Raw genomic sequence first — 72,089 nt, 5'->3', positions numbered from 1 at the left:
AGCGACCTGCCTGGTGGACTCAGGACACAGGCCCACAGGAATGGCTGAAACCAGCAGACAGGAAAGACTACATGCCTGAGAGCAGAACACTCTGCTCCCATAACTGGCTGAAAGAAAACAGGAAAACAGGTCTACAGCACTCCTGACACATGGGCCTTTAGGAAGGTCTAGCCACTGTCAGAAATAGCAGGACAAGGTAACACCAGAGAAAACCTGATGGCGAGAGGCAAGCACAGGAAAAAAAGCAACAGAAACAAAGACTACATGGTATCATCAGAGCCTAATTCTCCCACCAAAGCAAACACTGAATATTCAAATACACCAGAAAAGCAAGATCTAGGTTTAAAATCACATTTGATCATGATGCTGGAGGACTTCAAGAAAGACATGAAGAACTACCTTAGAGAAACGCAGGGAAACATAAATAAACAAGAAGAAGCTTATAAAGAGGAATCACAAAAATCCCTGAAAGAATTCCGTGACACCACAGTCAAACAGGTGAAAGAATTAAGAATCGAAATAGAAGCAATAAAGAAAGTACAAAGGGAAACAACCTTGGACATAGAAAACCAAAGGAAGAGACAAGGAGCCACAGATATATGCATCACCAACAGAATACAAGAGATAGAAGGGAGAATCTCAGGAGTAGAAGATTCCGTAGAAATCATCGACACAACTGTCAAAGGTAATGTAAAACAGAAAGAACTACTGATCCAAAACATACAGGAAGTCCAGGACTCAATGAAAAGATCAAACCTAAGGATAATAGGTATAGAAGAGAGTGAAGACTCCCAGCTAAAAGAACCAGTAGATATCTTCAACAAATTCATAGAAGTAAACTTCCCGAACCTAAAGAAAGAGACGCCCATAAACATACAAGAAGCCTACAGAACTCCAAATAGATTGGACCAGAAAAGAAACTCCTCCGGTCACATAATACTCAAAAGAGCAAATGCACAAAACAAAGAAAGAATATTAAAAGCAGTAAGGGAAAAAGGTCAAGTAACCTATAAAGGCAGACCTATTAGAGTCACACCAGACTTCTCACCAAAGTCTGGGAAAGCCAGAAGATCTTGAACTGATGTCATACAGACCCAAAGAGTACACAAATGCCAGCCCAGGTTACTGTATCCTGCAAAACTCTCAATTAACGTTGATGGAGAAACCAATATTTTCCATGACAAAACCAAATTTACACAATATATTTCTACAAATCCAGCACTACAAAGGATAATAAATGGTAAAGCCCAACATAAGGAGGCAAGCTATACCTAGAAAAGGCAATAAACTACTCGTCTTGGCAACAAAACAAATAGAAGATAAGCACAAAAACATAATCTCACATCCAAATATGAATATAACAGGAAGCAATAATCACTATTCCTTAATAGCTCTCAACATCAATGGTCTCAACAAACCAATAAAAAGACAAAGATTAACAAACTGGATATGCAATGAGGACCCTGCATTCTGCTGCCTACAGGAAACACACCTCAGAGACAAAGACAGACACTACCTCAGAGTGAAAGGCTGGAAAACAACTTTCCAAGCAAATGGTCGGAAGTAGCAAGCTGGAGTAGCCACTCCAATATCGATTGAAATCAATTTTCAACCAAAAGTCATCAAAAAAGATAAGGAAGGACACTTCATATTCATCAAAGGAAAAATACATAAAGATGAACTCTCACTACTAAATATCTATGCTCCAACAAAAAGGCACCTACATACATGGAAGAAACCTTACAAAGCTCAAAGCACACATTGCACCTCACAAAATAATAGGAGATTTCAACACCCCACTCTCACAATGGACAGATCATGGAAACAGAAATTAAACAGAGACATAGACAGACAAAGAGAAGTCATGAACCAAATGGACTTAACAGATATTTATAGAATATTCTATCCTAAAACAAAAGGATATACCTTCTTCTCACCACATCATGGTACAGTCTCCAAAATTGACCATATAATTGGTCATAAAACAGGCCTCTACAATTACAGAAAGATAGAAATATTCCCATGCATCCTTTCAGACCACCACGGACTATAGCTGGTTTTCAATAAAAATAAGGGGGAAATGCCCACATATACATGGAAGTTGAACAATGCTCTACTCAATGATAACCTTGTCAAGGAAGAAATAAAGAAAGAAATTAAAGACTTCTTGGAATTTAATGAAAATGAAGGTACAACATACCCAAATTTAGGGGAACCAATGAAAGCTGTGCTAAGAGGAAAACTCATATCTCTGAGTTCAGAGTTCTGAGTTTGTTTGCAAAAACAAACAGGAGAGAGCATATATCAGCAACTTGACAGCACACCTAAAAGCTGTAGAACAAAAAGTCACAAATACACTCAGGAGGAGTAGAGGCAGGAAATAACCAACCAAGTAGAAACAAAAAGGACCATAGAAAGAATCAACAGAACCAAAAGTTGGTTCTTTGAGAAAATCAACAAGATAGATAAACCCTTAGCCAGACTAATTAGAGGACACAGAGAGTGTGTCCAAATTAACAAAATCAGAAATGAAAAGGGAGACATAACTACAGATTCAGAGGACATTCAAAAAAATCATCAGATCCTACTACCAAAGTCTATATTCAAGAAAACTTGAAAATCTGGAGGAAATGGACAATTTCCTAGACAGATACCAGGCACTGAAGTTAAATCAGGAACAGATAAACCATTTAAACAATCCCATAACTCCTAAAGAAATAGAAGCAGTCATGAAATGTCTCCCAACCAAAAAGAGCCCAGGTCCAGTGAAGAATTCTATCAGACTTTCATAGAAGACCTCATACCAATATTATCAAAACTATTCCACAAAGTTGAAACAGACTGAGTGCTACTGAATTCCTTCTATGAATCCACAATTACTCTTATACCTAAACCACACAAATACCCAACAAAGAAAGAGAACTTCAGGCCAATTTCCCTTATGAATATTGATGCAAATATACTCAATAAAGTCCTGGCAAACCGAATCCAAGAGCACATCAAAACAATCATCCACCATGAGAAGTAGGTTTCATCTCAGGCATGCAGGGATGGTTTAATATATAGATAATCATCATTGTAATCCATTATATAAACAAACTGTAAGAACAAAACCACATGATCATTTCATTAGATGCTGAGAAATCATTTGACAATATTCAACACCCCTTCAGGATGAAAGTCTTGGAAAGAATAGGAATTCAAGGCTCATGCCTAAACATAGTAAAAGCCACATACAGCAAACAAGTAGCTAACATTAAATTAAATGGAGAGAAACTTGAAGCAATCTCACTAAAATCATGGACTAGACAAGGCTGCACACTGTCTCCCTACTTATTCAATATAGTTCTTGTAGTTCTAGCCAGAGCAATCAGACAACAAAAGAAGGACAAGGGGATACAGATTGGAAAAGAAGAAGTCAAAATATCACTATTTGCAGATGATATGAGAGTATACTTAAGTGACCCCACAAGTTCCACCAGAGAACTACTAAACCTGATAAACACCTTCAGCAAAGTGGCTGGGTATAAAATTAACTCAAATAAATTAGTAGCCTTCCTCTACACAAAAGAGAAACAAGCCGAGAAAGAAATTGGGAAAAGACATTCTTCATAGTAGTCCCAAATAATAAAAAATGCATTGGTGTGACTTTAACTAAGCAAGTAAAAGCTCTGTACAATAAGAACTTCAAGCCTCTGAAGAAAGAAATTGAAGAAGATCTCAGAAGATGGAAAGACCTACCATGCTCATGGATTGGCAGGATTAATAGAGTAAAAATGGATATTTTACCAAAAGAGATCTACAGATTCAATGCAATCCCAATCAAAACACCAATCCAATTCTTCAGAGAGTTAGACAGAACAATTTCCAAATTCATCTGGAATAACAAAAACCCAGGATAGCTAAAACTATCCTAAACAATAAAAGGACTTCCAGGGAAATCACTATCCCTGAACTCAAGCAGTATTACACAGCAATAGTGATAAAACCTGCATGGTATTGGTACAGAGAAAGACAGATAGACCAGTGGACTACTACTGAAGACCCAGAAATGAACCCACACACCTATGGTCACTTGATGTTGACAAAGGGGCCAAAATCATCCAATGGAAAAAAGAAAGCATTTTTAGCAAATGGTGCTGGTTCAACTGGAGGTCAACATGTAGAAGAATGCAGATCGATCCATGCTCATCACCCTGTACAAAGATTAAGTCCAAATGGATCAAGGACCTCCACATCAAACCAGATAAACTCAAACTAACAGACGAAAAAGTGGGGAAGCATCTCGAACACATGGGCACTGGAGAAAATTTCCTGAACAAAACACCAATGCCTTATGCTCTAAGATCAAGAATCGACAAATGGGATCTCGTAAAACAGCAAAGCTTCTGTAAGGCAAAGGACACTGTTGTTAGGACAAAATGACAACCAACAGATTGGGAAAAGTCCTTACCAATCCTAAAACAGATAGTGGCCTTAGATCCAAAATATACAAAGAACTCAAGAAGTTAGACCTCAGACAAATAACCCTATTAAAAGATGGGGTTCAGATCTAAACAAAGAATTCACAGCTGAGGAATACTGAATGGCTCAGAAACACCTGAAGAAATGATCAAAACTTTAGTCATAAGGGAAATGCAAATCAAAACAACCCTGAGATTTCACCTCACACCAGTGAGAATGGCTAAGATCAAAACCTCAGGTGAGAGCAGATGCTGTCAAGGATGTGGAGAAAGAGGAACACTCCTCCATTGTTGGTGGGATTTCAGACTGGTACAAACATTCTGGAAATCAGTCTGGAGGTTCCTCAGAAAATTGGACATTGAACTACCTGAGGACCCAGTTATATCTCTCTTGGGCATATACCCAAAAGATGCTCCAACAAATAACAAACACATGCTCCATTATGTTCATAGCAGCCTTATTTATAATAGCCAGAAGCTGGAAAAAACCAGGTGCACTTCAACAGAGGAATGAATACAGAAAATGTGGTACATCTACATAATGGAATATTACTCAGCTATCAAAAACAATGACTTTATGAAATTCGTAGGCAAATGGTTGGAACTGGAAAATATCATCCTGATTGAGGTAACCCGATCATAGAAAAACACACATGGTATGCACACATTGATAAGTGGCTATTAGCCCAAATGCTTGAATTACCCTAGACACACAGAACACATGAAACTCAAGAAGGATGATAAACTATGTATGCTTCTCTCCTTCTTTAAAAGGGGAACAAAAAGACCCTTGGCAGGGAATAGGGAGGCAAAGTTTAGAACAGAGGCAGAAGGAACACCCACTCAGAGCTTGCCCCACATGTGGCCCATACATATACAGCCACTCAATTACATAAGATGGATGAAGCAAAGAATGCAGGCCGAGAGGAACCGGATGAAGATCTCTTCTGAGAGACACAGCAAGAATACAGCAAATACATAGGCGAGTGCCAATAGCAAACCACTGAACTGAGAACGGGACCCCCGTTGAAGGAATCTTAGAAAGGACTGAAAGAGCTTGAAGGGGCTTCAGACCCCATATGAACAACAATGCCAACCAACCAGAGCTGTCAGGACTAAGCCACTACCAAAAGACTATACATGGACTATACATGGGCTCCAGTGGAAGGGGAATCCCCAGTGAACATTATTGTTTGGGGGGAGGGTGGTAATGGGGGAAGGATGGGTAGGGTAACACCCAGGCAGAAGCAGAGGGGGAGGGGTTAGGGGGATGTAGGCCAGGAAACCAGGAAGGGGAATAACAATCAAAATGTAAATAAGAAATTCTCAAGTTGATAAAGGTGGAAACAAAAAACAAAGGAAAGATTCTTTGGGTATGGAAGAAGATCTGGAGATGATGGCAAGGCAGGATAGGAAAATATCAGAAAACAGGGGTATATTTGGTAGGTGTATCTAGCATTGCCCAGAAAACTATAGTAGAGAGGAGACAACTTTAATTCCCTTAGATATAGTGTCCTTGGTTCTGCCAAAGCTCCAGTTTCATTTCTGAGCAAATCACGACTAAAGTATTTTGTAGATCACTTAAATCATACAGCCAAAACTTATCAACATACACACATGAACACTAGTACTGAGAATTAATACTGAACACCAGTACTGAATTAATAGCAGAAGCAGGATATTCTATAGATCATTAAAGATGGTTGTAATATCAACAACAAAATGAGATTCAGACAGGACAGTCCTGATTCAGTAGTTCCAGCCATCAGCACAACCAGATATTACACCAAATATTTTTTTTCTTTTCTTTTTTTTTTTTTTTTTTTTTTTTTTTGGATCTGGGAACTGAAGCCAGGGCCTTGCACTTGCTAGGCAAGCACTCTACCACTAAGCTAAATCCCCAACCCCCAAGTACTTTTTGAAAATTATTCCCCAACTGACTTTGGAATAACTGATCCCATGTGATAAAGACAAATCAAACCATTTGGCCATGAAAGATGTCACTGAGTTGGCAATTCAAACCTTTTTCCTTTAGCATCACCTTTAGCAAATGGACACCATGCTAATGTGTCTTATTTTCTAGAATCCCAACAATGGAGGAGTATTCCTTTTTTCCCACATCCTTGTCAGAATCTGTTGTCAACTGAGATTTTGATCTAACCATTCTGTCTGGTGTGAAGTGGAATCTCACTCTTGTTTTGATTTGCATTTCCACGATGTTGAACATTTCTTTAGATACTTCTCAGTCATTCAATATTCCTCTGCTGAGAATTCTTTGTTTAACTCTCTACTGCATTTTTACTAGTGTTATTTGATTCTCTGGCATTTACATTCTTGATTTCTTTTTATATATTGTATCTTAGCACAACATCAGGTGTAGGATTTGTGAAGATATTTTCCCAATCTCTTGGTTGCTGTTTTGTCTTAGAGACATTGTACTTTGCCTTACAGAAACTTTGCAATTTTAGGAAGTACCATTTCTCAATTCTGATCTTAGAACATAAGCCACTATTGTTCTCCTCAAGAAATTTTCACCAGGGCACATGTGGTCCAGGCCCTTCCCCAATTTATTGTATTTATGTGGTTTTATGTGGAAGTCCTCGATTCACTTAGAATTAAGATTGGAACAAGGAGATAAGGATGGACCAATTTGCAGTTTTTCCATGTTGACAGCCAGTTGAACCAGCACCATACATAGAAAATGCTCTCTTTTATCCACTAGATGGATTTAGATCTTTGTTGAAGATCAACTGACTATATATTTGTGGGTTCATTTCTGGGTCTTCAAATATATTCCACTGATCTACCTGCCTGTCTCTGTACCAATTCTTTAAAATTATTATCACTATTGTTCTGTAATGCAGATTGAGATTGAGGATTGTGATTTCCCCAGAAGTTGTTTTATTGTTGATGATAATTATAGCTATTCTGGTTTATTTATTTTTTGGTTGTTGTTATTTTGTTATTCCAAATGAATTTGCAAATTGCTCTTTCTAACACTATGAAAACTTGATTTGGAATTTTGATGGACATTGCATTGAATCTGCAGATTTTTTTTTGCCAAATGTCCATTTACAAAATATTATTCCTGCCAATGCCACATGTGTGTCAGGCTCTGAATGACCATTCCTTGAGTCGCTGCTCTAAACTTTGCTTCCATATCCCCTCCTATGAATATTTTCTCCCTTTTTAGAAGGAATGGGAGCATCTGAATTTTGGTAATTTTTCTTCTTGAGCTTCCTGTGGTCTTTAGATTGCTTCTTGGATAATTTGAGCTTTTTGAATAAAATTCACTTATCAATGAGTGCATATCAAGTGTGTTTTTCTTTGATTGAGTAACCTCACTCAGGATGATATTCTCTAGTTCATCCCATTTGCCTATGAAATTAATGGAGTGCTTTTGCATCAGTATTCATAAAGGAAATTGGCCTGAAGTGTCTGTGTTTTAGGTATAAGCATAATTGTGGCTTCATAGTAGGAATTATATAATGTTCCTTCGGTTTCTATTTTATGGAATAGATGGAACAGTATTGTATGAGGTATTCTATGAAGGTCTGAGAGTATTCGGTACTAAGCACCCGGGTCCTGGGCTTTTTGTTTGGGATATTCTTAATAACTGCTTCTATTACTTTCTTAGTTATGGAACTGTTTAGATGGTTTACATGATCCTGATTTAACTTTGGTACCTGGTATCTGTATAGAATATTGTCCATTTCATCCAGAGCTTCCAGTTTTGTTGAATATATGCTTTTCCAGTAGGATCTGATGATTTATAAATTTCTTCAGTTTCTGTTGTTAAGTTTCCCTTTCATTTCTGATTTTGTTAAATTGGATACTCTCTCTGTGAGCTATGGTTATTCTGGCTCAGGGATTATCTCTCTTGTTCATTTTCTCAAAGAACCATCTCGTGGTTTTGTTGATTCTTTGTATAGTCATTTTGCTTCTACTTGGTGGGTTGAAAACTGATTATGATTATTTCCTGCTGTCTACTATTCTTGGGTGGATTGGCTTCATTTTGTTCTAGAGCTTTTATGTTCTCTGTCAAGCCATTAGTGTAAGTCTTCTCTTTTTTTACAGGCACGTAGATCTATGAGTTTTTCTCTTTTTACTTCTTGCATTGTGTCCCATAAGTTTGGGTATGCTGTACATTCATTTTCATTAAATTCTAAAAAGTTTATAATTTCTTCCCAAAGTTATCATTGAGTATAACATTGCTCATGGGCTTTCTGTTTTTTGTTGTTGTTGTTGTTGTTGTTTTTGTTGTTGTTGTTGTTGTTGTTATTTAAAAAATTCTTAATCCATGGTGATTTGAAAGGATGCATGGCATTACTTCAATCATCTTGTATCAGTTGAGTCCTGTTTTATCACCCATTGTATGGTCAATATTGGAGAAGGTACTACGAGGTGATAAGAAAAAAGGATGTCCTTTTCTGTTAGGATGAAAAGTTTTATAGATATATGTTGAATACATTTGGTTCATAACTTCTGTTAGTTTTTCTATGTCTCTGTTTACTTTCTGGTTCAACAATTTGTCCATTGCTGGGAGGGGTGTGCTGAAGTCTCAAACTATTCTTTGTCCTCACAATGTGTGCAATGTGTGCTTTGAGCTTTACTAAGTTTACTTTTATGAATATAGATGCCCTTTTGTCCGGAGCATAGATATTCAGGATGTAAAGTTTATCTTAGTGGATTTTTCCTTTGATGAATATGAAGGGTCCTTCCTTACTTTTTCTGATAACTTTGATTTAAAGTATACTTTATTGAATATTAAAATGGCTACTCCAGCTTGTTTCTTGGGACTACTTCCTAGGAAAATTGTTTTCCTGCCTTTTACTCTGAGGTATTATCTGTCATTGTCACTGAGGTGTGTTTTCTGTATGCATCAAAATGTTGTGTCTCTTTAATATCCAGACAGTTAGTCTATGTCTTTTTATTGCTTAATTGAGTCCATTTATGTTCAGAGATATTATAAAATAGAGATTGTTGTCTCCTGTTATGTGTGTTGTTAGAAGTGGAATTATGTTTGTGTGGCTCTCTTCTTTTGGGTGTGTTGCAAGAAGATTATTCTCTGGATTTTCCTAGGATGTAGTTTCCTACCTTGTGTCAGAGTTTTCTGTATATTATCCTTTGTATAGTGGAATTTGTGGATAGATATTGAATAAATTTGGTTTTCTCTTGGAATATTATGGTTTCTCAATCTATGTTAATTTAGAATTTTTCTTTAAAAAGTAGCAGGGGCTGGCTTTTGTCTTCTCGTAGGGTCTGCATGAAATCTGCCCAATAAATTCTGGCTTCCATAATCTCTACTGAGATGTCTCCTGTAATTATTATAGGTCTGCCTTCATATGTTACTTGACCTTATTGCCTTACTGCTTTTATATGTTTCTTTGTTTTGTGCATTTGCTGTTTTGATTATTATGTGAAGAGAGGAATTTCTTTTCTGGTCCAATCTATTTGGAGTTCGGTTGGCTTCTTGTATGTTTATGGGCCTCTTTCTTTAGGTTAGGGAAGTTTTTTCCTATAATTTTGTTAAAGACAATTCCTGGCCCTTCTTATTGTGTCCTGAATTTCGGGATGTTTTGGGTTAGTAGATTTTGCAATTTACATTATCTTTGATGATTGTGTCAATGTTTTCTGAGGTATATTCTGCCCCTGACATTCTGTCTTCCATCTGGAATTCTGTTGCTGATGGTTGCATCTATGACTCCTGATCTCATTCCTAGAATTTCTATATCCAGGTTTGTCTCCTTGGTGTTTTTTTTATTGTTTCTATTTCTATTTATAAATCCTGTATGGTTTTCTTCAATTCCTTCACCTGTTTGGTTGTTTTCCTATCATTCCTTAAAGGATTTTTGTGTTTTCTCTTTAAGGGCCTCTACTTGTTTACCTGTGTTGTCCTGTATTTCGTTATGAGAGTTATTTATCTCATACTTAAAGTCCTCTATCTTCATCATGAGATGTGATTTTAAATACTAATCCTGCTTTTCTTGTGTGTTGGGTTATCCAATATTTGTTCTAGTGGGTGAACTGTGTTCTGATGTTCCCAAGTAGTGTTTATTTCTGTTCTTTAGGTTACTAACACGCCTCTTGCCATCTGGTTATCTCTGATGTTAGCTGGTCTTGCTATCTCTTAAAATAGCTTGACACTCATGTAAGTCTCTGTTTTAGCACTCCTGGAGACTGACTTTCTCCAGTGAGATCTGGGTATAGAGAGTTGTGTCAGTGTCAGATCTTGGCTCAGGCAGAAACCAGAATTATCCTTTCCAAGACTGTTGTTTGGAGTCTCTGTCCAAATGCCTCCAGATTGATACCTCTAGATCCAGAAAAGGGGGCAAAAGTGGTGGTGTCACCTGTGCTCTCAGGATTGTCCTCACTTTGAAAACTCCAGCTCTCTCCCCAGAGGATCTGTGTATAGAGATGTATAACCAGGTCAGCTCAGAAAGAAAGCAGAATGTAGAGAGATCCTTTTCCAGACTGATTTTCAATTCCTGTGTTCTGAGGGGTCCAGGTTGATCCATCAGAGCAGAAGTGGTGGTCCTACCTTTGCTCTCAGGCTTGTCAGTGCTCCTGGAGTCTGGCTTTCAGATCCAGGCACTGTGCCTGATTTCTTCTCAGTTCCTGTATTCGGAAAGCTTCAGGCTGGTTCCTCTTGGGCCAGAAATGTGAGCAGAAGTGATCATCTCCCCTGTGCACTGCTGAGAGTCCAACTCTCTCCTCCATGGAATCAGTATAGTGAGCTGTGGGACCAGGTCAGCTCTAAATTTTAATTTCTTGAATATATCGCCATGTACATAAAAAGAGTTTATCTACTCCCCTTAAATGTGTATCCCTACCACCAGGAAATATTTAGAAATCACACAATTTAAACACAAGTTTTAAGACTGTAAGTATGGATAATGCACATTGAGTGTGTTATCTGACATAAAAAAATTAGTACTAAAATACTACCAATGCTATAAATGTCAATACAAAAAGTACAGGATTAAGAGATTTGAGAGTTTGAAATATTAATCATTTACTAGTAAATATTAAGTATGTATTGTTTCAGTTAAAATATCTTCTGACTTCCCTGATGAGGTTTTACAAAACCCCAAGTATCTTTCCTTTGTATCTGGGCCCTGAGGGGTTAGGCTCTGGAAAAAACCTTTAGGCAAGGTTGACTAAAGAGATTGGTCTCATGACTACTGAATGAGAACACTTCACTTTCACTATAGATGAACTCTCAGTTGAAAAGAAACTTCTGACACAGCAAGTTGGTATATCTTTCAGCTCCTGATATAATAGCACTATGAGGAACTGAAATTTTTGAACCAGGTGTCAAGGGGTTAGATCTGAAAAATCAGGACCCAGGTATTAAATCCAAGTCTTCAAATATTTCCCTAGAAACAATGTAAGGTTAAAAGCCTTTGAAGATGATCAGTTCCTCCGTTTACAGAAACATTTTAATGTGAACTTTGCATGTAGGAAAGAATGGCAAGGGAATTTGGGAAAGGCACAAACTGAGAAACCAGAATACATGTTAGGAGTCCTCTAAGGAATGACATGGAAAGTAAGATCATTTGTAATGGATGGATATCCAGAGACAATGTGGAGACAGGACAGGAAAACAAAAGAAAACAGGGGTATATTTGGTAGGTGTAGCTACCATTACCTAGAAAACTATAGTACAGAATAGACAGTTTTAATGCCCTTACATGTACTGTCCTCTATTCTGCCAAAGCTCCAGATACAGTTCTGAGGAAAGCATGACTAAAGTATACTATAGATCCCTGCTATTTTTATATTTCTTACTCTGGTCCTGGACATAACCATACAACTAAAACTTATCAATAGACACCTATGAACAAGAATACTTGAAAAACCCTTAATTTTAAGAGAAGGGTATTCAATAGATTGTAGAAGATGGTTGCTATATCAATAGCAAAATGAGATTCAGACAGAACAGTCCTGACTCAGAAGTTCCAGCATAGGCACAACCAAACATTACAACGTAAACATAACTTTTTTCTGAAAGTTAGCTCCAAAATGACTTTGGAATAACTGATGCCATGTGATAGATACAAATCCAAGCCTGGGATGAAGAAGAAGTCACTGAGTTTGCAATTCAAACCTTTTATATTTACAATCATCTTTAGCCCATGGATACATAGTCTTATTTTCTAGACAAAAGTATATTATTTTCTAGAAACTCCTTCTGTAAGCAAAGGACTGTCTTTCTTACCTGGGTTGCTATCTCATAACTCTAGGGTTTATGGACTTCACTCTTGTCTTTGAACCCAATCACACTTGTAATTATACACTAACAAAGAAAGCCTAAAAAGGAGGGGGTTTAAGACATCTCTCTGGTTGTCTGTGTCTTGCTAAGTCTAAGATATGCAGTGTAAGCTGATAAGGCCCCCTGGAGAAAGCTTATTTAAGAAAAAAGTATCACCTTTTCTTATGGCAAAGAGCCAGGATCTATGAACCTGAGACTTACAGTTAAATTGATTCAAACACAAGATTACATGTCATCACTAACTTTGATAATATTGTTGCAAAGAGACTAAGCTTGAAAAAGGAAACATATTATAACCGTGGAAAATATATCATTCAAAGATATAAAAATTATAAGAAATGTAAATTGCTGAAGAAAGAAAGTTTGATGTTACAGAGGAAAAACCTCAGATCTAACTTTAATAAACAGAGATAGAAATTTTCAGAATCAGTCTATAGGTGTTTACCTGAATGATGGACTACAATGAGGAAAGGTGATAGGAGGGACCTACTTATTACTTGAATGAATATCAAAGAAATTAAATTTGAAAGAACAAGCATAACAAAATCACATGAAGAAAAGCAAGAGAAAAAACGAATTGAATGCAATGAAATAAAGATAATAAATGTTAATACAGTTTAAAAAAGCAAACACAACAACAATGTTTAAAAAGCATCACTCTAGAATGAGAGAACAACCATGAACATTCAGCAAATTTCCTTATATACTGATGTCATGTGAAAATTTGTAGAACATAGCTAGACCTATGCATTATATTTAAGATAGAATGGTCATATGTGAAAAATCTACATTTTCCTTTGTTCTAATTCACTGTATTTTAACCTGAAATAGAATGAAATCACTAGACAAGGGCTAGCCTACTTTTAGGGAGTAATCAATAATTTGGGCTGTTTTCTTGGATTCAGTTTGCAAGAATTTTATTGAGTATTTTTGCACGGATACTCATAAGGGGAATTTGTCTGAAGTTCTCTTTCTTTTTTGGATCTTTCTCTGGTTTAAGTATAAGCATAATTGTGGCTGGAAAGAAGGAATTGGGTGGTGATTCTTCTGCTTCTATTTTGTGTAATAGTTTGAGCAGTATTGGTATGAGGGCTTCCAGAAAGTCTATTAGAATCTTGCCCTAAACACATCTGCTCCTGTGCTTCTTTTGGTTTGGAAGATTTTAATAAGTGCTTATATTTCTTTAGGAATTATGAGAAAACTTAGATGGTTTATCTAAACCTGATTTAACTTTGGGACCTGGAATCTGTCTACAATATTAACCATTGCATTCATATTTTCCAGTTTGGTGAATATAGGCTTTTGTAGTATGATCTGATGGTTTTCTGAATTTCATCAGATTGTGTTGTTATGTCTCCCTCTTCATTTCTGATTTTGTTAATTTGGATACACTCTCTGTGCCCTCTGGTTAGACTGACTAAGGGTTTATCTATCTTGTTGATTTTCTCAAAGAACCATCTACTGATTATGTTGATCTTTGTATAGTACTTTTTGTTTCTACTTGGTTGATGTCTGCCATGAATTTGATTAATCCCTGCCTTCTAGTCCTCTTGGGTGTATCTGTTTCTATTTGTGCTAGAGCTTTTAGGTGTACTGTCAAGCTGCTAATGTTTGCTCTCTCATGTTCCTTTTTCAAGGCACTAATACCTATGTGTTTTTCTCTTAGCACTGCTTTCATCGTGTCCCATAGGTTTGGGTATGTTGCGTATTCCTGTTCATTAATTTCCAAAATGTCTTTAATTTCTTTCATTATTTCTTCCCTTAACAAATTATTATTGAGTGGAGCTTTGTTCAACTCCCATGTATATGTGGGCTTTCTGTCATTTTTGTTGTTTTTGAAAACCAACCTTAGTCCATGGTGATCTTACAGTGTGCATGTGATTATCTATATCTTCCTGTATCTTTTGAGTCCTGTTTTGTGTCCAATTTTATGGACTATTTTGGGGAAGGTACCATGACGGTCCGAGAAAATGATACATTATTTTATTTTGGAATGAAATGTTCTATAGATATTTGTTAAATTCATTTGGTTCATCACTTCTTAGTTTCTATATGTTTCTGTTTAGCCTCTGTTTCCATGATCTGATAATTAATGAAAATAGGATGTTGAAGTCTCCCTCTATTATGGTGTGAGGTACAATGGGTGCTAAGAGCTTTATTAAGGTTTCCTTCATGAATGTAGGTGATCTTGCATTTGGAGCATTTTCAAGACTGAGAGTTCAACTTGTTGGATTTTTTGATGAATATGAAATATCATTCATTTTCTTTTGGTTGACCCTCAATTTTATTTGACATTAGAATGGCTACTCCAGCTTGTTCCTTTGGACCATATGTGTAGAAATTTGTTTTCCATTCTCTTACTCTGAGGTAGTACTTGTCTTTGTCTCTGAGGTTGTTTCCTGTACGCAGCAAAATGCTGGGTCTTCTTTATATATCCTGTCTGTTAGTCTGTATCTTTTTATTGGGGAATTGGGTCCATTGATCTTAGGAAATATTAAGGAATAATCATTCTTTCTTCCTGATATTTTTCTTGTGAAAGGTGGAATTATGTTTGTGTGACTTTCTTCTCTTGGTTTTGTTGCAAGAACATTAGTTTCTTGCTTCTTCTAGGGTGTAGTTTTCCTCCCTGGTTTGGAGGTTTCCATCTATTATCTTTTGTAGGGCTGGATTTATAGAAAGTTTTGGTGCCAATTTGCTTTTCTCTTGGATTATTTTGGTTTCGCCATCTATGTTAATTGAGAGTTTTGCTAGACATAGTAGCCTGGACTGGCAATTGTCTTCTCTTAGCGTCTTCCTAGTATCTTCTGGTTTTCATAGTCTCTGGTGAGAAATCTCGTGTACTTCTTATAGGTCTGCATTTGTACGCCACTTTACTGTTTTCCCTTATTGCTTCAAATATCTTTCTTTGTTTTGTGCATTTAGGGCTTTGAATATTTTGTGAGGTGAGGAATTTCTTTTCCTGTCCTATCTATTTGGAGTTCTGTATGCCTTGTTGGGCACCAGTGGGAGGAGAAGTCCTTGGTCCTGTCAAGGCTCTATCCACCAATGAAGGGGAATGTCAGGATTGGGAGGCCAGAAGGATTTGGGGTTGTTGAAAGCGGGAATACACTCATAGAAAAAGTGGAATGGGAGATGAAATGGAGGGCATGGGGGTTAATGGATGGAAAACAAAAACGGGAATAACATTTGAAATAAGAATTAAAATTTGAATAAAATATATTTATAAATTCCAAAAAACAGTATCTATGGAAAAGCATCAAGAAAGAAAGAAAGAAAGAAAGAAAGAGAAGGAAGAAAAGGAGGAAAGAAGGAAGAAAGAAAGAAATGCACAGTTATTTTAAAAAGAAAAAGAATTACCAAAAGATGTTTTCTGATGATTCTATGACCAAGCACAAGTAAAGTGTTTGTCTTCCACTCTTAAATGAATATGTTGATACCTTCATAAAAATTAGACAGGAATCTGAAAGAAATATCTACCTATGTTGGGAGTCTACAACATCTTAATTTTTTTCAACAAAAGAATCAAGAGCCAAAGGTATTGCTGACATTCACTATTAAGAGTAAAATATTACCAACATCATTGATGCCAATATCCAATGCAAAATATTAAAACAATGGGGGGCTTCTGGAATGCTAAACTTATATTGATATATTGCAGCACAAAAAAACCTTTCAAGAACTATATATGATCATCTCTTAGTTGCAATGTCACTGTAGATATCTTCACATGTTTTGTTTCTCAAGGTCATGGGGATTAAGCCAACAAATAATTCTGGAAAGTGTTGAGAGAATTGTTGTACTGGTGTTCATGGGTCCTGAAAATGGAACCCTGTATCTTTTTTTAATTTTTTTTATTAACTTGAGTATTTCTTATATACATTTCGAGTGTTATTCCCTTTCCCGGTTTCCGGGCAAACATCCCCCTCCCCCCTCCCCTTCCTTATGAGTGTTCCCCTCCCAACCCTCCCCCCATTGCCACCCTCCCCCCCACAGTCTAGTTCACTGGGGGGAACCCTGTATCTTTTTCAGAATAAAGTCTCACCTCTTAAATTTGGCAAACAAATTTCTCAGGAAATGTTGTATGGAAATAGCCTTCAAATGATTTAATAAAATGTGAAGCACTCCAGTAAATGAACCATGTGCAAACATCAATATTGGACAAGGAGGACCCTAGGCATTAATGCTCACTCTTCATATGATTTTTTGAGGAAAAGAGTGAAGTTAGATGTATGGGGTAAGAGATATGTTTGCCATGTTATAAATATGAAAGTCAAGGTGATCAGAATGTGGCAAGAAAAGAATGACCCGTTTAAGCAAGGCAGGGTCTGAGAAGAGTAAACAGAAAAATTGTCAGAATTCGTAAAGAGGTGGACATGAGATGATAGATTACTTGATTTGACTATTTCTTTACATATAGAGGCATTTGTAAAGAAGTGAGAATAGGACATGTAAGAGACATACATTTAGAAAATGTAGCCACCTTTCCAGCAAGATATAGTGCAGAATTGTGACGTGTAGCACCCAGATACACATGAAAATTAGTACTGTGTACAAATGCAAGGAATAGAAGTTGAAGAGCATTCTGCAGATCATGGAAAGTTTATTGTTGTTGTTGGCGTTGGTTTAATTTTTTGTTGTACTTGTTGTTCTTGTTCTTGTTTGGTTGTTTGGTTTCTTTGTTTGGTTTCGTTTGTTCTATTTTATTTTGTTTGATCTTGCCAAGAAAAACATATTAAAATAGGACACAAATAATTTAGGCAAGCTATAGGGGGAGTCTGCTAGGGTATGCCAACCATCTGGTCAAACAGACATTACACAAATAAATTCAGTTTGTGATACTTAGCTATTGAATGAGAGAACTTTATAATAACTCATCCCATGTGTGAGATGAAAATCAAGAGACAGATCCAGAAAGCTCTTGGTAAGCTTATACTTCAAAACTTGTTCCTATAGCACAACGTTTTAGTCCTCTTACACTGATGCCTAGGTGTCAACCTTCATGGAAATCTCTGAACACATGACATTTTCCTTCCTCTTATATTGAAAATATGTTGTTTGCTAGTGTATCTCCATGGGATGTGTGGAGTTCATATTTTGCTACCTATGTGGCTCAGCTATACTGATTAAACAAATGCCCCAACACACACACACACACACACACACACACACACACACACACACTAATATGATAATCTCAAAGGTAGCAGGGGGCTTAAGAGATTTAAGGCATACCAAAAGTTCTGTGGCTCAACATATTCAATATAAGCTGGTAAGTTGCTCAGAGCAAACTTCCTTGTGTAAAAATGGGAATCACTGTGAGAAAAAAAATCATAGATCAGAATATGATAATTTAAGCTCTGATTTTCAATTAAATTAAATAAAATCAGTGACGAGATGGCAGCAAAAGTTTGGCATTTGATTTGGTTGAGAACCCAAAAATAAATGATTGCTTTTGTTTGATCTGTGGCTAAATCCCATGAGGAAAGTCAGAGTGTTCAGATAGAGAAACTCAGATGTAACAGAGGATACATTTCACATATAATCTTTAATACAGAGTAATGTAAAGATTATGGTTTAACCTACTGATAGTACCTTGAATCATGTACTAGAAAGAGAATCATAACTAGAATTCGATTAATTTTTTTGAAAAAAGGAAGAAAATGAGTAATAAACATACATGAATAATAATCAAACATGAAGATAATTGTGAGAGAAAAAAATTGATTTGAGAAATTTTCCATATCCAAGACCTGAGCATATGAATAAATGGAAAGAGATTTTTTTTGTGAGTGTGTATACTGAGATCTCCAGAGTAAATTTAGGATTACTTTTAAAATAAATTTGCTTACAGAGTCTAGAGGCAAACTTATCTGCAATGAACATCAAAATATAAGATGAAATTAAAAACACAGGAAAGATTTTCAGACTTTACAACTCTGGAACAATAATATGCATATGTTTTCCATGAACATTCCATATTGTTTAATTTATACCCTTATATGAAATGGTCAGTCAGATACTGTATGAGATTTATGTAAATTTCATCTATTAACAACTAAAATATGTACCTGAAGGTAATAATAAGCCTTTCCTTCTGTAATTTCCTTTTGGTTTTGTCTTAAAAAAAGAGGGAAGAAACTCAGGTAGAAAAGAAGTAGTAAGATAGAAGTTGTAGGTACATTGGTATGATAAATATGAGTACTTAATTCTCAGTCTTTTAAATGTTGTCTATTGACAATATCTTAAGGAGTTTTGAAGTGAAGAATAAAAAAGATGCTGTAAGGTGAACTAAATGTTTCACCGTTGAAGCACTTTGGAAAATCTGACTTGTCAGAGAATAATAAACAGTTTAAGACTGGATCACAGAATATCAAAGCACAAACAGGCTAATATTGAAAAATACTTTAGAGACCACAATGGCAGTTATATTCGGACAAAAAATATTGCTCCGTTTTTCTAGGTCCTAGGAACCTTAAATAGATTGATATAACATGTAAGGAATTAATGTGTTAGGCAGAGAAAATATTCATATAAAATAGCATTAATTCTATATCATGGTATTTGTCTGTCACCATTATCCTTGAATTCTACACTGAGAAGCAACAAAAAGAGGTTGAATCATAAAATATGAGATGATTTGTGCTTTTGTTTGAAATTTTCAAGAGTGTGTAATGTATAACCAAAGCATGTTCTCGACGATGAGTGACAAGTACTCCAACAAAACCCCATATTCTGCAGCTGGATCCATGCTAGCTTTTCAGAGGATTGAGTAAACAAGGACTTTAATGAGGAAAGTGTGCATGTCTTAGAGAGGAGAGAGATGAAACTGTGAATTCAAGTGCACAGGTTTCTTTCTCAAACAAATACCTACAGGAAATATCTCCAATGATTCAGAGTCAAAGGACAGAGATAATACTGCCGCTTTGACCCAAAGAGTCAGACAGGAGAAGCACAAGTGTTGCTAGATATAAAGACATGAAAGATATACAATTCAAGTATTTTGGTGTTATTTCAGAGAGGAATCAAATAGATACACTTGAGCCTAGAAAACTGTTATCAATATGTGAAGAAAAGGCAAAAAAATTTCCTATGGTTAAAAAAAAGCAAATTCAGAAACATAAAAAGAGGTTTTCTCCCATGATCATCATTTTATCATGTAGATTATACAGAGTTTGTATCCTCCATTTAGATGATAATTATTTCCTCTCTATGAAGATTAGACAAATCACAAAAAAACCCTAAGATTCACTAATGTGTGACTTCTTCCATCAGCAAAATAATTTGAAAAAATACGCATTGTATTGACAAGCATTGGGAAATATCTAATGATAAACAATATTGAGAGCTCTTTCTGATTTTCAATATTAATGATGAGAGTTTATGAATGTCGTTAATATCAATACAAAATTACAGTATTTAAATAGTGAGAGTTTGAAATGTTCATTGTGTGCTGGTAAATATTTAAGTACATATTGTTTCAGGTAAAATCTATATTTTTCCTTATAGAATGTTATTTGAAGCACAAAAACATATTCTCCATCTCCAAGTTCTTAGTATTATAGTCTAGACAAACACTGAGAAATGTTGACTGAATGGATTGAACATTGCTCATTATGCATGAAAGTGGAACATGGTGTCTTTTTCTTCCATAGATGATCTCAGTTGATTTGAAAAAGAAATTTCTGTGACAGTGGAGAATAGTATTCCCTCCAGCACTTAAATAATTGCACTGTGAGGGACAGATTATCTTAAACCCAGAGTCAGATGTCAGATCTAAAAATTCAGGACCCTACACAATAAAGATAACTCTGGGCATATGTTTTCAGGAGGAACACACAGCAAGGTTATAAGTGTTTGTGGAAAAAGATAAAGTCATGTTTAAGGAAGCCCAGTTACTTGACAATGTCATATTGAGAATAGCCTTAATATTTACAGGAAAGCCTAAACTGAGGAATCAGAGAAAAAGCCAAGAATACTCCATGGAATAACTTTAAAGGAAGGGTTCTTTTGGAACAGAAGGATATGTAGAATAGGTAAAGACACAATGAAGGAGACCAAAAAAGATAAGTATATTTGCAGGATGGAGCCAGGCTTCCCCAGCAGGATATGGTACAGAATGACCATTCCTGCTTTTCTTGGATCTTCAGTCTGTTGTTCTTCTGAATATACTGCTTGGTGTGTGTGCAAATTATGACAAAAATACTTCAAATATCACTGTTATTGTTGGATGCTTGCTCTGGTTTTGAAATTTTGTAGCCAGAACTGAATAATATAGTCCCATGAATACCAGTACTGATAAAAGCCAGAATAAAGGAGAAAATCAGGATATTCTCTAGACCAGTGACTGGTATATCAAAAATATAAGACTAAGAAAACACACTGAAGAAAACTAGGCAATAATAAGCATGATTTTCCCAGAAATACCAATTATCTTCGCAAACACATATTACACCAATAAATACAATTTGTGAAACTTAGAGGACAAATAACCTTATAATAAGTCATACCATGTAATAGATGAAAATCAAGAGCCTGGGCCCAGGAAGACTTCAAAAACATTGTATTCACATTTTTTTTTCTTTTACCACCATGTCTTAGACGCAGTACACAAACATTTAAAATCCTACTGACCTGGCAATTCCTTCTAAACATAGAACATATTTCTCCCTACCTCAGTTGCTAGTTCTTCTCTCTAACACCAATAGACTCCATTCTTGTTTGTCTGTTGGACATGATCAAAGTTGTATTAATACACTAATGAGTATAACTTATATAAGGGAAGGGGTCTTAGGACATTCAGGTGGGCATTGCTTTGTATAATATAGGCAATCTACAGGAGAAGGATTGTAGGAGAAGTTGACCTGGAAGCGGGCAGTGAGAAAGATATAAAGTGAATATGTAAAAAATTTAAATTAAATAATGGAATATTCGAGAAAAACAGTATGCAAAGAAATCTGATAATGCTCTTCCAAGGTAGCTAGCTTTTGTAAAGAAAAAAGAGTACCATAAAAACAGGATGCAGAGCCAGGATCTCCTAAATTATCCTCTGACTTACAGTTAAATTGAATCAAAGCAAAATATCTTTCTCATGTTGTCATTTCTATAGAAAAGAAGCTAAACATGAAAAAGAGCCCATGTTATATCTAGAGAAAAGACTCAATAAATGTATGCAAATTGGTACACATGGGAAATGTAAGATGGTGAAGGAAAAGAAACTCAGATGTTACTGAACATAACCACTTGAGTATAATCTATAACACATGGAAAGGTAAATTCTGAGGGGCCATCTAGGAGAGGCAAAAGGCTAGCAGGTGATTTTTCTGACATACTTTCACAATGGAATGAGGGCTATGAAGAATGCAATTTTCCTGGAACAGGTCAAGAAATGACATTTTCTAATTTGATTCCTACTGTTTATATGCCATTCCTGTCGTTATTAAATTAATGTAGATTCTGTCCTTAGCAATCTGCTGTACTCTGCTTACTGGAGTTCAGTTCTCTCTCCTTGATCAGACATGTAGATTCTGAAGCATATAAGAAAGCTTCCCTTCCCTCATTCATAATAACTACTCACTGAAATCATTAGGACATACCAAGTTTTCCTGAGAATCCTGCTATCCCCGGGGGACCTTCATTCTCCAGCCACATCTCACCCCTCATTCATTAAACATGTGATTCTTACTCATACAGTCTCTCTTCCCTTCTACCACCCACCTCACCTGCTCTTTGAGTCATCTGGTACACTCCAAGTTGCTTTCAGCAGTCTGCTGACACAAGTAGACATCCATGTTCCTCTTATCACTACTCTACCTTTATCAGATCTGGGATCCTTAACTTTTGATGCTAGCTTTTCTTGCATCACAAAGCTCTCTTTTCCTTCAGGGTTCTGGAACACCCTAAGCTGCTCTGAGTAGACTACTCTCCAAGTAGGACTTTCTTTCTGCAACCATTGCTCTGAACACTTTCATCAGACCTGCAGAACCTGAACTATAGAAACATGGTATTTAGGAATGACACGGTGTAAGGATAACCATCTGAGGAAAGCCACACACCGACTACGGGGCTAACTCCCCTCTCAATACCTACTATAATAGGAACATTCAGGGGCAACGGTGATAAACATGGCAAAAAGCCCTGAAAACAACACAATCTATAACAGTTATGGCACTATAACTACTTCACTGCAAAGCTATTCTAATATAGCATCCCTGAACGACATAATAAACCTGAAGCACAAGAAAATGACATTAAATGCAATCTAACAAAGATGATATATGCCTCTTAAGAGCAGATGTATGAATCCCTTAAAGAAATTGAGGAGTTTGTAAAGGTCTTTCAAAAGCAATACACAAATCCCATATATATATACATATATATATGAAAAACAATTAAAAAAAGGAAACAAGTGTATAAACCTGTAAGCGATGTGAAAATGTAAATAGAAGCAATAAAGAAAACAAAAACTGAGGGAATCCTAAAGATAAAAATCCTAGGGAAAGGGTTGGGGATTTAGCTCAGTTGTAGAGCGCTTTCCTAGCAAGCGCAAAACCCTTGGTTCGGTACCCAGCTCCGGAAAAAAAGAAAAAAAAATCCTAGGGAAGTGAACAGGAACATGAAATTCAAGCGTTAGGAATATAATACAATAGGTATTCAGAGAGATATTCAGGCATAGAAGATAAAGTAGAAAAAAACCTATAAATGTTGAATCTAAAAACCATTACACAAACTAACCAGGAAATCTGGAATACCTTGAAAGGACCTAACTTAAAAATGATAGAAGTTAGCAAAAGTGAAGTATTCCAGTCCAAAGGCACAGAAAATGTTTTCAACAAAACCATACAAGAAAACTTTCTCACTATAAAGAAAGACGCCTATAAGCATACAAACAGCTTATAGAACACCAGTTAGACTGGGCCAGAAAAGAAAATTCTTCAGCCACATAATAATCAATACAGAAAATCTGAAGAACGAAGAAAGAATATTAAAACCTGTGAGGGATAATGGTAGGATACATCCAAAATGAGGCCAATAAGAATTACAGCTAATTTTACAAATACTCTAAACGCTAAAAGGTCTGGTCAGATATATTGCATCCTCTTAATACAAAATGAAACAAAACAAAACAAAAAACACAGATGCCACATAGACTAATATACTGAACCAAATTCTCAATCACCATAGATAGAGAAAAGGAAAATTTAAAGACAAGTACAAATCCAAACGATATCTATCCACAATCCAAGCCCCACATAAAAATTAGAAAAAAACTACAGCACAAGGAAGATAATTTTTTTAAGAAGGAACCTAATTTTAGGAACTTCTTCTTAGTACTGCTATTACTGTGCCCCATAAAATTCCTTTTCAGTGAATTCTAGAAAGACTTAATTTATTTCTTTGTTTTTCCCTGATGCAGAGATTCAAGCAAACACAGGAAATAAGCAATTCCATACCATGGAAAACAAGGGAAACACCCACAAGCAAACATACATGAATACATAAAGAGACAATCCTTTAAAGGCCAGCAGAAAGGCCATTACTTTCAAAAATGGTATGATATCTGCATATGAATAAATATATAAAGAAATATTTTGGATTTTTATAATGGGTCGTATAGCAACCTTACAAGCAGTATTGATAATTTTATATGTCAGTTATCAAAACAGATCCTTCTCTGTGAATAGCAACACAACTATCTTCACATAAAAGTGTAGGAAAGGGCAGGCTCATCATGATGGAAAGAATCTGGCCTTTAGAAATGTTTCTGAAAACTACATGGAAGGCACAGCTGAGTCTCTGATATAACTGTTGAACAAGGACATTAATTTGAGCATATATACCAATAAAGTAACTCAAATGGTTACTAATATTAAGAAAATACCCTTCCCTAAAAAGAACCTAGGTATAGATGGCTGTAAAATGAATATTACCTAAATCTCTTTAAGCGTGCTTTTTTAACTCGACAAATTAACTTTCCCATAATACATAAAAGCCTATACTGAGCAAAACAAGAAAATCTGGATGAATGGACAATTTTCTAAACAGATACTATGTACCAAAGTTAAATCAGGAACAGATAAACAATCTAAATATATACATAAGCGCTAAAGAAATAGAAGCAATCATGAAAAGTCTCCTAACCAAAAAAATCCAAGGACCAGCAAATTTTGGTGCAGAATTCAATCAGACCTTCAAAGAAGACCTAATACCAATATACGTCAAGCTAGTCCACAAAATAGAAAGGTAGGGAACAATACCCAATTCAGTTCATGAAGTCACATTTAGGCCTATACCGTAAATGCACAAGAACCAACAAAGAAGAAGAACTTCAGACCAATTTTTCATATGAATATCAATGCAAAAAATATTCAATGAAGTTCTCAAAAACCTATTCTGAGAACATACTTAATGATCAATTAAGCTTCTTCCCAGGGATGTAGGGGTGGTATTACATGTGGAAATCCATCAACACTATCCACAATATATAAACAAACTCAAGAAAAACACTAAATACTCATCTCATTAGATGCTGAGAAAGCATTTGACAAAATTCAAAACCCTTTCATGATGAAAGTTTCAGAAAGAACAGTAATACAAGCCCATATCTAAACGTAATAAAAGCAATATACACCAAAATGGTAACCAACAACAAACTAAATGGAAAATAACTTAAAGGAATTCCACTAAGATCAGGGAGTAGACAAGGATCCCCCTTCTCTCCCTACCTATCCAATATAGGGCTCAAATTTCTAGACAGAGCATTTAGACAACAAAATGAGCTAAAAACAATCAGTGGGTAAAAGACAACATTTAACAAATGGTGCTGGTTCAACTAGAGGTGTAGAATACTGCAAACTGATCCATTCTTATTGTTTGTACAAAGTCTAGGGCCAAGTGGCTCAAGGATCTCCACATAAAACCAGATACACTAAAAGTAAAGAAGAGATTGTGGGGCCTTCCAGTTTCTGCCTTTGCCCAGAGCTGACCCAGTCCCACAGCTTTCTGTACCCAGCTCGCCCTGGAATAACGGTGGTGTCCAAGAGCACTGACACACAGGCTTACAGGAAGGTCAAGCAACTGTCAGAGACAACAAGACCAGCTGACACCAGATATAACCGGATGGTGAGAGGTCAGAGTAGGAACCTACGTAACAGAGATAAAGACTACTTGTCATCATCAGAGCCCAGTTCTCCAACTAAACCAAAATGCTGGATATCCCAACACAACAAGAAAAGCAAGATTCGTGTTTATATTCACATCTCATGAGGATGATAGAGGACTGTAAGAAGCATATAGATAGTCCCCTCTAAGAAATACAGGAGTACACAGGTAAACAAATAGAAATCCTTAAAGAGAATACATAAGAACATCTGAAAGACAAAACACAAACACAACCAAAAAACATGAAGGAACTGAACAAACCATCCAGGATCCAAGAATGTAAATAGAAACAATAAAGAAATCACAAAGGGAGACAACCTTGGAATTAGAAAACCTAGGAAAGAGGTCAGGAGACATAAAAACAATCATTACCAACAGAATACAAGAGATAGAACAGAGAATCTCAGGGACAAAAGATAGCAGAGAAAACATTGAAACAACTGGCAAAGAATATGTAAAAGTCAATAAGCACATTACCCAAAACATCAATGGAAGCCAGGACACAATGAGAAGATCAAACAATAAGATAAGTGGTAAAGAAGAGAGCTAAGACTCCCAAATTAAAGGGTCAGAAAATATAATCAACAAAATTATAGAAGAAAACTTCCCTAAGGTAAAGAAAGTGATGCCCACAAACATACAAAAAGGCCACACAACTCCAAATAGATTGGACCGGAAATGTAAGGCCCAGAAATGAGTTGACAAACCTACAGTCAGATGATCTTTCACAAATGTGCTAAAACCATGCAGTACAAATCTCAAGTCCTCATGGATGAAGGACCGCCAAATAAAACCAGATACATTCAAATTAATAGAAGAAAAAGTAGGGAAGAACTTGAAAACTTAGGCACTGGAGAAAATTCCAAAAGAGAACACCGATGGCTTATGCTCTCAGATCAACAATCAACAAATGGAACATCATAAAATTTTACAGCTTCTATAAGGCAAAGGACACTGTAATTAGGACAAAATGGCAACCAACAGATTAGGAAAATATCTTAACCAATCCTACATCGAATAGAAGACTAATATCCGATATATAAAAGGAACTCAAGAGGTTAGATTCCAGACAATCAAATCACCCTATTAAAAATAGGGGATGACCTACACAAAGAATTTTCAACTGAAGAATATCCAATGGCCAAGTATCAACTAAAGAAATGTTCAACATTGTTATTTGTCAGGGAAATGCAAATCAAAAGAAATCAGAGATTAAACCTCACACCAATCATGATGGTTAAGGTCAAAACTCAAGTGACAAAAGATGCTGGTAAGGATGTGGAGATAGAGGAACACTCATCCATTGCTCGTGGGATTGCAAGATTGTACTATATATGGGGTATTCTGTACTTTTTTCATGTTTATTAATTTGGGTATTTCTTATTTATATTTTGATTTTTATTCACTTTCCTGGTTTCTGGACCAACATCCCCCTAACCCTCCCACTCCTCTTTTCCATGAGTATTCCCCTCCCCATTCTCCCCTCATTTGTACCCTCCCCCCAACAATCACGTTCACTGGGGGATCAGTCTTGGCAGGACTAAGGGCTTCCCCTTCCACTGGTGCTCTTACTAGGCTATTCATTGATACCTATGAGGTTGGAGCCCAGGGTCAGTCCATGTATAGTCTTTAGGTAGTGTCTTAGTCCCTGGAAACTCTGGTTGGTTGGCATTGTTGTTCATATGGGGCCTCAAGCCCCTTCAAGCTCGTTCAGTCCTTCCTATGATTTCTTCAATGGGGGTCCCATTCTCAGTTAAGTGGTTTAATGATGGCATTCGCCTATGTATTTGCTGTATTCTGGCTGTGTCCCTCAGGAGACATCTACATCTGGTTCCTGACGAACTGCGCTTCTTTGCTTCATCCATCTTATCTAGTTTGGTGGCTGTATATGTATGGGCCACATGCAGGGCAGACTCTGAATGGCCGTTCCTTCTGCCTCTGTTCTAAACTTTGCCTCCCTATTCCCTCCCAAGGGTATTCATGTTCTGCTTTTAAAGAAGGAGTGAAGAATTCGCATTTAGGTCATCCTTCCTGAGTTTCATGTATTCTGTGCATCTAGGGTCATTCTAGCATTTGGGCTAATATCCACTTAACAATGAGTGCATATGATATGTGTTTTTCTGTGATTGGGTTACCTCACTCAGGATGATGTTTTCCAGTTCCATCCATTTGCCTATGAATTTCATGAAGTCATTGTTTTTGATAGCTGAGTAATATTGCATTCTGTAAATGTAACACATTTTCTGTATCCTTTCATCCTTTGAAAGGTTTCTGGGTTCTTTCCAGGTTCTGGTTATTATAAATATGACAGCTATGAACATATAGGACCATGTGTCCTTATTATATGTTGGGGCATCTTTTGGGTATATGCCCAAGAGTATATTGGGTATAACAGGGACATGAGGTAGTTCAATGTCCAATTTTCTGAGGAACCTCCAGACTGATTTCCAGAATGGTTATACCAGTCTGCAATCCAACCAACAATGGAGGAGTGTTCCTCCTTCTCCACATCCTCACCAGCATTTGCTGTCACCTGAGTTTTTGATCTTAGCCACTCTCACTAGTATGGGGTGAAATATCAGGGGTGTTTTGGTTTGCATTTCCCTTGGGAATAAGGATGTTGAACATTCCTTTAGGTGCTTCTCAGCCATTCTATATTCCTCAGCTGTGAATTCTTTGTTTAGTTCTGACCCCATTTTTTTAATAGGATTGTTCGTCTCCCTGCAATCTAACTTCTTGAGTTCTTTATATATTTTGGATAGAAGCCCTCTATCAGTTAAAGCATTGGTAAAGATCCTTCCCAATCTGTTGGTTGCCGTTTTGTTCTAACAACAGTGTCCTTCGCCTTACAGAAGCTTTGCAGTTTTATGAGATCCGATTTGTCAATTCTTGATCTTAGAGCATAAGCCATTGGTGTTTTGTTCAGGAAATTTTCTTCAGTGCCCATGTGTTCGAGATGCTTCCCCACTTTTTCTTCTATTAGTTTGAGTGTATCTGGTTTGTTGTGTAGGTTCTTAATCCACTTGGACTTAAGCATTGTACAGGGTGATAAGCATGGATCAATCTGCATTCTTCTAAATGCTGAACTGCAGTTGAACCAACAACATTTGCTGAAAATGCTATCTTTTTTACATTGGATGGTTTTGGCTCCTTTGTCAAAAATCAAGTGACAATAGGTGTGTGGGTTCATTTCTGGGTCTTCAATTCTATTCCATTGGTCTATCTGTCTGTCTCTGTACCAATACCATGCAGTTTTTATCACTATTGCTCTGTAATACTGCTTGAGTTCAGGGATAGTGATTCCCCCTGAAGTCCTTTTATTGTTGAGGAGAGCTTTAGCTATCCTGGGTTTTTTGTTATTCCAGATGAATTTGGAAATTGTTCTGTCAAACTCTCTGAAGAATTTGATTGGTATTTTGATGGGGATTGCATTCAATGTGCAGATCACTTTTGGTAAAATGGCCATATTTACTATCTTAATCCTGCCAATCCATGAGCATGAGAGATTGTTCCATCTTCTGAGATCTTCTTCAATTTCTTTCTTCAAAGGATTGAAGTCCTTATTGTACACATTTCTCTAGCTTGGTCAGAGTCACACAGAGGTATTTTATATTATTTTGGACTATTATGAAGGGTGTCGTTTCCCTAATTTCTTTCTCGGCTTGTTTCTCTTTTGTATAGAGGAAAGTTACAGATTTATTTGAGTTAATTTTATACCCAGCCACTTTGCTGAAGTTGTTTATCAGGTTTAGTAGTTCTCTGGTGGAACTTTGGAATCACTTAAATAAACTATCATGTCATCTGCAAATAGAGATATTTTTACTTCTTCTTTTCCATTCTGTATCCCTTTGATCTCCTTTTTTGTCTGATTGCTCTGATTAGAACTTCAAGAACTTTATTGAATAAGTAGGGAGAGAGTGGGCAGCCTTGACTAGGTCCTGATTTTAGTGGGATTGCTTCAAGTTATTCTCCATTTAGTTCAGTATTAGCTACTGGTTTGCTGTATATGGCTTTTGCTATGTTTAGGTAGGGGCTTTGAATTCCTATTCTTTCCAGGACTTTTATCATGCAGGGGTGTTGAATTTTGTCAAATGATTTCTTAGCATCTAATGAAATGCTCATGTGGTTTTTATCTTTCAGTTTGTTTTTATAGTGGATTAAGTTGATGGTTTTCCGTATATTAAACCATCCCTGCATGCTTGGGATAAAGCCTACTTGATCATGATGGATGATTGTTTTGATGTGCTCTTGGATTCCGTTTGCAAGAATTTTGTTGAATATACTTGCATCGATGCTATAAGGGAAATTTGTCTGAAGTTCTCTTTCTTTGTTGGGTATTTGTGTGGTTTAGGTATAAGAGTAATTGTGGCTTCATAGAAGAAATTCTGTAGCGGTCTTTCTGTTTCAATTTTGTGTAATAGTTCAGATTGTATTGGTTTGAGGTCTTCTATAAAGGTCTGATAGAATTCTGCAATGAACCCATCTGGACCTGGGCTCTTTTTGGATGGGAGAACTTTAATGACTGCTTCTATTTCTTTAGGAATTATGGAGTTGTTTAAATGGTTTATCTATTCCTAATTTAACTTTGGTACCTGGTATCTGTCTAGGAAATTGTCCATTTCCTGCAGATTTTCAAGTTTTGTTGAATATAGGCTTTGGTGGTAGGATCTGATGATTTTTTTATTTCCTCTGATTCTGTAGTTATGTCTCACTTTTCATTTCTGATGTTAATTTGGACATACCCTCTGTGTCCTCTCATTAGTCTGGCTAAGGGTTTATCTATCTTGTTGATTTTCCCAAAGAACCAACTCTTGGTTCTATTGATTCTTTGTATAGTCCGTTTTGTTTCTACTTGGTTGATTTCAGCACTGAGTTTGATTATTTCCTTCCTTCTACTCCTCCTGGGTGCATTTGCTTCTTATTGTTCTAGAGTACTTAGGTGTGCTGTCAACCTGCTGATATATGCTCTCTCCTGTTTCTTTCTGCAAGCACTCAGAGCTATGCATTTTACTCTTAGCACAGCTTTCATTGTGTCCCATAAGTTTGGGTATGTTGTACCTTCATTTTCATTAAATTCTAAGAAGTCTTTAATTTAATTCTTTCTTTCTTCCTTGACCAGGTTATTTTTGAATAGTGCATTTTTCAACTTCCATGTGCTTCTGGGCATTCTTCCCTTATTGTTATTGAAGACGAGCTTTAGCCCGTGGTGGTCTGATAGAATGCATGGGATTATTTCTATCTTTCTCTATCTGTAGAGGCCTGTTTTATGACCAATTATACGGTCAACTTTGGAGAAAGAGCCATGAGGTGGTGAGAAGAATATATATCCTTTTGTTATAGGATAGAATGTTCTTTAAATATCTGTTAAGTCCATTTGGTTCATGACTTCTCTTATTCTACCTATATATCTGTTAAATTTCTGTTCCCTTGATCTGTTCATTGATGAGAGTGGGGTGTTGAAATCTCCTACTATTATTGTGTGAGGTGCAATGTGTGCTTTGAGCTTTAATAAGATTACTTTTACGTATGTGGGTGCCATTGTATTTGGAGCATAGATATTTAGGATTGAGAATACATCTTGGTGGATTTTTCCTTTAATGTATATGAAGTGTCCTTCCTCATCTTTTTTGATGACTTTTGGTTGAAAATTGATTTTATTCGATAATAGAATGGATACTCCAGCTTGCTTCTTCCGACCATTTGCTTGGAAAGTTGTTTTCCAGCTTTCACTCTGAGGTAGTGTCTGTCTTTTTTTCTGAGGTGTGTTTCCTGTAGACAGCAGAATGCCAGGTCCTCATTGCTTGTCCAGTTTGTTAATCTATGTCTTTTTATTGGGAACTGAGTCCATTGATGTTGAGAGACATAAAGGAATAGTGATTCTTTCTTCCTGGTATATTCGTATTTGGATGTGAGATTATGTTTGTGTGCTTTTCTTCTCTTTGTTTTGCTGCCAGGACGATTAGTTTCTTGCTTTTTCCAGGGTGTAGCTTGCCTCCTTATGTTGGGCTTTATCATTTATTATCCTTTGTAGGGCTGGATTTGTAGAAAGATATTGTGTAAATTTGGTTTTGTCATGGAATATCTTGGTTTCTCCATATATGTTAATTGAGAGTTTTGCTGGATACAGTAACCTTGGCTGGCATTTATGTTCTCTTAGGGTCTGTATGACATCTGTCCAGGATCTTCTGGCTTTCATAGTCTCTGGTAAGAAGTCTGGTGTAATACTGATAAGTCTGCCTTTATGTGTTACTTTACCATGTGCCCTTACTGCTCTTAATATTCTTTCTTTGTTTTTTTTTTTTTTTTAGTTTTTTTTTTATTAACTTGAGTCTTTCTTTGTTTTGTGCATTTGGCGTTTGACTATTATTTGAAGGGAGGAGTTTCTTTTCTGATCCAATCTATTTGGAGGTCTATAGGCTTCTTGTACGTTTATAGGCATCTCTTTCTTTAGGTTCGGGAAGTTTTCTTCTATGATTTTGTTGAAGATATTTCCTGGTCCTTTGAGCTGGGAGTCTTCACTCTCTTCTATACCTATTGTCCTTAGGTTTGATCTTCTCATTGAGTCCTGGATTTCCTGTATGTTTGGGACCAGTAGCTTTTTCTGTTTTACATTATCTTTGACAGTTGTGTCAATGATTTATATGGAATGTTCTGCTCCTGATATTTTCTCTTCTATCTCTTGTATTCTGTTGGTGAGGCTTATATCTATGGCTCCTTGTCTCATCCTTTGGTTTTCTATATCCAGGTTTGTCTCCCTTTGTGCTTTCTTTGTTGCTTCTATTTCCATTTTTAATTCCTTCACCTGTTTGACTGTGGTTTCCTGGTATTTTTTCAGGGATTTTTGTGATTCCTCTCTATAGGCTTCTACTTGTTTATTCATATTTTCCTGCATTTCTTTAAGGGAGTTCTCCATGTCTTTCTTGAAGTCCTCCATCATCATGATCAAATGTAATTTAAAATCAAGATCTTGCTTTTCTGGTGTGTTTGGATATTCAGTGTTCGCTTTGGTGGGAGAATTGGGCTCTGATGATGCCATGGAGCCTTGGTTTCTATTGCTTGGGTTCCTGCACTTGCCTCTCACTATCAGGTTGTCTCTGGTGTTACCTTGTTCTGCTATTTCTCACAGTGGTTAGACCGTCCTATAGGCCTGTGTGTCAGGGGTGCTGCAGACCTGTTTTCTTTCAGCCAGTTATGGGAACAGAGTATTCTGCTTTCAGGCATGTAGTCTTTCCTGTCTACTGGTCTTCAGCTGTTCCTATGGGCATGTGTCCTGAGTCTACCAGGCAGGTCACTCGTTGCAGAAAAGTTGCTCTTACCTCTGGTCCTGGAGCTGAAGTTGCTCCAGGGTGGAGAGCTTTTGAGCTCTCCATGAGGGCAGTAACCAGAAGGAGCTGACTCACCATTTCCTGGGGCCCCGGTGCACCAGGGTCCCAGATGGCATTAGGTGATTTCCTCTGGAGTCAGAAATGTGAGCAGAGTGTAGTCTTCCCAGGAACATCTGCTCCTCTGAAGGTTTAGCTCTCCCTCTCATGGGATTTGGGTGAAGGGAGCTGTTGGCCAAGTCACTTCAGATCCGGGCAGTGTCTGGACCACAGTGGACCAGCCACTTGAGTGCCCCTATCTCCCTGTTCCCAGAGGCCCTATACATTTTTCTCTTGGGCCAGGGATGTGGGCAGGGGTGGCAGTATTGGTGGTCTCTCCGGCTCTGCAGTCTCAGAAGTGCCCACCTGTCTGGGCAGTGAGCTCTCCCCTCTCCCTCCAACAGAGTTTGGGAGCAGGGAGCTGTGGCTTTGTTTTTTTTTTTGTTTTGTTTTGTTTTGTTTTGTTTTTTGTTTTTTTTAATTGGTTAATATCCACTCATTGGTGAGAACATATTATGCATGTCCTTTTGCGTCTGATTCACCAAACTCAGGATGATATTTTCTAGTGCCATCCATTTGCCTGTAAATTGCAGAATGTCCTCTTTCTTAATAGCTGAGTAGCATTCCACTGTGTAAATGAACACTATTTTCTGTATCTATTCTTCTGTTGTGACACCGTTTCTGGCTATCACAAACAAGGCCATTATGAACATAGTCGAACATGTGCCCCTGTGGCATGCTGAGAAATCATTTCAGTATAATCCCGAGTGAATTTCTTCACCTTAAGGTAGGTCTGTTTCCAATTTTCTGAGGAATCTCCAAATTGATTCCCATACTGGTTGTACAAGTTTAAAATCCCACCAGCACTGTAGGTGTCTTCTCCTTTCTCTACATCTTTGCCAAAATGTTGTCATCTGAGGTTTTGACTTAAGTCCTTTTGACAGGTGTAAGGTGGACTCTCTGGGTCATTTTGATTTGCAATACTTTGGTCATCATATAACCCTTTTTAAAATGGGGTAGAAAACTAAACAAAGAATTCTCCACTCAGGACTATGGAATGGCAAAGAAGCATCTGAAGAAATGTTCAATATCCATAGTCATAAGGGAATTAAGAATCAAAACAACTCTGAGGGATGGAGTAGAGAGTGGAATGTAAATTAAATAAGTAAAAATATAATTAAATTAAGAAAGAAGAAACTCCCACACACATATGGTCATGTGATTTTTGACAAAGGAGCCAAAACCATCTAATGGAAAAAGGTAGCATTCTCAGCAAATGCTGCTGGATCAACTAGAGGTCAGCATGTAGAATAATGCAGATCAATCCATTCTTATCACCCTGTACTGAGCTTAAGTCCAAGTAGATCAGGGACCTCCACATCAAACCAGATAAACTAAAACTAATATAAGAAAAACTGGAGAAGAATCTTGAACACATGGGCACCGCAGAAAATTTCCTGAACAAAACACCAATGGCTTATACTCTAAAATCAAGAATCGACAACTGGAACTCATAAAACTGCAAAGCTTCAGTAAGGAAGGATACTGTTGTTAGGATAAAATGGAAATCAACATATTGGGAAAAGATCTTTACCAATCCTACAACTGATGGAGGGCTTATCTCTAAAATATACAAAAAAACCTCATGTAGTTAGACTGCAGAGAGACAAATAAACCTTTCAAAAAATGGGATGCACAGCTAAACAAAGAATTCACAGCTGAGGAATACAGAATGGCTGGGAAGCAACTAAAGAAATGTTCGACATCTTTAGTCATAAGGGAAATGCAAACCAAAACAACCCTTAGATTCCAACTCACACCAATCAGAATGGCTAAGATAAAAAACTCCAGACACAGCAGATGCTGGTGAAGATATAGACAAAGAGGAACACTCCTCCATTGTCGGTGGGATTGCAGACTGATACAACCATTAAGGAAATCAATCTGGAGGTTCCTCAGAAAATTGGGCATTGAACTACCTGATGATCCAGCTGTACCATTATTGGGCATATACCCAAAAGATGCCCCAACATAAAACAAAGATATATGTTCCACTATGTTCATAGCAGCCTTATTTATAATAACCAGAAGCTGGAAAGAACCCAGATTCCCTTCAAAAGAGGAATTAATACAGAAAATGTTGTACATGTACACAATACAATACTACCCAGCTATCAAAACCAATGATTTTATGAAATCCATAGGCAAATAAATGGAACTGGAAAACATCATCCTGAGTAAGGTAACCCAATCACAGAAAAACACAAATCATATGCACTCATTGTTAAGTGGATATTAGCCCAAATGCTCGAATTACCCTAGATGCACAGAACACATGAAACTCAAGAAGGGTGACCAAAATGCAAATTCATCACTACTTCTTTAAAAGGGGAACAAGAATACACTTGGGAGGGAATAGGGAGGCAAAGTTTAGAACAGAGGCAGAAGGAACGGCCATTCAGAACCTGTCCCACATGTGGCCCATACAAATACAGCCACCAAACTAGATAAGAAGGATGACACAAAGAAGAACAGGCTGACAGGAACTGGATGTAGATCCCTCCTGAGAGACACAGCCAGAATACAGGCAAACACATAGGTGAATACCAGCAGCAAACCACTGAAGTGAGAACGGGACCCCTGTTGAAAGATTCAGAGAAAGGATTGAAAGAGTTTGAAGGGGCTTGAGACCTCTTATGAACAACAATGCCAACCAACCAGAGCTTCCAGGGACTAAGCCATTACCCAAAGACTATACCTGGACAGACCCTGGGCTTCAACTGCATATGTAGCAATGAATAGCCTAGTAAGAGCACCAGTGGAAGGGGAGAACTTGGTCCTGCCAAGTTTGAACACCCAGTGAACGTGATTGTTGGGGGGAGGTTGGTAATGGGGGGAGGATGGGGAGGGGGACACCCATATAACAGGGGAGGGGGAAGGGATAAGGGGATGTTGACCTTAAAACTGGGAAAATGAATAACAATTGAAGTGTAAATAAGAAATACACAATTCAATAAAGATGGAGGGAAAAAAAGAAAGGAGAAATTCCCAAATAAACCTGTTCTGAAGAGAATACTGCACCTAATCAAGACTACAACAGGGAACGTGTTTGTTTTTTGGAAATAAAGGAACTGAATTCATAATGTCATTCTGGAGGTTCTCGTGTCAAACAACAGGGGAATTTATCTGTTGAGTCAAAAATGAAGTACACAGTGGATGTTACAGCTTAGGTCCAAGGGATCAATGTTCCACCCAGACATGGCAGTACAATTAAGAAGTATTGTGTGTGTTATACTGATATTAAAGTTACATAGGTGGCAGTTTCATGATGTGTTTATGTATGGTTTTAATTAGTCTCAGAGGAAGGGAGTATTGGGTTCCCTGGAAGAAAGCTTCCAGAATTCACTATGTGAAACTGCGCATGTGAAACATAATTAACTCTGAAGTCTTAGCTGGAAAAAATGAATGGGTGAAAACATAAAACAATTAAAGGTACTGAAAATAATAATATATGGGTATTTATTCTTATCAGAATCTGTATGGTAACCACATAATGGAAATGGGAGGAGAAAGAATGAATGAGTGTGAAGATAGCAAATCATATGCCAAATTATTTCTTTCAGGCAGAACTTAAGATTTCTAAACTTTTCAAGGAAGACTGACATTTGTCTCACAGTTTCAGGATATGCAGACCTTGTCATTTTTCATTTTATTTTTCTTAGATATTTTATGTATTTACATTTCTTACACTCCCCTCCCCTCTGTTCCATACCTCCTTTCCCTCCCTCAGCTTTTATGAGGATGCACCTACTCCCATGCATCCACTCCAACCTTAATGCAATGGCATTAACCTATATTGGGGAAACATGCCTTCACAGGACTGAGGGCTTTTCCTCCTATTGAGGCTGGACAATGCCATTCTCTGCTACATATGTGGCTGGAGTCATGGTTCCTTCCATGTGCACTCATTGGTTTGTGGTTTAGTCCCTAGGAACTCTGACAGGGTCTGGTTGCCTGATATTTTTGTTCTTCCTATGATGTTGCAAACACTTTCAGCACCTTCAGTTTGTTCTCTAACTCCTCCATTTGGGTCCCTTTGTTGTGTCCAATGTTTAGCTGCAACAAACCTCATCTGTATCAGTAGGTCTTTGGCAGAGCCTCTCAGGAGAAACATGTATCTGGCTCCTGTCATGAAGCATTTCTTGCCATCATCAATCGTGATTGCATTTGGTGACTGCATATGGAATGGATTCCCAGTTGGGGCAGTCTCTGGATCAACTTTTCTTCAGTCCCTGCTTCATTCATTGCCTCTGTGAGAACTAATGCTCATATTACATATCAATATTAAAGTATTCTCAACATCAATATAAAACCTGGAGTACTACACTAGATCTGTGATTTGGAATACTCCAGGTCTATGGGTAAATATTATTTACATGTATTTTTATTAATTTAAATTTTAAATGATATCCTCCTTATCAATTAGCTGTCTAGCCACACACCTTCTAAACATCCCTCACCCTCCTCCCTTTGCCTCTGTGAGCATGCCCCCCCCCATTCTTCTAGTCCTGCCTCACTCCTCCAGCATGTCTCTATGCTGGGTTATCAAGCCTCCCTCTCCTCCCACTGATATCAGGTAAGAAGACCATTCTCTGTTACATATCTATTTGGAGTCCTGGCTCCCACCATGTATGCTCTTTGGTTGGTGGTTTAATCCCTAGGAGATCTGGGTGGTCCAGTTGATATTGTTCTTCTTATGAGGTTGCAATCCCCTTCAACTCCATCCATCCTTCCACTACCTCTTCTACTGGGGTCCCTGGGTTCAGTCCAATATATTCTTGTACATATCTGTGTCTGTTTTGATCAGGTGCTGGTAATATCTCTTGCAAAAGCAATATCAGTCTCCTATCAGCAAGTGATTATTGTTATCAGCAATAATGTGGATTTTGTTGTCTGCAGATGGGATGGATCCCTAGTTGTAGTGGTCTCTGGATAGCCTTTCCTTCAGTCTCTGTTCCATTTCTTGTCCCTGCCTTTCTTTTGGAAAGGAATATTTCTGGGTTTAAAATTTTCAGAAGTGGGGTTGGGGATTTAGCTCAGTGGTAGAGCACTTGCCTAGCAAGCGCAAGGCTCTGGGTTTAGTCCCCAGCTCTGAAAAAAAGAAAAAAATTTCAGATGTGTGGGGTCCACATTCCTCAACTGGGGACCATGGTTATATACTAGAAGTAGTTTCTACATGTTGTATCTCCAATTTGTTGGTATTTCACTTAAGGTCTTTGACATTGGTTCCTGGATACCTCTCACTTCCCTGGAGCCTGGGATTTTCTAGTTGGTACCCTAGTTTCCCATGCCCCTCTGCTACCTGTTTTTTCTTCAATATCCTGATCCTTTGTACTTCTCCCAGGTCCCTTACAAACCTGTTCTTGCCCCCTTTATTCCCCCCCTTCCTCCCTCCCTGATCTGTCACTCCCCCTTACTCCTTTGATTTTTTTTGTTCAATGTTCTATGTAGAATTAAAGACTCTATAATTTGTTCTGCCTTCTTCTTATGCTTCATATGGTTTGTGGACTGTATCAAGGGTATTCTGAGCTTGTAGAGTATAAGCAACTCATCAGTGAATACTTACCTTGTGGGTTCTTTTCTGTATGAGGGACTTAAGGATGATATTTTATATTTTCATCCATTTCCCTGAGAATTTCATGAAGACATTGTTTTAATGGCTCAGTAGTACTGCATTGTATAAATGTACCAAAATTTCTGTATCCATTCTACTTTTAAGGTACATCTGTTTTTCTAGGTTCTGGATATTATAAATAAGGCTGCTTTAAACATAGTGGGGCATGTGTCCATATTTTACTTGGAGCATCATTGGGGTATATGCCCAGTAGTGGTATAGCTTCAGATACAACTATTTCCATTTTCTGAGGAAACACCAAAATGATTTCCAAAGTGGTTTTAAAAGATTGAAATACAACCAGGACAGAATGAGTGTTCCTCTTTCTCCAAATCCTTACCAGCATGTGCTGTTGCCTGACTTTGTGATCAAAGTCATTCTGATTGGTTTGAAGTGGAATCTCAGGGTTGTTTTGGTTTACATAGCACTGATGAATAAGGATGTTGAACATTTCTTTAGGAGATACTCAGCCATTTTAGAATCTTCAGTTGAGAAGTCTTTTTCTCTGTACACCACTTTAATATGGCTATTTGGTTCTCTTGAATTTAACTTCTCAAGTTCTTTGTGTATTTTAGATATTAGCCAAATATCAGATGTAGGATTTGTAAAGATCTTCCAATGTGTGAGTTGTCATTTTATTCCATTGACAGTGTCCTTTGCCTTGCATAATCTTTTCAACTTTATGAGGTCCCATTTGTCAATTACTGCTCTTAGACCACAAGCCATTGACAATCAGATCAGGGAATGTTCCCCTGTACCCATATACTGACGTTCATCCCCAGTTTCTCTTCTATGAGATTCAGTGTATGTGGTTTCATGTTCATATTCTTGATCCTTTGTACAGGGAGATAAGTATGGATCAATTTGAATTCCTTTACTTGCCTAACAACAGTTGAATTTGTTGCAAATGCTTTTTTTTCACACTGGCTGGTTTTGGTTTCTTTGTCAAATATCAAGAGATGTCAGTTTTATGAGTGGGAAAACAACCAGGAAAGGGGACAACCTTTGAAAGGTAAATAAAAATATCCACTAAAACATTCTATTCCATCGATCAGCCAGTCTGTCTCTATACCAATCCCATGATGTTTTTATTGTTACTGCTCTGTAACAGAGCTTGAAGTCAAGCATGGCAATTCCCCCATAGGTTCTCTTATTGTGGAAAATTGTTTTAAATCTCCTAGGTTTTTTTGTTACTCCAAGAGGATTTTAGAATTGTTCTTTCTATCCCTGTGAAGAATTGAGTTTGAATTTTGATGGTGATTGCAATAAATCTTTAGACTGTTTTTGGTAAGATGGCTATTTGTGCTTTGTTAATCCTGGCAATCTGTGGGCATGGGAGATTTTCCATCCTCTGAGATCTTCTTCAAATTCATTCTTCAGAGACTTAAAGTTCTTGTCATATAGAGCTTTCATTTGCTTGGTTATAGTCACACAAAGAAATTTTATATTATTTTGTAAAATTGTGAAGGGTGTCATTTCCCTAATTTCTTTCTCAGTCCATTTATCATTTGAGGAGAGGAAGGCTACTTCCTAAAGTTCATTATTAGCTGTAGGAGTTCTCTCCTGGATTTATTTTGGCTTTTTCATAAATATTATCCTATCATCTGCAAATTGCGATATTTTGATTTCTTTCTTTCAATTTGTATCCTTTTGAGCTCCTCTTCTTACTAATTGCTCTGGCTAGAACTTGTAGTACTATATTGAATAGATGGAAAGATTGGGCACCATTGTTTTGCGCCTAACTTGAGATTGCTTCAAGTTTCTCTCCATTTAGTTTGATATTGCCTATTGGTTTGCTTTATATGGTTTTTATTATGTTTACCTATGGACTTTGAATTGCTAATCTCTCAAGTATTTTTAACATGAAGGGGTATTTTTCAAAGGCTTTTACAGCATCTAACAAGATGATCATATGTTTATTTTTTTCCCTTAAGCTTGTTTATGTAGTGGAATAAGTTGATGGACTTCCATATATTGAACTGTACCTGGGTCATAGGATGTAACCTAACTATTTTATCATGGGGAATGATCATTTTGAGGTGTTCCTAAAATCAGTTTGTGAGGAATTTATTGAGTATATTTCCATCAATATTCATGAGTAAAATTTTTCTGTAGTGCTCCGTTATTTGTGGGTCTTTCTGTGATTTAGGTACCAGTGTAAGTTTAGTTTTATAGAATGTATTGGGTAGTGTTCCTTCTGTTTCTCATTGATGAAATAGTTTGAGAAGTACTGGTATTAGGTCTTCTTTGAAGTTCTGAAAGAATTTAGCACAAATACCATCTGGTCCTGTGCTTTTTTGAATGGGAGACTTTTAATGACTGCTTCTATTTCTTTAGGAGTTATGGGGCTGTTTAAGTAGTATATCTCATCCTAATTTAACTTGGATACCAATATTGGTCTAGAAAATCATCCATTTCACCCAGATTTTCCACTATTATGGAGTATATGCTTTTGCAGTAGGATCTGATTTTTTTTAAAAAAATTCTTCAGTTCTGTTTTTATATCTTTAGGTACAGTTCAGATTTTGTCTCTATGTCCTCTAGTTAGTTTGGCTAAGGGTTTATCTTGTTGATATTCTTCAGGAACCAGTTGCTGGTTTTGTTGACTCTTTGTATAGTTCTCTTGGTTTCTACTTGGTTAATTTCAGCCATGAGTTTGATTTCCTGCCATCTACTCCTCTTGGATGTATTTGGTCTTTCTTCTTCTAAAGCTTTCAGGTCTATGTCTTCTAGGTTGTGTGGATTAGGGTTCATTGATGTTGAAAGATATTAAGGACTAAAGACTGTTGATTCTCGTTAATTTTGTTGTTAGAGGTAAAATTATGTTTTTGTAGTTATCTCATTTTAGTTCCTTGTGAAAAGTATAATTTCTTGCATTTCTTCAGGGTATTTCCCCTCCTTGTGTTGGATTTGGAGTTCTATTATTTGCTGTATAGCTGTATTAATAAAGGAAATATATTGTTTAAATTTGGTTTTGTCATAGAATATCTTGTTTCTCTATTTATGGTGCTTTAAAGTTGTGCTGGGTATAGTGGCCTGAGCCTGCATTTGTCTTCTATTAGGATCTGTATGACATTTGCCTAAGTTCTTCTGGCTTTTAGAATCTCTGTTTATAAGTTGACTGTAATTCTGTAAGGCCTGCTTTTATATGTTACTTGATCTTTTTTCCTTACCACTTTCAATATTCTTTCTTTGTTCTGTTTATTTGATGTTTTTCTCCTGGGTGTGTCAGCATTCCTGTGAGTCATGCTGCCTATGAGATCCTATTATTCTGGTGTGTTTGAGTTACTGGGAATCAAGCTTCTTCTAAGTTTTGTAGGAGTGGGTTGGGGATCCAGAGTCCTGGGACCACTCCAGACACAGGTGCAAACCAGAAGGGATGCATGCCTCTGTTTAGGGAATGTTCCTGTGTTGTCCATGTCCCAGAGGAACCAAGCTAGACCCACTATTGGTGAAGATGTTGTGCCTTCACCTGTGTTCTTGGTATGTCACAGTTCCTGGGAGTCAAGCTTACTCTGGATGTTGTTGGAGTGGGTGGGGAGCATGAGACCTAGGTTTGCTCTGGGCACAAGTGCAAACAGGGAAGAGGGGTAAATATTAATTACTAATTGCTTCAGGTAATTTTTCTAGGGACCTCTGTGATACCCTACTATGATCTTCCCCAAGGGACTTAACTGGGGCTAGTATACTCATATTAAGATGTTTTATTCAGCATATACTCTAAAGTATTCAGTTCATAGTATAAAACTAATGATAAGATTCTTAAATTTAATTTAAGTAAATTAGCCTTTACCTCTCAGATTTAAATGGGCAAACTATTGTAAAGAATTCGTGAATTGAAGATAACTTCAGTTAAATAAATAAATGAGAATAAAATTCCATTCTTACCAGTATGCAAAGCACAACCATTTGAAATTAATCAAAGACATTCCTAGGTGGAGAGCTGATTCTGGTATTACATATTAATATTTAAAAATATTGTGGACACTAATGCAAATATTATAATATGAAAATAGTTCTATGTTTTAAAATCTCCAATGCCAAGTTTTAAATAGTAATTATGTGTTTCAGGCAGTGTGTCTTTGGGATTCCCTGATACAATGTACCCAAGCCTCTATCACTAGATGCCAAATGTTTGGCCTAGAAAGATCCTTTAGGACCTTGGGACCTTTGTCATCTACATTCATAAGGGTTTTTAGGAGTCCTGAAAAACTAACACTCTAAGCTTTCCACAATAATGGCTACTACAGTAGTTTTAGCAAAAAAATACTTCTCCAGAAATTTGAGAATTAAATCATTACAGCATATAACAGAAGAGCCAGGGAGGTACACCAGATATTAAACAAGGGCTCAAGAATACCCATGATCTATGATGACAGAGGTAACTCAAAAATGCCATTCAGAATGTTCTGAGGAAAATAAGAATTGAATTTCTACTTTGATTTTCAGGGCCAATAAAAGTTTTACCACTCAGAAAAGCAAAAGAATTCAATATTGGAAAGCAGAGGAGGAGATCCAGATCTAGTGATGGAGAGGTCTAAGCTGAGAAGCCAGACAAGTGGCAGAAATCCCAAATAGTTCTGGGTGAGGTAAAAAGTGTACTATAGGGAATGAAGTTGGCAAGAATCAGGATAGTGAGGTAAACAAAAGAGGATTGCAATTGAAAGGTGTGGTTGAATAGGAGGTTAATCAGATAAAAGATGTGTGCTTCCTGCCCAAGCATCTTGAAACATCTTCTCCTCTGAAGTTCCCCTTTCATATCTGAGAAGAAAATGTACAAAACCCTATGTGGCACACAGCTCCTACTGGCCATCTTTGTCCTGTTTCTGAACTTCAGCCATGCAACTGCAAAAGGAACCAGGGGACCTATGGAAATTTTTAAGAAAAACTTCATGGAAAAGAACAAACTGAATGATGTATATGATATCTTCAAATTTCTTTACAACAAGTTCAGTCATGACACATATCTCAGCAACATAAAAAATCAGTCATTCACCATGAACACATGGGTAAGTACTTCTCCCAGGGTGAGAGACAATGTTGATTTGTCCATGTGTAGTACTATCCCTTTTTTAGTCTATTACTACAATCTTTTCTCTAACCATGCTTACATATTTCCAATATATAATATTCATTTTCTGAAACAGATGGCAAAAGAGGGCCTCATCAGACTACAAATAGAATGACGCATTCTTAGTACTAAAATGTATCCACAAAATTTCATTATTTATACCTGATTTCAAAGAACTCCTAAGAGATAGTATCCAAACACATACCAGAAATCCTGCACAACAAAAAGTACTAGTATACAATGGGAGCTCTACACCTTATTCTGTTTAAATTTGCCGATAGTAAATAGGAACCTATGTGTTTCTGTTTCACAGTTAGCATAAGGTATCCTCTAATTTGTCTAAATGACATTAAATACCAGATGCCAATGTACACTGTTAAATGAATGGCCATGCAATAAGACAAACAGACACACAAACATTTATTATTGAAGAAGAAATTTTTCATACTCTTTCAACTACTTCAGTTTTTTTTGTGTGTGTGTGGGGTGTGTGTGTGTGTGTGTGTGTGTGTGTGTGTGTGTGTGTGTGTGTGTGTCTGTGTCTGTGTCTGTGTCTGTGTCTGTGTCTGTGTCTGTACGTATGTATTGTTTCGGGCCAATATGTCAGGGTATGTATGGAGGTCATAGATGCCTTTGTTTACTTAAATATCTTTTTATATCAATGGAGGTACAGGAAAAATCTTGGTATTTCAGCTTTATTAATTGCATCTTTCCTGACTTCAATCTCTAGACAGCTTAATTCTAAGTATTATTATGGGAAATGAAGTTTCCCTCATACTACTGATTATGAGTTCACAGCATCCTTGTTGATCCTGCCTCCCTTCTGTACGCTATTACATGTGGCCATGTTTGCTTCATCCTCCTCACTGTCATTTAGTGCAAGGGGCTCCTGGTATGTGTGTTTATGTCAATATGTTTTTCTGATTCTCTTGATAATAACAATTTGTATACTTCAGCAAACAATGGAATTTTCTATATGGTAAATATTCCGATCAGGAAAATGGAGAGTCATTGTACTTGCTCTAATAATATCGTACTTATTTCCTTCTTGTAGATGACCACTGACATCTACACCCAGGGCAGACTATGGCTCCTACATTTTCTGTTCAGCTGTGCTTTATGTAAAGAACCTGAGGTAGTTTTCTAATATGTATGTTGAGAAAGATTCCATCCCACAGGGGAAAAAAACGGCCATTTATTCTATGCTAGATACAGATGCTGTTACCCCAAAAAATGACTGACAATGGCAAGACCCCCCCAAAAAAATGATAGCACTCAGTAATGCCATAGACTTCTTAGATGTTAAATGTGCTAAGTGAGAAACTACAGAAAAAGAATTTAAGGGTATATTTCCAAATGTGCGTATGTGTCCTTTATAATAATTCACCATGCAGAATGAGCCAAATTTCAAATTCCATGGAGACCTCTAAAGGAGAGGTAACGTCATCTGAGCAATTCCAAGCATGGGATTCGTAGACTGGTATTAACAAATTAATGTAGATGGAGATTCAACATCTTTTATCACAGTGACCTTGGAATATTCCTGGAGCACCACTTAGGAACTAGAGTCCTAATTTTGAAAAAAAAATAATAATAATACATAGGGACATATGTCCCATGCAACTAGTCACCAACTGTGAAGTATGAACACCTTGCATACTACCTCCTTCAGCAATGTATATACAATGACATACAACTGTCATTAGATTTGTTAGTCAAGGCACAAATACACCACTTTCCAAAACCTGAGTAATTGTTAAAATTATAAAATTACAAAATAGGTAAATGTGCAATCCAACATATAACAAAGATACCTATTGTTCAGTGTGTACCTGAGTCGAATTGTAGACACAGGATAAGCATCACTCCAGGCATAATTGTCCTTACTCATGGTTTCAAAGGACAAATTCTATTAATTCAGCTTGGTGTCTTCCAGGAAATATATCTGACATTCCCTCTGCAATGAATATATAAGTTCCTATTTGTTAACTGCACAAGCAAGTGACTAAAATGCCGAGAGATATGTTAGCATCAGTGATCAAATTTAGAATTGAGACACTCACAGGCTCTATTTATTTGATCTGAAATTTCCCGTTGTGTGAAGCATTCCAAATTCTGCTGTCCACTGAAGAGAGTAAAGTAGGAAAACAAATGAAACTGATGCTCTGTGTTAAATGTAGCTACTAATGGTGATCATTAGCTGATAAAACCAGCCTGAAACCTTTTTAGAGTTACAAAGTGTGACTACCTCTTATCCCAAAATCAATAGGATCATTCACTTCATGCTGCATTCTAAAGCCTTCCCTTCTTCTCAGAGCAGATCATGTACTGGTAATGGTTCTTACCTGTCCTTATGGTTTCTCTTACAGGCTGGTTCTACCTTACTAACAATATTGAAACATGTTAGTCCCAGCCTTCACCTTGGGTGTTCCATTCCTTCTATTTTATAAAGATGTACAAAGAAAAAGGTCCTGAAAATGATCCTGTTGGAAGTTGTGTGTGTGTGTGTGTGTGTGTGTGTGTGTGTGCTCAGATGGCAATCATATTGACATGGATCCAAAATAAAAGTGTTAGCTACAAAAGTAAATTAAAGCATACATGTAAATGAAAATACAGAAGTACACATCAATTTTGCTTTTTTCTTCATAGGGATTTGGTGAAATTGAAGTGGTTAAAACCAAATGTAGAAAGATTGACTCTGACTTCTACAAATGTTCTTTCCAGTGGGAATTCTGTAACATAAAGGTGTGTAATTGGTAATGCCTTGTTTCCTGACAAGTTGGGCAGGGTGGCAGAGGTACTACGGTCATGCATTTGTATAGATATATGGATATTTTGAGAAAATGTGTGTATTGGAGAGAAATATGTAGAAATGTAGTTATTTATGAAGGGATATAGCTGGGGATGAATATACATGAACTTGTGTGTTAGAGTAAGTGTATGCGCACAAATCATAAACTTAAATGTTTAAGTGTCTGCCATTGAATTCTTCATACTGAGCAGAAAACCTTCTGTAAGTTGGTGTTCCTCTCTGGACTAGAAGACCCTTTACAAGGACATTTCCTTTGTAGATGATAATTAAATAACCTGAGTTTCAGCAGCTTTTTATGTGACCATGAAAGAAAAGAGCCCCAAACAGGACAAAGGTAACCAGAGCTGCCCCTTAAACGTTTCCATGTGTATAGAGTTATTTCTGGCCACATCATAACTCTCAGATATAATCCTTTCATTCCCAACTCCACTGAATGGATTTTATTCTTCTCTTTTGTCTTGTTTCCTTCTTCTTCAACAGCACACGATACCGCATAAATGATGACCATAAGTCAATCAGTAGGGTGGGCATCAATTTCTATGAAGATGTGTTATTTGTTATGTGAGGAATAATCCATGAAGCTAAAGAATGCAGAAACAAATGATAAACAAATTAATTACTTTAATTACAAAGGGTTACTGAAAAGAGAAACGTACCAATGGGAAGTGATGCAATTAATCCTGTTCCTTTTCTAAAGCGGACTCCTGGAGTAACAATATACTATATAACATTGCCTGGAAGTGTCAGATGCAGGAAGCTCCTATCTAAACTGGTCAACTGTCCCTTCGAAGAACAAACAGAACAGCTGAAGGTATGAACACTAAGTGACCCCTCTTGTTGAAAGAATCTTGTGAAAATTAGGACCAATGTATAATATCTGAGAAGGGTTCTGTGCTAGTGTTTTATGCTTTTGGCAAGGTATTATAAATGAAGTGCACAGGAAAAGATCATGTGCAAACATTTGGAGAGAGAAAGCGGAGATTATCAATAAATAAAATAGAAACACTTGTTGAGTTCAACCATTCCTCAAAAGTAGCACTGTGCACAGAAGAGGAGGAAGAGTCCATAACAATATTCTCCATTAAGTAGGAACTTTACTACCAAAGGTATGATTGAATTTTTGCTCATTGACAGAATAAAGAGTTTGTGGAGATGGTTGGTTGTCAAAGGAGAGTCTTTTACTCCCAACCTCACCCTCATTTGCAGGGTGCACTTGTAAAGGTCCCATCCCATCATTCAGGTACTGATATGCGGTGGTTATAAGACTACAAATGGTTCATGACCTCTGGCTATTAGCTATCTCTTACTGTTCTGGTTCCAGAAACTAATAGTTTCTGACTTTTGATTCCTGCTGTTAGGGAAGTATTGGGAAAAGAAATTTAGTTACTTGGGTGCTTTTACTTGGGGATCTCTTGATAGACAGTTAAGAGTTTACGAATTCATTAACCTTTAGTGAGCCACAGAAAATGAAAAAGGGTAAAAATAGAGTCAAGCACACACACACACACACACACACACACACACACACACACACATACACACACGAATTTGGCTGATGCCAAACATTCAACTTCAAAAGTGCACACGTCTACATATAGACAAACATGTTAATAATGGAAATTATTAAGCATACATGTGTAAGTATATACACACAAACAGACCAACAGATATACATATATACTATCTAAAAATATAAACATTTTGTGAATAGAGAAGATCCAATAACAGCTACAAACTACACTTTACTTTTCTCTCAGAATTTTATAGCTTTTTAGACAAAAGGTGTTTAAAAATTTACCTCACAGATAAAATTTCAAAGAAAGGAGCTACAGAAGTTTGTAGATAGTCAGTTCAAAGTAGTGTTTCACTTCATAAACTCATTATAAGTTTAAAACAACATTTTCACATGTCCTTATTAAATTACAGTGCACATTGGTAGCATCATCAATGGATATTACCTACAATTAAAGTTTTTCATTGAACTAAAATATCTCCCAAATTTATTTCTCTTCTTACTTTAATTTTTAAAGTTTGTTACATTCATTATAACTAACTAATTATACTATGAGGAGGTGCATGCTCTATTCTTGATTTTAACTTTACTACATCTTTCTAGGAAAACAACTAAAACAATCTCCTTAAATTTCTTTCTTAAATTATTGAATCAAATCAAGAATTCTATAGTCATTAATTCATCTAAACAGCACTATTATTTAAAAGTATGTCTTCATATTAATTTGAAGAATCTGTGTTCAATATTGTGAGATGATGCCCAGAAATTAAGCAGTAATAGTGGCAGGAAAGCAATATCAGAAGTGAGAAGCTATTTTGGGATGGACCTATGCCATTCAGAGCACACAAATCATAGCTATGAAAAATGGTGGGCCATCTCCAGAAAACCTATTTCCTTGCCATCAACCTACAAGGTTGGACCCGTGCACATAAAAGGTCTGCCACATGTTCCTGACTTTAAGCATTCTGGCTGAAATCCTGCTTCTACCACCACATGCTGTCTTATACATTGAGTTCCTGTGATACTACATTCTGCGGAGGCAGCGCTTATCTTCCCAAATATTTGTATCATCTCTTATTCTCACATCAATATTCCCTTCTTTGATTTTTCCGTGTGCCACACTTAATGACTTGTCAATGTCTAGAACTAGATGAGCCCTGACCCTGTGGACTCCTGCATTGTGTACCAGGATTCAGGATCTCATGAGTTCTTGTTTGTGCACATAAAATCTTGTGGACTGTAAACAATTGGGGAAATGATCATTGTCCACTGAAGAGTTATGCTGAATATTCAGGGACCCAAGGACACTGGAATGACCAGTGTATCATTTACATGGTTACCATTTCCACTTCGGTTACCAGGATGATTATATTCCATTTAATTTCAATATCCCTAATGATCTATATTACTTTCAATTTTTAGAGAGAAATATGCTACTTTCAACTGTATCCTGATTATATTGAGCAAAATATACGTTCTGTAAGATTCAATTGTTATACCAAATGAGACTCTGGGACTGACTGGGCTGTTACCCACCACTTGCAGACGTTGATTCTAGTTCTGGACCTCTAATATGGAATCACCCTTCAGTCTGGATGCCAGGAGTCGCAGAGACATGCAGTCTAGTTATGTACACCTGAACAATTGTCTTCATTTTACCTTTCACACACTTCTTTTAAATAAACCATTGTAAGCCAGCCATGACAAACCTATACTTTGCTCAATAAAAGTACTGCCATTCATCTTGAATTGTCTGGGAACAACTGCCTTGTAGGTAGATGGAATCAAATGCAAAGAACCGTGAGGCTCTTATCAACAAGACTGTGTCAAGTATGCTGTATTCTCTGTGATAATATCCACATTTCATAGGCACATGTAGTTCCTTCCGTATAAATGAAGATTCTGACTTTCTACATAAGAAGATCAAAATATAGTAGATAATATTCTATCTCAAGGAAGATATGCACTGTAGTTAACAGAAAAGTTACAGTTACATATAACTGACTCATGTGGTTGTCTAACATTCACAACATCCCAGCCAGCCCTTTGTTACTATCCTTCTATCTATAGCTCAAGGAATCACAGTGAATACCTCACAGGGTTGACTTTGTATCAGATCTGTTGTTTTAAACATTTAGAGGAAAAGAATAATCTCTCTTCTGGATAGGAGAATGTAAAACTAGTGTTCTCTGGGAGAAAATCTCAGGTTGTATGCACAGAACTAATGAGCTAGATAGTACATCCTATATAGTACATATCACAGATGTGTTATATATAAATATGCATGCTGATTCTATTTTTAAATTTTAAGAATTATACATGATCTGAGGATGCTGAAGGGAAAATGTATATTCTGTGCCCATATGGATGTCTAAATTAAAATCATACAATTAAACGTGTTTGAAATATATAAACATCTGTGTATAGCTCCATCTGCACCCAGTGATGAGGCTGTCCACAACCTTTGGATCCAAAACCTGCTGGCAGAGAACTGGACTGCCAGAAGAGCTCTTCCACCTAAGCTCACAGATAAGAGCCCACTTTCTCTCCACTGTCTATCCAAAGAGAGAGCTGCCTAGAGTACATGGTGAGCAGGAGCCACAGGTCTACCTAAGACTCTACAACCCTGTCTCGATCAGCTTCCAGAAGTATGTAGGATACTGGACCCACAAGGCAGATTGTTACAGGATACTTCCCATCTCCATCGAGTCCAGAGATAAGGCTGTCTGACAGCTGTTAAGACCCAAAACCTGCCCACAGAGAGCAAGTCTCCAAAGAGTTTTCACACTCTTAAGATCAGAGGCTTATAGGCTTACAAGTGCACATAAGGTACAAGATCCACTCAGAGACAGCAAGACCAACAAACATCAGATATTACCAGATGATGAGAGGCAAGCACAAGAACCTAAGCAACAGAAACCTAGACTACTTGGCATCATCAGAATCCAGTTCTCCCACCACAGCAACTACTGGATATTCCAACACACTGGAAAGGAAGATTTGGATTTAAAAATCACATCTCATGATGATGAGAGATGTCTTTAAGAAGGACATAAATAACTCCCTTAAAGAAATATAGGAGAAACTTCTTTATATCACTCATGTCCTGAGAAATAGGACACTATTTTGATTAGTTCAGCAAAGAAGAGAGTCAAAAGACATACTCACTCTGGATAGCAACAATCCATCACTTGTGTCTTGGAGAGTAAAAAAGATAAATAAGTTGAGCACTAATTATTACTTCGTGATTTATGACTGTGAATGTAATCAGATCATCTGCCTTGATATCCTTCTGTTACTTTTTATGTGATATGTGCACTTGGACTGAGAGGCAAAATAAACCCTTTCTCTCTTAAAAAAAAAGATAAAGAAAAAAAAAGGAAAGACAGGAGAACACAGGTAAACAAGTAGAAGCCCTTAAAGAAGAAACACAAAAATACCATAAAGAAAGACAGGAAAACACAACCGTTGGAGTTAACAAGAAAACCCCAATAAAGGACTTAGAGAAAAGACTGAAGGACATGAAGGTGTTTGTAACCCTATAGGAGGAATAAAATATCAACCAACCAGATGCCACCAGATCTCACAGGGATTAAATCACCACCAAATGAGGGCACATAGAGGGACCCATTGCTCCAGCCAAATATGTTGCAGCAGATGCCATTGTACAGCATCAATAGGAGGAAAAGTCCTTGGGAGCATCCTAGTAGAAGCAGGGAGAGGAAGAGGGGATATGGAACAGAAGGAAAATAGGATAACATTTGAAAAACCATTATGTAATTGTATGAAATATCCGACAAAAATTTAAAAAAATCTGTGCATATAATTATGTATTAATATGAATATATCATCTGTCTTACTTAATTGTATTTACTGTAATAAATGAGCCAGTCTCTTTTTTAATGCAGGTCTCATGTCTTACTGAGTTCCAGAATCTCCTGGGGTCTACTAGGTTTGCAGATAGCAGTTGCTGCACTGCTATTTACATGGATGCTGGGGATCTTAAATAAGGCCCTGATTCTTGTATTGCAGTCACTTAACCATTGAAAGATTTCATCAAGCCTAACATCATGTTTCATGCAGTTGTATGGAGAATTCTCTCCACTAGGGAACAGTTTGTCCTTACTGGTAAACACATATTTATAATACTCTAGACTTATTCTACCTTATCTTTTTTTTAAACCTGGAGATGGTGTCATATCTGACACTTTGAGGCTCAGTCAATAAGGATGAATCCTTATTTCTCCTACAAATCACTATAGCCACAATGGGAGAAATTTGATCCCATTCTAGATGTTTACTCATACACTTAAGTGACATACAGAACTCAGCAAAACACTTATGTTTAACCACTGTGCATGAAGAATGTCCTTAGCACAGTTCTCAGCTAGTAATGACATTGTATTAGGTAACAGAAATATAGACAAGGCCAAAGAAATCTAAACAGGTAAACTGTAGTTTCACAATAGATGTTAGTATTTTACTTCAACAACATTATCTAATAACATAAAGTGGATGCATTATCTAATAACATAAAGTCTAAATATTATTTCAAAGAATAGATTTAATACAAAAGTCTATAATATTCTAATGTATTAAATTTGAACATTTATCTGGTAATGATTTTGAAGCTATAAACAGGATACAGAAAATTAATAATGGAGGACAATCAAAGTTGAAGTTTTATTTTTAAAAGATAAGGATGAACCAGATCCCATAAAATTACTTTCGTTTTCTCAAAGTGTTTCAGTGTGGTATGAAACGTCATTTTACAATATTAGAACTTCATAACTGAAGATAATATATGCAAATTTACCATCTACCATTTTGAATTGTTTTTAAGTCCTGCCTAGAAATCAAATCATCCATGCTCATGCTTGTGCATTTTCATGTTCCTGATTGCTTTGAGGGTTTAGAACAACATTACATATCCCTTCTATTATTACCAATTGAATATCTAATATAGCCACTAGTGACACATAAAAGTAGATTAAGATTGAGGGGGGGAAATATTACTGTGGCTACCATCTTCCACTCTACTAATTACTTGATCAGTACCTTTAATCAATTCTGGTGATAATATCAGAATGATAGTACCTTCAAGAAAGTACTCAGAAGAAAAAAATAGATAAAAGTTTTCCATGGTACTAAAACAATTCTCAGTCACATATCATGCTCTAATGGTACTTCCAGTTCTCATTCATTTTACACCACTTCAACATTGATGATATCCTCTGAGTCTTTCATCTCCCCTAGGCATCCACATGAGATATTGATAACTTTCAAAATTCCAATCGTATATATAATTTTCATGTATTTTCATGACACTCAGATGATGCTACATGGCTTCTGAAGTACTGAATCCTTATCCCTGTGTGGTTGTACATGTTATTGTATATATAACTAGGTGTGGGCATGATATTGGAAAAGTCAAGGAAAATCAGATAGGAAAAGAAGACAAATATCCTGAAAGTTGATCAAGACTTACTTTGCATAATAGCCCGATATACTGAGAGATGTGTTGATAGCCTGGAAAGGATAAGAAACCAGGAAGTGACTCACTGTGATTCCTTTTGCTATGTTTTTTTTTCCATCTTTATTAACTTGAGTATTTCTTATTTACATATCGATTGTTATACCTCTTCCTTGTTTTCAGGCCAACATCTCCCTAACCCATCCCCCTTCCCTTCTCTAAGGGTGTTCCCTCTCCATCCTCCCCCCATTACAACCCTTGCCCCAACAAACACTTTCACTGTGGGTTCAATCTTGGCAGGAACAAGGGCTTCACCTTACACTGGTGCTCTTACTAGGCTATTCATGGCTACCTATGAGGTTGGAGCCCAGGGTCAGTCCATGTAGAATCTTTGGGTAGTGGCTTAGTCCCCAGAAGCTATGGTTGCTTGGCATTGTTGTTCATATGGGGTCTCAAGCCCCTTCAAGCTCTTTCAGTCCTTTCTAAGATTCCTTCAATGGTGGTCACATTCTCCGTTCAGTGTTTTTCTGCTAGCATTCGCCTATGTATTTGCTGTATTCTGGCTTGTCTCTCAGGAGAGATCTACATCTGGTCCCTGTCAGCCTGCACTTCTTCATGCATCTTATCTACGTGGGTGGCTGTATATGTATGGGCCACATGTAGGGCAGGCTCTGAATGGGTGTTCCTTCTGCATCTGTTCTAAACTTTGTCTCCCTATTCCCTGCCAAGGGTATTCTTGTTCACCTTTTAAAGAAGGAGTGAAGCATTCGCATTTTCATTATCCTTCTTGAGTTTCATATTTTCTGTGCATCTAGGGTAATACAAGCATTTGGGCTAATAGCCACTTATCAATGAGTGCATACCATGTGTGTTTTTCTGTGAGTGGGTTACCTCTCTCGGGATGATATTTTCCAGTTCCATCCATTTGCCTATATATTTCATAAAGTCATTGTTTTTGATAAATGAGTAATATTCCATTGTATAGATGTACCACATTTTCTGTATCCATTCCTCCGTTGAAGTGCATCTGGTTCTTTCCAGCTTGTGGCTATTATAAATTAGACTGCTATGAATGTAGTGGAGCAGGTGTTTTTGTTATATGTTGGGGTATCTTTTGGGTATATCCAAGAGAGGTATAGATGTGTCCTCAGAGGAACCTCCTGACTGATTTCCAGAAGGGTTGTACCAGTCTGCAATCCCACCAACAATGGAGCAGTGTTCCTCTTTCTCCACATCCTCACCAGGATTTGCTGTCACCTGAGTTTTGGATCTTAGCCATTCTCACTGGTGTGAGGTGAAATCTCAGGGTTGTTTTGATTTGAATTTCCCTTTTGACTAAAGATGTTGAACATTTCTTTAGGTGCTTCTTAGCTATTCATCATTCCTCATCTTTGAATTCTTTGTTTAGCTCTGAACCCCATCTTTTAATAGGGTTATTTGTCTCCCTGTGGTCTAACTTCTTGAGTTCTTTGTATATTTTGGATATAAGGACTCTATCTGTTGTAGGATTGGTAAAGATCTTTTCCCAATCTGTTGGTTGCCATTTTGTCCTAACCAGAGTGTCCTTTGCCTTACAGAAGCTTTGCAGTTTTATGAGATCCCATTTGTAGATTCTTGATCTTAGAGCATAAGCCATTGGTGTTTTGTTCGGGAAATTTTCTCCATTGCCCATGTGTTCAAGATGTTTCTCCACTTTTTCTTCTATTAGTTTGAGTGCATATGGTTTGATGTGGAGGTCCTTGATCCACTTGGACTTAAGCTTTGTACAGGGTTCCTTAAAGTTTGTATACTCAACATCAAGAATACAATTAGAACCATCTCCTACTAATGAGATTATGAACCATGCTTATAGCAAATTTACCCAAAATACTGGATATCAAAACACAACAGAAAAGCAAGATTTAGATTTAAAATCACATTTTTTTGATAATGATGAAGGACTTTAAGAAAGACATAAAAAACTCCGTTAGAGAAATGCAAGAAAATACAAGTAAACAAGTAAAAGCCCATAGAGTAAACACAAAACTCCAGGAAAGAATTATAGGAAAACAAAATAAAACAGGTGACGGAATTGAAAATGGAAAAATAGAAAGATTAAAGAAAGCACAAAAGGAGACAACCCTGGATATAGAAAACCTAAGGAAGAGCCAAAGAACCACAGATACAAGCATCATCAACAGAACACAAGAGATAGTAGAGACAATCTCAGGAGCAGAAGATACCATAGAAAACAGTGACACAACTGTCAAAGACAATATAAAACACAAAATGCTCCTAGCCCAAAACATATAGAAATTGCAGGACAAAATGAGAATATCAAACCTAAGGATAATAAGTATAGAAAACAGGAAGAGTTCCAACTTAAACAGCCAGTAAATATATTCAACAAAATTATAGAAGAAAACTTCTCTAACCTAAAAAAAGAGATGCTCATAAACATAAAAGAAGCCTACAGAGCTCCAAATAGATTGGACTGGAAGATAAATTCCTCCAGTTGCATAATAGTTAAAACACCAAATGCACAAAACAAAGAAAGAACATTAAAAGCAGTAAGGGGAAAGGGTCAAGTAATACATAAAAGCATACCTATCAGAATTACACCAGACTTCTCACCAGAGACTATGAAAGTCAGAAGATCTTGGACAGATGTGATACAGACCCTAAGAAAATATAAATGCCAGCCCAAGTTATTGTATCCAGCAAAACTTTGAATTAGCATAGATGGAGAAACCAAGATATTCCATTACAAAACCAAATTTACACAATATCTTTCTACAAATCCAGTCTTACAAATGATTTTAGATGGAAAACTCTAACACAAGGAACAATCCTATACCATACAGACAGCAAGAATATATTTTACTTTCAAGGAAACCAAAGGAGAGACAAACAAACATAATTCTACCTCTAAAATGAAAGTAACAGGAAGTGACATCCCCTATTTCTTCATATATCAACATCAACAGTCTCAAATCCCCAATAGAAATACATAGATTAACAGACTGGATACGTAAAGAGGAGCCAGCATTTTGCAGCAAGCAGGGAACACACCTCAGAGACAAAGATAGACACTGCCCCAGAATTAATGGCTGTAAAACAAATTTCCAAGCAAATGGCATGAAGAAAAAAGCTGGACTTGCCATTCTAATATCAAATGAAATTGACTTTAACCCAAAAGTCATTAAAAAAGATAAGGGAGGACATTTCATATTCATCAAAGGAAAAAACAACCACGATGAACTATCAATTGTAAATACCTCTGCTCCAAATGCAAATGCACCAACATTCATAAAAAAAACCTTGCTAAACTCATATCACGCATTCCATGTCACATAGTAGCATAATAGTAGATAATAGTAGCAGATTTCAACACCCACTCTAATCACTGGACAGATCATGGGAAGAGAAATTAAACAGAAGCATATAGAAACTAACAGAAGTTATGAACCAAATGGATTTAACAGATGTTTATAGAACATTCCGTCCTAAAACAAAAGGATATAGCTTTGCTCATCACTTCATGGAACCTTCTCTAAAACTGATCATATAATCAGTCATAAAACAGGCATCAACAAACAAAGGAACACAGAAATAATCCCACGCATCCTATCAGATCTCTACACTCTAAGACTGGTCTTCGATAACAAAAATAATTACATAAACCCCACAGATACATGGAAGTTGAACAATGTTCTACTCAGTGACAACATGGTCAGTGAAGAAATAAAGAAAGAAATTAAAGACTTCTTAGAATTTAATGAAAATGAAGATACAACATTCCCAAATTTATATTATACAATGAAAGCAGTACTAAGAGGAAAACTCATAGCTCGGAGTGCCTGCAAAAAGAAACAGGAAAGAGCATATGTCAGCAGCTTGATAACACACCTAAAAGCTCTAGAACAAAAAGAGATAAATAAACCCAAGAGGAATAGAAGGCAGGAAATAATCAAACTCAGAGCTGAAATCAACCAAGCAGAGATGAAAAGGATTATAAAAAGAATCAATAAAACCAACAGCAGATTCTTTGAGAAAATTAATGTGGTAGACAAGCTGTTAGCCAGACTAACCAGAGGTCAAAAAGAATGCATCCAAATTAACAAAATCAGAAATGAAAAGGGACACATAACAACAGAATCTGAAGAAATTAAAAAATATACATCAGATCCTACTACAAAAGCCTATGTGCAACAAAACCGGAAAACCTGGAGGAAATGGACAGTTTTCTAGACAGATACTAGTTAACATTTTAAATCAGGAACAAATAAAACATTTAAACAATCCCATAATTCCTAAAGAAATGGATGCAGGTATTAAAAGTCTCCCAACCAATAAGAGCCCAGGTCCAGATGAATTCAGTGCAAAATGCTATCAGACCTTCACAGAAGAACTCATACCAACAATGACCAAACTATTCCACAAAATAGAAACAGATGGAGTACTAAGAAATTCCTTCTATGAAGCCACAATTACTCTTTTACCAAAACCACACAAAGACCCAACAAAGAAAGAGAATTTCAGGCCAATTTCCCTTACAAATATTGATGAAAAAATACTCAATAAAATTCTGACAAACTGAATCCAAGCAGACATCAAATCAATCATCCTTCATGATCAAGTAGGCTTCATCCCAGGGATGCAGGAATGGTTTGATAATCCATCATTGTAATCAACTACATAAACAAACTCAAAGATAAGAACCACATGGTCATTTCAACTGATGCTGAGAAATCATTTGACAAAATTCAACACCCGTTCATTATAAAAGTCCTGGAAAGATCAGAAATCCAAGGCCCATATCAAAACTTAGTAAAAGCAAACCAGTAGCTAACAACAAAGTAAATAGAGAGAAACTTGAAGCAGTCCCAGTAAAATCAGGTATTAGACAAGGTTGCCCACTCTCTCCCTACTTATTCAATATAGTACTCAAAGTCATTGCCAGAGCAATCAGACGCTGAAACGAGGTCAAACAGATACAAATTAAAAGGAAAGATATCAAAATGACCCGTTGCAGATGATTTGATAGTGTACTTAAGTGACCCCAAAAGTTCCACCAGAGAAATAGTTAACCTGATAAAGAACTTCAGAAAACTGTCGGGCACAAAATTAATTCAAACAAATCAGTGGCCTTCCTCTACTCAAAGAATAAGCAGGCTGAGAAAGAAATTAGGGAAATGACACCCTTCACAATAGTACCAAATAATATAAAATATCTTGGTGTGACTTTAACCAAGCAAGTGAACAATCTGTATGACAGAAACTACGAGTCTTTGAAGAAAGAAAGTAAGGAAGATCTTAGAAGATGGAAAGATCTTCCATCATCATGGATTGGTGAATTAATATAGTAGAGATGACCATTTTGCCAAAAGCAATCTACAGATTCAATACAGTACCCATCAAAAGTCCTACTCAATTCTTTATAGAGATACAAAAGGCAATTTGCAAATTCATCTGGGAAAAAAAAACATTCAGGATAGTGAAAACTGTCCTCAATGATAAAAGAACTTCTGGGGGACTCAACATCCCTGACTTCAAGCAGTATTACAGAGCATTAGTCATAAAAACTCTATGGTATTGGTACAGAGACGGGCAGATAGATCAGTGGAAGAGAATTGAAGACACAGAAATGAACACACAAACCTATGGTCACTTGATGTTTAACAAAGAATCTAAAAACATCCAATGGAAGAAAGATAGCATTTTCAACAAATGGTGCTGGTTAAACTGGAGGTCAGCATGTAAAAGAATGCAGACACAGCCAGAATACAGCAAATACAGAGGCGAATGCCAGCAGCAAACCACTGAACTGAGAATAGGTCCCCTATTGAAGGAATCAGAGAAAGAACTGGAAGAGCTTGAAGGGGCTCGAGACCCCAAAAGTACAACAATGCCAAGCAACCAGAGCTTCCAGGGACTAAGCCACTACCTAAAGACTATACATGGACTGACCCTGGACTCTGACCCCATAGGTAGCAATGAATATCCTAGTAAGAGCACCAGTGGAAGGGGAAGCCCTGGGTCCTGCTAAGACTGAACCCCCAGTGAACTAGTCTATGGGGGGAGGGCGGCAATGGTGGGAGGGTTGGGAGGGGAACACCCATAAGGAAGGGGAGGGGGGAGGGGGATGTTTGCCCGGAAACCGGGAAAGGGAATAACACTCGAAATGTATATAAGAAATACTCAAGTTAATAAAAAAAAAAAAAAAAAAAAAAAAAAGAATGCAGATCGATCCATTCTTAACACCATGTACAAAGCTTAAGTCCAAGTGGACCAAGTACCTCAACATCAAACCAGATACACTCAAACTAATAGAAAAATGGGAAGAGTCTCAAATACATGGGCCCTGGGGAAAATTTCTGGGAGAAAACATCAATGGCTCATGCTCTAAGATCAAGAATCGACAAATGGGACATCACAAAACTGCAAAGCTTTTGTAAAGCAAAAGACACTGTCATTAAGACAAAACAGCAACCAATAGATTGGGAAAAGATCTTTAATAATCCTACATCTGATAGAAGTCAAATATCCAAAATAGACAAAGACCTCAAGAAGTTAGACTCCAGAGAGCCAAATAAAATTAATAAAAAAATGGGGTACTGGTTGGGGATTTAGCTCAGTTGTAGAGCACTTGCCCAGCAGCACAAGGCCCTGGGTTCGGTACCCAACTCCAAAAAAAAAGAGGTAAAAAATGGGGTACACAACTAAACAAATCATTCTAGCTGAGGATTATCGAATATCCAGAAAGCACCTAAAGAAATGTTCAACATCCTTAGTCATCAGGGAAATGCAAATGAAAACAAGACTGAGATTCCACCTCACAAGAGTCAGAAGGGCTAAGATCAAAAACTAAGGTGACAGTAAATGCTGGCAAGGATGTGGAGAAAGAGGAACACTTCCCCATTGTTGGTGGGATAGCAAACTGGTACGACCACTCTGGAAATCATTCTGGAGGTTCCTCAGAAAATTGGACATTCCTCTACGTGAGGATCCAGCTATACCTCTCTTCTGCATAAACCCCAAAAATGTCCAACATACAACAAAGACACATGCTCCACTATGTTCATAGTAGCCTTATTTATAATAGCCAGAAGATGGAAAGCACCCAGTTGCCCTTCAACAGATGAATAGATTTTAAAAATGTGGTATGTCTACACAATGGAGTACTACTCAACTATCCAATACAATGACTTCATGAAATCCATATGCAGATAGAATGAACTAGAAAATATCTTCCTGAGTGAGGTTATTAAATCATAGGGAAGAAAACACTTGGTATGCATTCATTGATAAGGGGATATTAGCCAAAATGCTCAAATAACACAAGATGCAATCCACATACAACAGGAATCTCACTAAGAAGGATGAGCAAAATTAGGATGCTACCAGAGCTTCTTAAAAGGGGGAAAAATCCATAGGAGGGGATATGGAAGCAAAGGTTAGAGCAGCGACACAAGGAATGGCCATTCAGATCCCGACCCACATGTGGCCCATATATATACACATACATATACAGACACCAAAACTAGATAAGATTGATGAAGCTAGAAAATGCATGCTGAAAGGGACTGGATATAGATCTCTCCCTGACAGATACATCCACAGCATGTCCAATACAGGGATCAATGGTAGCACCAAACCCCCGAACATAGAATAGGACCCCCTTGGTTGAAACTAGAGTAAGTATTAAAATACTTGAAGGAGTTTACAACCCCATAAAACAACAGTGTCAACAAACCAGAACTTCCAGGGACTAAACCACTACTGAGATACTATACATGGATTGACCCAGGGCTCCAAATGCATATGTAGCAGAGAATAGCCTTGTTGTGCACCAGCGGAAAGGAAAGCGCTTGATCCTGCCAAGGTTGGACCCCAGTGCAGGGGAATATGTGAGTGGCAATAAGAGGGATGTATAAGGGGAAAACCGGTATGGGTGAGGGGAAGTGAGGGAATGGGGGCTTATGTACAGGAAACTGAGAAGGAGAATAACGTTTGAAATATAAGTAAAGAAATATATCTAATAAAATTAAAAATGAATAAAAAGATAAATAAATAAATAAATAAATAAATAAATAAATAAATAAATAAATAAATAAATAAGCACACTTAAACTATGTTTCACTTTGGCCAGAAAATCTTTCTTCAGTGGTAATAACTAACATGAAAGAGTGATGTGGTAAGAACATGTAGATAAACAATTTATGGCAGAAAATCTTGCACCCACTGATAACTTACACCAAGTAAATTTATTATGGAGTATAGCATTAGATAAGCACATGATAGATGATAGATGATTACATAGATAGATAGATAGATAGATAGATAGATAGATAGATAGATAGATAGATAGGTAGATAGATAGATAGATAGATAGATAGATAGATAGATTGGTAGCTTGTTAGATTGATTCATTTAGAGGTAAATAAAAGTAAATAAATAGAAAAGCATGACACAATAAGATGAGACTAAACAATCAACGATGCACAAGTAGAACATGGCATGCTCGCAGTGTGGGAAAATTCTCTCTTGAAACTTGTTTGTATAGCACATTAGGGTAAGGAGAGTTGGGTTATCAAGATGTGCAGGCATAGGTTTTCAAAAAACCTGTTACCTGACCATAACTACTTTTGCCAAACATATTTCTGGTTTTAAAGATGGAACTATGTTTTTTACTCATACATTGGGATATGAAAAACCTCCTTAGATTATGCTGGCCCTCAACACTTTCCCTTCTCCTTTTTATTTTTTCAAAATAAAGATGAGTTACTTGTGTCTGAGTTTCCAAGAACTTTCCAAGTCTCCAAAGCCAACAGATTTCCCAACACCATCAAATGCTTTACATGCACAGATATTTTGAGCATAATACAGAACAGATGTTGAAGGCTCTTAAAGGGTTATAAATCACCATAACTTATAAAATATTGTGGCAGTTTGGAAGGGAAATGGAAAGCACAGCCTAACTCAATAACTAATTACTTGTGAGTTAGTAATCTCAACTTCACATCTCATTATAAGATGTCTAATAACTCTACATTTAATAAAGGATATAGGGCTCTGTGCAGACCTTGGGCGCTGGTTTCACACCCAGTCTCACAACACCCAGAGGAAATTCAAAACCCAGGTGCTCTAACATGCCCAGAATCTCAGATAAGGAGGCTACAACAACTGGCCCAACACCCAGAGTACTTAGGTACCCCAGGATCCAGGGATGCAGGAACCCTTATGCAGTCAGTGACACAGGACCCTTACAGTCTGAATTACTACACTGAACAGACCTTGGTCACAGGCTCGCACCCAGTCCCACAATACCCAGAGGAAGCTCCACTCCCATGTGCTCTAAAAGGCCAAGGATCACAGTCCCACAAAACCCAGAAGAGGCTTCACTCCCAGCTGCTCTGAAATGCTCAGGATCACAGAATCACAGAGGAAGCTTGACTCCTGGGATACAAGACACAACTAGAAACACTGGAGCTCTGACACTCTCAAGATCACAACTGAGGCCACAACAGCTTTCTGAACAACCCCCATAACTGGGAACACCACAGGAACAAGGAAAACATGAACAACTGCCCAGCCAGATCACCAGTTCACCACAGTTTGCAACTGTGCCTGGAGCAAAGCCAGGGCTCTGGCTCCCCACCCACCACTGCAACACCCTAAGAAAGCTTGATTATCAATAGTTCTGATACAAAAGGATCTCAAGATCACAGGAACCAAGAATCACAGGTATCACAGAGAGAGCTGAACGCTGATGAGTTCTCACACAACCAGAATCAGAGAAGGGACTGTCTCTTGTCAGAGACAGCAAGGGCAGGTAGAACTAGAAAAAATCAGGTGGCAAAAGGAAAGCAGAAGAATATAAGCAACAGAAACCAAGGCTACTTGGCATCATCAAAACAAAATTCTCCCAGTACAGCAAATCCTAGATACCCCATCACACAAGAAAAGCAAGATTTGGATTTAAAATCACTCAACCAAAGAGGTGAAGGAATTCAACAAACAAAACAGGACTTAAAACTGGAAATAAAAACAATAAAGAAATCACAATGGGAGACAATTATCGAGATAGAAAACCTAGGAAAGAGATCAGGAGTCATAACCGCAAGCATCACCAACAGTATACAATACATAGACAAGAGAATCTCAGTGGCAAAAGATACCATAAAAACCATTGACACAGTAAAGCACTCCTTACGTGAAACATCCAGGAAACCCAGGAAACAATAAGAAGACCAAACCAAATGTTAATAGGTATAGAAGAGAGCAAAGATTCCCAATGTAAAGGGATAGCTAATACCTTCAACAAAATTATAGAAGAAAACTTACCTAACCTAAGAAAAGAGATGACCATGAACACTGAAGAAGCCTACAGAATTACAAATAGACTGGACCACAAAAGAAACACTTTCTGTCACACAATAATCAAAACACAAAATGCACAAAACAAAGAATATTAAAAGCACAAAGGGGAAAATGTGAAACAACACATAAAGGCAGTTCTATCAGAATTACACCAGAATTCTCACCAGATATTTTGAAAGCAAGACGATCAGGGGAAGATATCATATGAACACTAAGAGAACAGAAATGCCAGCCCAGGCTACTATACCCAGCAAAAATCACAATTAACATATATGGAAAAACAAAGATATTTCATGACAAAACCAAATTTACATAGCATCTTTTCACAAACCAGTCCATAAAAAGGATAGTAGATGGAAAACTACAACACAAGGAGAGAAACTACATGCATGAGAAAGCATAAAAGTAATCTAATTGCAACTAAACTAAAAGAAGATACCCACACAAACATAATTTCAACTCTAACAACAAAAATAGCAGGAAAACCAATCATTTGTCCCTAATATATTTCAATATCATTAGACTCAATTCCACAATAAAAAGACATAGACTAACAGATGAGATGGGTAGAGGGGACCCAACATTTGGCTGCACAGATGAAATACACATCAGTGACAAAGACAGAAACTACCTAAGAGTAAAAGGCTGAGAAAAAATTTCCAAACTAAGTGTTCTAAGAAACAAGCTGGAGTACTCATTCTCACATTAAATAAAATCAACTTTCAACCAAAATATATCAATAAAGGTAAGGAAGGAGACTTCATATTCATCAAAGGAAAATCTACCAAGATGAACTGTCAGTTCTGAAAATCTATGCTCCAAATGCAAGGGCAGAAACCCACAATCATAAAAGAAACTTTACTAAACCTCAAAGAATATATTGCACCAAACAGAATAATAATGGGAGACTTCAACACCCCACTATCATGGATGGACAGATCATAAAAACAGAAAATAAACAGAGGTCTATGAAATTATTGGAATTTATAACCAAATGGGTTTAACAGATATCTATAAACATTTCATCCTAAAACAAAAGAACATAACTTCTAAGCAGCTCATGAAACTTTCTCCAAAATTGACCATATAATCAGTCACAAACAGGCCTCAGTAGATACAAGAAGATTAAATAATCTCATGTATCATGTCAAATCAGCCTAAGGCTGATCTTCAATACCAACAATGAAAAAAACATAAGAGAAAGCCCACATACACACGGAAATTAAAAAACACTCTACTCAATGATAACTTGGGCAGGGAAGAAATAAAAAAGTTACAGACTGTTTGGAATTTAATGAAAAGAAGGCACAACATACCAAAACTTATGGGACACAATAAAGCAGTGCTAAGAGGAAAACAAATATCTCTGAGTGCCTCAAAAAAGAAATAGGACAGAGTATACACTAGGTGCTTGACCAAATACCTGAAAGCTCTAGAACAAAAAGAAGCAAATACACCGAAGAGGATTAGCAGACAGGAAATTATCAAATTCAGGCCTGAACTCAAACAAACAGAAACAAAAAGAACTATACAAATATTTCCCAAAACCAGGAGATGATTCTGTGAGAAAATCAACAGGATAGATCAACACTTAGCCATAGAGGACACAGAGGTAGTATCCAAATTAACAAAATCAGAAAGCAAAAGTTAAAAGGCCAGCATGACAACAAAACCTGAAGAAATTAAAAAATCTAACAGACCCTACTAAAAAACCTGTCCGCAACAAAACTGGAAAATCTAGAGGAAATAAAGAATTTTCTAGACAGATACCAGGCACCAAAGTTAAATCAGGATCAGACAAAACATATAAAGAGTCCCATAACCCCTGAAGAAATAGAAGCAGTCATTAAAAGTCAGCCAACCAGGCAAAGTTTAGAGCAGAGAATAGGCAAAGTTTAGAGCAGAAACTGAAGGAACCGCCATTCAAACCTGCCCCACATGTGGCCCACATTATATATATCAACCAAAACTACATAAGATGGATGAAGCTAAGAAGTGCATGCTGACAGGAACTGGTAACAGGTCAATCCTAAGAGACATAGTCAGCACACAAAAAGTACAGAGGCCATTGCCAGCAGCAAACCACTGAACTGAGAACAGGATCCCCATTGGAGGAATTAGAGAAAAGACTGAAATAGCTGAAGGGGCTTGTGACTCAATAAGAACAACAATGCCAACAACCAGAGCTTCCAGGGACTAAACCACTACCTAAAGACTATACATGGACTAACGCTGGACTCCAACTGCATGTTTATCAGTGTATAGCCTTGATGGGGCACCATTGAAAGGGGAAGCCCTTGGTCTTGCCAAGGTTGGACCCCCAGTGTATGGGACTGTTAGGGGGCACTAGGGGGGGTTGATGGTGTGGAGAACACCCATGAAGCAGGGGAGGGGAAAGGGCAAGGGCTGATTGACAGGAAACCTGGAAATAAATAATATTTCAAAAGTAAATAAGAAATACCCAATTTAATAAAACGAGGGGAAAACTATCCCAGCAATAAAAGCCCAAGACAAGATGAATTTAGTACAGAATTCTATCAGACCTTCAAAGAAGGTCTAATATTGGCCTAACACCAATATTCTTCAAACTATTCCACAAAAAATGTAACAGAAGGAATTTTACACAATTTATTCTATGAAGCTACAATTATACTCATGCTAAACCAAACAAGGCACTATGAAGAAAGAGAAATTCTAACCAATTTCCCTCATGAATATTAATGCAAAAATACTCAACAAAATTCTCAAAAACCAAAACCAAGAACACATCAAAATGACCATTCACCACGGTCAATTAGGCTTCATCGCAGAGATGAAAGAATGGTTCAATATATAGGAATCCATCAATATAATCCATGATATAAACAAACTCAAAAAACAGACAAACAAAAAAAAAAAACCCTCACATGATCATCTCCTTAGAGGCTGAAAAAGCATTGAAAAAAGTCAACACCTATTCATGAGCCCATATTATATCAAGAGAAAAGACTTAATGCAACTGTGCAAACAAATTGGTACTGGTGAGAAATATAAGAGAGTGAAGGAAAAGAAATTCAGACGATACACAATATAACCTCTTGAGTATAATCTATACTAAAAGGGAAATTAAACTGACAGGGACCACCTAGAACAGGCTAAATTCTAGCAAGTGATCTTCCTGAAATAATTTTACAATTTAATCTGAGCTGTGAAGAATGATCTTTTACTGACAAGGATCAAGAAATGTCATTTATTGACTTGATTCCTGCTATTTCTATGGAACTCCTGGCATTATTAAATTAATATACAATCCATCCTCTACAGTCTGCTATACTTTCTGGAACTCAAATCTCCCTCCAGCAAATTTCATCAGGCCTGTGTTTGATGAAGCATACAGGAAAGCTTTCTTTGGCCCACTCATAATCTCTACTCACTGAGAACTTTAGACCATGAGCACCCTGCTATCCCAGAGGCACCTTCATTCTTCAGCCATATCTCACCTCATGTTCATCAAACATGTGATTCGAATAATATATATTATCTTTACTTCTGACACCCATTTCCCCTGCTCTGTAAGTTCTGTGGTACACTCCAGGCTGCCTTCAGCAGTCTGTTGTCCCAAGTAGACCCCCATGTTCCTCCTATCACCCTCCACATTTATCAGACCTGGGAGCATGAACAATTCATGATAGCTTTTCTTCCCTCACCTATTTCCCTTTCTCTGTGAGTCCTCTGGGGCACCCTAAGATGCCCTGAGCAGTCTGCCCTCCAAGTAGCACTTTCATTTTTCAACCATCCTTCTGACCACCTTCATCAAACCTGCAGAACCTGAACCATAGAAACATACTACTTAGGAATCATATTATAAGGAAATCCATTCAAAGCCTGCCACATATGGACTACTGAGGCTAACTTTCTTCCCAATACCAACTACAACAGGAACATTCAGGAAAAAAGACCATATGAATGGCTAAAGGCCCTGAGAACAGCACAATCAATAAGAGCTATGGCAATATAAGAACTTCTTGCAAAGCTATTCTACTACAGCAGCCCTTAATAACCTAAAATAACTGAAACAGAAGAAAATGATGTTAAATACAATCTAACAAAGATGATATATGCCTCTTAAGAGTAGATGCATGAATCGCTTAAAGAAATAAAGGAAAATACAATCAAACTTTTAAACGTCTTTAAAGAAGAAGAACACAAATCGGTTAAATATATATATACATATATATATAGTAAAATACAATAAAAGATGAAGCAATAAATAAAATAGATCATGATGTGAAAATAGACATAGAAGCAATAAGGAAAAGAAAATCTGAGGGAATCCTAAAGATGAAAGTCCTAGGGAAATGAACAAGAAGAGATACAAGCATCACGAATATAGTAAGAGAACTGGAAAAGAGATATTCAGTCATAGAAGATACAATAGAAAAAATCTATACATTAGAAAAAAGGGTAAATCTAAAAATTCCTTACTCAAAACATGCAGGAAATCTGGAATACCACAAAAAGACCTAACAGAAGAATAAAAGGAATTGGCAGAAGTGAATTATTCCAGCTCCAAGGCACACAAATTACTTTCAACAAGGAAGAAAATTTTCTCAAAGTAAAGAAAAAGATAGAAAGAACTGGAAGAGCTTGAAGGGGCTTGAGACCCCATATGAACAACAATGCCAAGCAACCAGACCTTCCAGGGACTAAGCCACTACCTAAAGACTATTCATGGACTGACCCTGGACTCTGACCTCTGACTGCTAAGACTGAACCCCCAGTGAACATGATTGTTGGAGGGAGGGTGGCAATGGGGGGGGGAGGATCGGGAGGGGAACAGCCATCGAGAAGGGGAGGGAGAGGAGTTAGGGGGGATATTGGCCCGGAAACCAGGAAAGGGAATAACACTCAAAATGTAAATAAGAAATACTCAAGTTAATAAAAAAAATTTAAAAAGTACAAAAAGCATTCACACCAAAATAGCCCCAGAAAATAAATTTTCCATGACAAATAAAAAAAGGAAAAAGATGCCAGTAAACAAACAAAAAGTTTATTGTCTACAAATTGGACTAGACCAGAAAAGAAAATCCCCCTGCCACATAATAATCAATACATAAAAACATCTGCAGAACGAAGAAAGAATATTAAAAGCAATGAGAGATTATGGTAAGGTGGCATCAAAAAGAAGACCTATAGGAGTTACAGTTATTTTATAAACAAAGACTCTAAAAGATAAAAGATCCTGGTCAGATATCTTGCATCCTCTAAAAAAAGAAAAAAATCCCTCCTAGAATAGTACATCCAGTCAAACTCTCAATCACCGTTTATTGAGAAAATGAGATATTAAAAGACAAAGGCAAATTCAAACAATATCTATTCACAAACAAAACCACACAGAAAATTGGGTGCTGGGAATGAGAGCAACCACATAGAAGCAGAGTGAGGGGGAAAGGGAGATAACATTAGAAATGGTAATACATAAATTTTCCAAGAAAAATAAAATTTAAAAAATTACTGTCTAAGGATGATAATTTCTTGAAGGAGGGACATAATTTTATGAACTTTGCTCTTAATACTGCTAGTACTATGCCCCATAAAAATGAGTATGTTGTGTCTTCATTTTCACTGCATTCTAGAAAGTCTTTATTTTTTTATTTCTTCCTTGACTCAGAGATCGAAGCAACCACAGGAAATAAGCAATTCCATACCATGAAAAACAAGGGAAACACACAGAAACACACACACACACACACACACACACACACACACACACACTATCCATGATGCATTTGCAATATTTATTGATGAACCAATACTTGAAAGGACAGGGTAATGGCCAGTGGTTTCAAATAGGATGGTATGATATCTGAATACAAATAAATAAATTCAGAAATACTTTGTTTTTATAATGTGTCATATAGCAACCTGACATGCAATATTGGCATTTTCAAATGTCACTTGTAAGAAAAGATGCTTTTCTATCAACAGCAATGCAACTATCTTCCCCTAAAAGTGTATAAAAAAGTGGGCCTGTCATGATGGAATGCATCTGGCCTTTTTCTTATTATTATTACAGAGCTTTCTAGAGGTCTTTTCTTTTTTTAATATTTTTTTTTGTTTTGAAACATCAAACTCCTTCTAGAGGATAATTTTTACATTTCAAATGTTATCCCGTTTCCCAGTTTTCTGTACATGAACTCCCATCCCGATACATAACCTCTCCCACTTCTACTATGAGGGTATTCTCTCCCCAACCAACCACCTCTTCCCGCAACCCCAACCTGACATTCCTGTACATTGGGGAGTCTAGACTTGGCAAAACCAAGGGCTTCTTCGATTGGTGCCCAACAAGGTCATCCTCTGCTACGTATGCAGCTGGAGCAAAGGGTCTTTCCATGTGTACTCTTTGGAGGGTGGATTAGTCCCTGAGAGCTGTGGTTGGTTGGTATTTTTCTTCTGGGGTAGGAAACCCCTTAAGCTCCTTCAATTCTTTCTCTAGAAGACTTTTCTATATTCATAAACCCTGCCTTTCAAATCCAAAGTCATAGACTGTGAAATTTCCTGAATTCTTCACTGTGGTTTGCTTGTAGCATATCAAGTTCAGTGTTGAGGCCCATACTATGGCTTAATCATCTACATAGGCTTCATAAGGACACCATTGAAGGGTAATTGCAAGAAGCAGGGGTTTGTTGACTAATGGAATGTAAGAGCACGAATAGCTGACTTGAACATCATAATCTGTAAGAAAGAGCAAAATCAAGGGTCTTAAAAACCTCTGCTAGTAAGTGAAAATAGCTACCAATCTATTTTTAAGGTATAGTAATACATAATACTTTGTATATTCAGGCTGACTGAAAAGCTTATCATGTCCATTTTTCCAGATGAAGAAACTTAATTTTACAAACAGATTAGTGAACTTTAGATATGTCACAGTCTATTGTTGAGTCTCTGCAATTTCTTAGTATTTCACATTTATAAAGTGTGGGAGGTATTCAACATTGATGCCCTTGCTTCCCAATTTTGCAAACTCCCTTCTAATTCTGCAACATGTATCAGTAAGCATAGCTTATCCTCTGTGTCCAGGGTCATAGTTTCTATATATAAAATTGAAGATGCTAGATGATCTCTAATATCTCTTATGGATCTGAAATCCTATTGCAGATGTCCAGATATATTTTTAAGCCTGTCTAATGCTTTTATCAAAAGGAAAAAATGTCTGCCAGCAGTACTGTGTGCTCAAGAAAATATGAGGGAGGGTTTGTATTTTTACTTCATTTCAAATGTTATCCTCTTTCCTGGTTTCCCATCTGTATACCTCATAGCCATTCATTCCTCACCCTTCTATTATGAGGGTATTCCCCTTCCCCAACCACACAACCCTTCCTGCCTCCTCACCATTGCTTGAACCTACACTGAGGAAAGGGTCCAACCTTTGAAGGACCAGGTGCTTCTTCTCCCATTGGTACCCAACAAGGCAATCACCTATTGCATACACAGCTGGAGTCATGGATCTATCCATGTACTCTTGGTAATTTTTGGGTAGTGATTTAGTCCCTGGGAGCTCTGGTTGGTTGTTGTTCTTACGGGATTACAAGACCCTTCATCTCCTTCAATTATTTCTCTAACTCCTCCAGTGAGGACCCCATTCACAGTTCAATGGTTTGCTGCTAACATTCACCTCTGTACTTGTCATGTTCTGGTAGAGCCTCTCAGGAGATTGCTAAAACATGCTCCTATCAGCACTCTCTTCCTGGCATCAGCGATATTATCTGGGTTTGGTGGCTGTATATATATGGGCTAAATCCCCAGGTATGGCAAGTCCTCCTCCAAACTTTGTGTCCATATCTCCTCCTATGAATATTTTTGTTCTACATTCTAAGAAGAACTGAAGCATTCACATTTTGATCATCCTTCTCCTTAAGCTTCATGTGGTCCATGAATTGTATCT

General features: G+C 37.1%; 1 protein-coding gene across 2 annotated transcripts; it reads left to right on the top strand.

Annotated features, from left to right (window-relative positions):
- The first annotated feature begins 17,586 nt into the window (after positions 1 to 17,586).
- Positions 17,587 to 50,722, top strand: P22k15 (cystatin related protein 2). 2 transcript variants are annotated; one of them, XM_087651040.1, is made up of 5 exons: positions 17,587 to 17,659; positions 43,381 to 43,940; positions 46,652 to 46,747; positions 47,512 to 47,625; positions 49,750 to 50,076. In XM_087651040.1, exons 2-5 carry the CDS (start codon positions 43,704 to 43,706, stop codon positions 49,831 to 49,833), a joined length of 531 nt encoding a protein of 176 aa, XP_087507166.1. In that variant the 5' UTR covers positions 17,587 to 17,659; positions 43,381 to 43,703; the 3' UTR covers positions 49,834 to 50,076. The 2 variants fall into 2 exon arrangements, with proteins under 2 accessions (XP_087507166.1, NP_954887.1); NM_199266.2 differs by lacking the exon at positions 17,587 to 17,659 and having other exon boundaries at positions 43,684 to 43,940; positions 49,750 to 50,722.
- Positions 50,723 to 72,089: the final 21,367 nt, after the last annotated feature.

The sequence above is a fragment of the Rattus norvegicus genome, chromosome 3 (assembly GCF_021556685.1).
Source record: "Rattus norvegicus strain SHRSP/BbbUtx chromosome 3, alternate assembly SHRSP_T2T, whole genome shotgun sequence".
Classification (NCBI taxonomy): Eukaryota; Metazoa; Chordata; class Mammalia; order Rodentia; family Muridae; genus Rattus; species Rattus norvegicus.
The sequence above is the reverse complement of the archived record's forward strand: the minus strand, read 5'-3'. Positions and strand labels throughout refer to the sequence as shown.

Excerpts from the sequence above, each read along its gene's own strand:
- P22k15 (NM_199266.2), top strand. The coding sequence starts at position 43,704 with ATGTACAAAACCCTATGTGGCACACAGCTCCTACTGGCCATCTTTGTC. Across the intron at positions 43,941-46,651 it reads CATTCACCATGAACACATGG|GGATTTGGTGAAATTGAAGT; the intron begins GTAAGTACTTCT and ends TTTTCTTCATAG. Across the intron at positions 46,748-47,511 it reads GGGAATTCTGTAACATAAAG|CGGACTCCTGGAGTAACAAT; the intron begins GTGTGTAATTGG and ends CCTTTTCTAAAG.